The 72,089-nt window shown below is 35.3% G+C and overlaps 4 protein-coding genes across 5 annotated transcripts; 3 read left to right on the plus strand and 1 right to left on the minus strand.

The window, feature by feature from the left end:
* Positions 1-1,840: 1,840 nt before the first annotated feature.
* LOC141687432 (uncharacterized) lies at positions 1,841-9,359 on the plus strand. Its single transcript, XM_074492707.1, has 13 exons — positions 1,841-1,977; positions 3,465-3,547; positions 3,647-3,873; positions 3,967-4,033; positions 4,702-4,883; positions 4,977-5,096; positions 5,252-5,633; positions 5,728-5,825; positions 5,984-6,027; positions 7,662-7,851; positions 8,261-8,405; positions 8,664-8,794; positions 8,992-9,359. Exons 2-13 carry the CDS (start codon positions 3,490-3,492, stop codon positions 9,139-9,141), a joined length of 1,794 nt encoding a protein of 597 aa, XP_074348808.1. The 5' UTR covers positions 1,841-1,977; positions 3,465-3,489; the 3' UTR covers positions 9,142-9,359.
* A 1,957-nt stretch (positions 9,360-11,316) lies between these two features.
* LOC141687204 (GTP-binding protein ERG) lies at positions 11,317-16,541 on the plus strand. The gene is made up of 8 exons (XM_074492400.1): positions 11,317-11,952; positions 14,233-14,322; positions 14,665-14,810; positions 14,892-15,050; positions 15,134-15,200; positions 15,372-15,479; positions 15,681-15,820; positions 16,019-16,541. The coding sequence occupies exons 1-8, from the start codon at positions 11,458-11,460 to the stop codon at positions 16,101-16,103; spliced, it is 1,290 nt and encodes a 429-aa protein (XP_074348501.1). The 5' UTR covers positions 11,317-11,457; the 3' UTR covers positions 16,104-16,541.
* A 3,639-nt stretch (positions 16,542-20,180) lies between these two features.
* On the plus strand, positions 20,181-21,709 carry LOC141686815 (protein UNUSUAL FLORAL ORGANS). Its single transcript, XM_074491894.1, has one exon. The coding sequence runs from the start codon at positions 20,257-20,259 to the stop codon at positions 21,538-21,540; it is 1,284 nt and encodes a 427-aa protein (XP_074347995.1). The 5' UTR covers positions 20,181-20,256; the 3' UTR covers positions 21,541-21,709.
* Positions 21,710-24,487: 2,778 nt separating this feature from the next.
* Positions 24,488-26,739, minus strand: LOC141682580 (uncharacterized). Of its 2 annotated transcripts, none has more exons than XR_012559841.1 (2): positions 26,233-26,739; positions 24,488-24,609 (listed from the first exon to the last, which is right to left on the minus strand). XR_012559841.1 is itself a non-coding variant. In XM_074487270.1 (2 exons), the coding sequence occupies exons 1-2, from the start codon at positions 26,597-26,599 to the stop codon at positions 24,587-24,589; spliced, it is 372 nt and encodes a 123-aa protein (XP_074343371.1). In that variant the 5' UTR covers positions 26,600-26,739; the 3' UTR covers positions 24,503-24,586. The 2 variants fall into 2 exon arrangements, 1 of the variants encoding a protein (XP_074343371.1); XM_074487270.1 differs by having other exon boundaries at positions 24,503-24,609; positions 26,251-26,739.
* Between the last annotated feature and the right edge of the window lie 45,350 nt (positions 26,740-72,089).

Below are 72,089 nucleotides of genomic sequence, written 5' to 3' on the forward strand. Positions count from 1 at the left end.
CATTGAACGCATGTAAGCAGGGAGAACGTGATCCGGTTGGACCGCATGTTCTAAGGATGATAGGGTATATTGAGTACCTTGCCAAATTGGGTGCCCCGATTGCTAGGGAGCATCAGATTGATCTAATTTTGCAATATTTAAACATTAATTATTCTCAATTTGTGATGAATTATAATATGAATGAGATAGATAAGAACCCCATCGAATTGTTGGCAATGTTGAAAACTGATGAGACCAACATTCAGAAGGCGTCCCCTATTCCCATGTTGATGGTGAATAAAGGGAAAGGCCAAAGGAAAAGGGTAAATGGAAAGGCAAAAGGAAGATGGGATCTAAATCTAATGCCAATACAAAACCTGATCCGACCAAGGCTTTGAAGCCTAAAGGTGGTGTTCAAAAGGTTGGTGATTGTCACTATTGCAAGAAACCATGTCATTGGAAGAGGAACTGTCATGCTTATTTGGAGGATCTGAAGAAGAAGAAGGCTGCTGTTGCCGATTCTGATTCAGGTAATTATGTTATAGAAGTCAGTTTGTCTACTTCTACATCTTGGGTATTAGATACTGGATGTGGTTCTCACATTTGTATAAATGTGCAGGAACTGCATGAAAGTAGGACATTGGAGAAGGGGGAAGTCGGCCTACGTGTTGGCAATGGAGCAAAGGTTGATGCTTTAGCTGTAGGGACTTATCACTTATCGTTGCCCACTGGGCTTGTTTTAGAGCTAGATTACTGTTTTTATGTGTCTGCGATTTGCAGAAACATTATTTCGGTTTCTTGTTTGGACAAGAAAGGTTTTTCGTTTTTGATTCAGAACAATAGTTGTTCCTTTTCATTGAATAATGTTACCTATGGGGTTGCACGTTTGTTTAATGGTTTATATGTTCTTGATTTGGATACTCCCGTCTATAACTTAAATAATGATAATAAACGTTATAAGATGAAGGACTCAAATCAAACATACCTCTGGCATTGTCGTTTAGGTCACATAAATGAGAAACGTATTTCCAAATTACATCAAGATGGTTATTTGGATAAGTTTGATTTTGAATCATACGAAGAATGCAAATCTTGTCTCATTGGCTAAAACTTCTTTTACTGGACAAGGTGAAAGGGCCACCGAACGATTAGTACTTGTACGTAGTGATGAATGTGGTCCAATGCGTACGATGGCAAGAGGTGGATTTTACTACTTCATTACATTTCATGATGATTTCAGTAGATATGGATATGTGTACCTTTTGAAGAACAAATCCGATTCTTTTAAAAAGTTCAAAGAATACAAGGCCGAAGCGGAAAAGCAAACAAGGGAAATTATAAAAGTTCTACGATCAGATCATGGAGGAGAATACTTAAGCCTCGAGTTTAAAGGTTTCTTGAAGGAGTGTGGTATCGTATCACAATTTACTCCTCCTGAAACCCCTCAATGGAATGAATTTTCTGAGAGGAGAAATCGTACCTTATAGGACATGGTACGATCGATGATAAGTCTAGCAGATCTTCCAATAAGTTTCTGGGGTTACGCTCCGGAAACGGTTGCATATACACTAAACCGAATTCCAACTAAATCGGTTCAAAAGATTCCAGAATCGCCCAGAGAATGAATTTGATTTTGAATTCTATCGATAAATCTGCTAAACGAATCATCTGAACCTGTTTAATCTACTTTACAGGTCTTCCACAAATATTATACGCGGAATTGAATTAAGGGTAAAAAAATAATTACTCATTTTACGAATATTATACGCAAAAAGGCGGAAACTTTTTATTTTTCCGTAATTATTATGCGCAGAATGATATATATTTTTTTAAATCCTGCAATGCGATTCTTTTCGAATAATTTGGTCCCAACTTCCAAGTTTATTAGCATGAATTCCAGATGAAAACAGAAATTTATGGGCATTCTCTCGCTTCTTTCTCAATTACCCGGTGACGCACATAAATAGAAACACATATATTTCATTTCTCAAAACACAGGTATCTGTCTCTCATCTTCCTTCTTCAATAACTTCTCAGGGTTTAAAATTAAATCATATTTACTAAAGATTGTGTTTTTCCTTCTGGGCTTACCTTATAAATTGCTAAAAATGGTTCATTTATGTAAGTATTAATTTTCGATTATCAACTTTCTGTGCGCACCCAAATAAAGGGTTCTTGATATTATGACCAATTATGTGAATCTTGATTTTTTAAAGAAATTATGACTAATTATGTGTATCAAATAAAGGGTTCTTGATATAATGGCTAATTATGGATTAATTATGCTATGCATTTGTGTTTAGCACAAAGTTTGTGTGTAAACCCTAATGCTGTCGAAATTCTTACAATGTGATATGTAAGAAGTATATGTAATGGAAATTCTTACAGGATATTATGTAAGAGATATGTTGAGTTGAAATTTTGGGTTGCCCCTTTGGTTGGTTTGGTACACTGATCAAATCTTGATCCTCGGTTGGTTTAGTGGGAATGTTGATCATATAAGACGGGAGTTGTTGTTTTGTTTGTATGTGCGAGTGTGTGTTGTATTAGACGTTTAATTGTTAATGACTTCGCAGAAATGTTTAGTAACCTGTGCGGGAATTTAATTTTCGTGTTTTTGTGGAATTAGAGTAGTTAGGCGCTGTAATTTATTATTACTAGGTGAGGCAACAATAAGTTGATGTTTCGGTTTTGTACATTGGAAACTTGTGGGGGTACCTATTTTTTTTACACACTGGTTTTTATTTTTTGTAGACTCTTCGTATTTAATTATGTAAGTGATGAACCGAATTTTAGTAGTTTTGGGGATAACCTGTTGAAACTTTTGTGTATGGGTGAAAAGAGTATGTCGTAAAAGCATTATATATATGATATGACCAGTTGGAACTTACACACATAGACAATATAGTAACTTGTAAGTAGTAACCGAACAGTTAGTCTGTGTGGTCGCTGCTGCTTGTTATAAAAGTTTTAGTACTAAATTACGTATGATCTTGATACCCAGTACCTGGATTCCATTTCAAGATTCACGTATTATGTACTGCTATGGATCGTATCTGTATTAAATAAATAGTTATACTAAACACCTTAGTTACCCAGACTCTTCATTTTGCTTCGAGTACCCCTGTCGGACACTCGACACTCGGACATGGGTATGGACACTTGGACACTTATATTAGGCCAAAAACATGTAAATTTTTCAGAATATTGCCGAGTACGACACTTGAATACGAACCCGTGTCCGACACCCATACCCGAGTCCGAGTAACATAGCTAAACACTGTGAGCCTCTGATGCTCTTCATAAGTTTAATAGACCCTGCATTTATTTCATGGTGACCCGGACAGCCACTTTGCATTGTATTTACTTGTATTAGTAAGAGATTATTATACTAGCTTTGGGAGATAAGCAGTTTGAGTAGTAACAGATATTGTGTATTTTACTCCTGTGATGTGCTTACATTATATTCCGGTGATGTAAACTAGATTTGCGTCAGTGTAAGGAAAGCTCATGGATTTCAAACTGGATCCATTTGATGATATTGTCTCTGACAATGCTGCGAAAACTGGTACTCCTGAATCCTTTTCCGTTCAGATGCTGTTAACTCACTGTGGTTTATACATGATATGGATCTGGTGTACTATAAGTGAATAAAATTTATATGCAGCTAGGCCTAGTGGCAAGTTTCGACCGAAGGCCAAACCGAAACTAAGAAAGGAATCATCTGCGTCAGGCCAATCCACAGGGTGCAGTCAGGCTATAATCGTTCCAGAGAATGAACGTAAAAATGCCCCAGAAAATAGTGTAGATGGCATTGTAGTAGTTCCTTTACCAGAAGATAATAGAAGTTCTGGATTACGAAACCACCCTACAGAACATCTTTCAGATAACGAGGCATGGACATAATTTTAAAAAAAACAAAGTAATTTAAGTTTTTTTATATACAATATACTTGTTCAGTTTGATTATGCTTTTTCTTCTTTACAGAAAGGCGATACAGGCTCTTTTCCGGAAGTGTCAGATGGTTTTCTTTCTCAAAATACAGTACTAACTGGTAAGAAATAAAACCTTTCATATGTGGTATGTTCTTCATTTTTTTTATTAGATACGCCCTCAGTCTCTTCCAATTCTTTACATTGGATTTGGGCACGGAGGTTAAGAAAAAATGTAAATAAAGAGAATAATGTTCCTGAGGTTACCTCACCTAACTCTCCTGAGATAAAAAAATTCTCATAAAATACATGAGGGTATTATTGTAATTGCATAGAATTACATAAATTTACAAAAATGCCATTACTATTTATATTAAAAACCACATGCACCTCAGTTAAGAATCCTGAGGTAACCTCAGAAACATTATTCTCGTAAATTAGTGGTGGAAAGTAAGAAAAGCGAGAAAAGTGATGGGACCGATATATAATTTAATGTAATTTAATGTATAAAGTGGGTGTAGTGGAGGAAAGTAGTGGATGTAGGTGATTTTTATATTATAAAACTTTACTATTTATGAAAACTTTTGTAATGTAAAGAATTGAGAGGGGCATCCAAAAAAGGAAAGTGTAGAGAAATGAAAGGGATTGAGGGAGTAGTTGCTAAAGTGTCTAAACATTTCATTGTAAGAGAATAAATCTTATTTCCCTTTCTTAGTTATGGATGGCTTTATCTGAGGAACATGTTGAACATTAATTTCTGTGAACTCTAAACTACAAATTCCTTGTTCAGAGACACAAACCACCTATGCTAAAATTTCCAGGAAGGATGAATTTATATTAAGTACAGCACGTGTAGATCATGGACTGCGGCCATGCAACACTAATAGTTTTCGCTTAGCTCCTGAACTTCCTATATCTCTTGATCCATTGATCCACAAGGAATTTACTCCCAACACAGCCGAAGATTTTCAAGTTGAGAATAAAACGTTTGAAATTGATGTATTCATCTATATTATTTATTATTATTGATTCTATGATGTCATACATATTTATGACTTAATTCAGGAAGGAAACAGTTCTCCGTGCCTGGAAACTCTTTCTAACCCAGATGATGTTCCATCAGTACCTTTTCAAACTGTTGACTTGGATGAAAGCTCACTTCCTACAAATGTTCCAGCTACTGATGTTCGTGTTCAAGCAGTTTTATATGATTTTTTTGACTTTGTTGTTTACAAGGATCAATTTTGCATCACTTCAGGATATACTGATTCTTTCATATATATGATTTTTATCTGATATGTTTTTACTCAATCTACATATTCCATTCTTTTGTTTATCAGAGGGGACAAGGAACAACAAACATGGGGTTGGGCCATTCTGTCAATCACCATCGGCCCTCCACATCGGGTCAAGGGGAGGAACAACGTAGATCTTTGAAGCGCCGTGGAAAACAGATTCATATATATCGATTAGTAGATGAGCTTGAGGAAGATCTTGAAACTTGTAAGTTTCCAGCTGAATATCCTAGAGGTTCTTCTGTAAATGAAGACGACCATTCTGACAAAGAATATCAAATGGAAGATGAACGCCAGAATAAAAAATTAAGTGGAAAGTCTAAGAAACCTGTTCGAAATCAAGAGAAAGCAAATGAAGTGTCAGTTCCGTTGACCAAAAAACCATCGAAGAAGTTCTCGCACTCAACTCGTAAACGTGGACGATTTGGTAAGTGGTATATTGGGTTTGGGTATAGTATTGTGGCATGATTGCATGTACATATTTATTTAAATTATCATCTAATTTCATTTCTTTGTATCAGAGAAGGGCTGGCTTAAAACCACAGAGGATGAGATTGAAATCTCAGACTTGTCGCTTAAGGATATAATTGTTCTTGGGGAGTACAGGGAGTTGACAGCGGTATGCATAATAAGTATTTCAATTTTTCTTGCTTGGCAATTCTATTTTCTCTGGTAGAACATAAGATTAAGTATTTACGTTTCTGTTACGTTTTTAGTAATACAAGTGGGCTGATTTCTAATATCTTTGTTCATATTTATCTTCAAATCTTTGTCCAGAGAAAAAATCAAGAGACATCACAAGCGCCAGTTATGAATCAGAGGTATTAATATTTTTTTCTTGTTGATTTTAATCCTGTTCAGAGAATCTACGTAAAATTTCAGTTAGTACAATGGATGCACATGTAATTTTGAGTATATACAATAAATACTAAACACCAGGCTTGTGTGACACTGCATGATAGAGTGGTTGGTGGCAGAGGCGGACTCACCATATGCCCAGTGGGGGCTATAGCACCCACCGGGATTTATGGGGTTTTCAATTTTTTTTTTTGCTTTTTGCATATACGGTACGATCTTAATACTCCTAAGTACATACTTACCTATAGAGGTACATGTATAATTACACAATTTAATTAAAAAATATTAGATCTATCGTTAAATAGACTATGATATATTCTTTTTCATTTGATTGTATTTATTTATAAATGTATTATCTTTGTACATGATATAGTTAGTGATGGGCCGATGGCAATGGGTCGGATCGGTTTGATTTTCGTAATATTCAACTTCGATTCGTTATATTTCGGTTTGGTTTGAGTTCAGATATTGAAAATGAAGATCCAAATTTGATTCGTTATATTTTTTCGGATTACAGGTCAGTTTCGGTTTTATTCGGTAAAAATAAATAAATTTATATTATTATAACAATATGATAGGTAACACTTTTTTTAATGTTAAAAATACAAAAGTAGTACTTTATACATGAAAATGTTATTTTCAGAGTAAGATGGACCGAAAAGACGATAATGCCCTCACATTTGGCAATTTTTGTTTACATTAATTTTTCTCTTGTACATGCGAAATTTTTTTCACTTAATTTGTTTTCGATAGCCCCCCTTAAACAAAATTTCTGGGTCCGTCTCTGGTTGGCGGTGAGCTTCTAGCAGGTGGGACCTTCTTGTTGTGAGAACACTGTATATTCAGCTTCAATTCCCAATGGTTATATTAGTATAACTAGACGTGTCTCTATGATGGAATATAGATGAATGGAGCACAGAACTCAACTTCTTGGTATTTAGCAGAAATGAAGCTACTAAACTTAAACAGCAATATATATAAAGACACTAGCAAATATGTCAAGTTATCTGAACTTGGAAGAAAATTGGTTGATAAAATATAATAAATTTGGATAATGTTCTGCGGTCAAGTACTCGAGTATCATTACATGTGTGATCCTTCTTAGCCTCTTCGACTAAACCTGTATAATTCATATAAATTTCTATGATGTTGTCATAGCTGTCTAAGCTCAAAAAGTTAATGGACAAGGGAAATGTATATAAATCATTAGTATTCTGTCATTTTGCGAGTATTACAAGATCATTTTTTTTGTTCTCTCTTTCTTGAAAATATTTGGGGGATTTTTTGTGGGACTCATCATTTTTATTCATGGTTCTCTCTACAATCAGATGTCTCACTAGATAATACAACCCAAACTTTATTGAGGACCAGTTACCCACATGACATTTTAAATTTTATGAGCTATGTATTGTGCGGCTTCTTAGTTTTCTTTACCAAATTTTCCCTAGCATGATACTTATCTTTATCTGAAATTCCATTAAGACTATTTTCCAGATTGTAACTTCACTTATCTATCTAGTTCTGCCTATGCAGCCTAATTAATAATTTGGGATAAGCTTTTGTCGAAACTTGATTCTTTGACCAATAACTTTTACAGCAATGCTAAGTCTTCTTCTGGTTATTGCGAAGATGATGATGTTTTTGCTTCTGAACAAGGACAAGAGTCTAATGACGAACAAGAAAAAATTGCAGTTGAAGATAATGGTACCTACTTTAACTACCATACTAATATGAAGAAAGCAGCGCGTGGAAGATGGACAAATCATGATACTGAGTTGTTCTACAAGGTTTGTCTTACTCTTACCTGATTATATATAGGGTGCCCTTCCCCAACCAAGGGTGATTTTTACTATAATATCAAATAATATTATAAGTCGGAAATAAATAGTTCTGCACTATGTGAAGTAGCAGGTTTATTTTCTAACAAACATCCATATGCAGCATACTTCTGATTTGACAGTGCATAGTAGAAAGCATATGTTACTCCTGTTAATTCTCTAGTTAGGAGGTTGGTTAATAAACCATCTGAATTTGCTGATCTCACTAATGCTCCTTTTTAAATGATTTTTTAAGAGGCCTAATTTTGATCTTGTAATATTTGCAACTGCCTTGCAATTATAAAGCACTTACAATGTTGATAATCCTGACTCATTGTTTCACTTTTTGGCTAATAAATCCTCCATCTTTTAACAACAGGGTCTGCAGCAATTTGGAACCGACCTAACAATGATAGCTCAACTTTTCCCTGGTCGCACTCGTAATCATATAAAACTGAAATACAAAAATGAAGAGCGAAAACACCCTATGAGATTTCATGATGCTCTCATTAATCGGTCTAAAGGTAAATTGATTCAATATCTTCTGTCCCCCAGTTTCTTGTATAATATTTCAATGTTTTTTCTTCTAGAGTTTTAGTGTATAGGTAACTGTCGAATGAGAATATTTAGTTTAACAAATATGGTCTGTCAATTCATGTCTGCGCGTGTACCAGTTTTACTGCTGAAGTAAGTCGAATGAGAGATTTTGCTAAATAGTGTAATATGGCTAACATGCTGTGTGGATGTGGTGCGTGAAAATTATATTAATTTGTTTGTTCCAGGTCATTCCCAATTTGAGCAAATTGTTAACCGGATCAAGAAAGCTGTTGCAAAGCGAAGGCAGAACTTCGACACAGATGACCTGGATGGTTTATCAGGGGAAGAGCGGAATGAGATGCCTCCTGGAACCAATGTATGTTCCTTATTACCCTCTTCTTGTTTGATTCAATATCTCACAGCCCCTATATCATATTGCTTTAATACCCGAAAATTAGCATTTTGGAACTCTTCAATAAACTTTACTGTCAGTTTATCGTGGTGGTTCATCATGCTGTCCTGATCAAGTTTAGCAACTTTTGTGAATATTAGCAATCATTTTCACGCATGCAGGAGGTACCAAAGCATGAGAGGCTGGATCAGAGTGAAGTCGAGCACAAGGAAGATGATATGCCTGAAGCTACAGATCCAGTAGAGTCTGTAGAGTCTACAGACAGTGAAGACGATGAAGAAAGATGGAGTCGATTCAGAAGTGACTTGTAACTGCAATGCATTGGCTATCTGTTGACTAAAGTTTTCTTCTTAGTTGATATATATTTTTTTAATTTTTGTACATGTTTAAGCTAAGGGCCTGTTTGGCAGCAACTTATAAGCTACTTATGGCTTATAAGTCCGTAAGAGCTTATTAACGAGTGTTTGTCGACCCAACTTATAAGTTAAATTTATAACTTATAAGCTGATAAGTTGAATGTTAGTAATGACGTATATTTTCTCAACTTATTTTGATTTTTCGCTTATTTATTAACCTCAGTTTTAAAATAGATATTTTTAAATGTTAACCAAACTTAAAATTCAAGAATTAAGATAATTATATTAAATATTTATTTATTTTAATTCATTTAAGAAAAAATTCTGACTTATAAGTAAAATTATTCAAACACTTATTTAACTTATAAGTATTTTTTTACTTTTCATTTATAATTCACTTATTCATTTTAAGTTTTCCTAAACGGGATCTTAGGCTCTGTTTGAGATTGCTGTTAAAAATTGTTGTGATGTTAGAAAAAGTGCTGCTGAAAAAAGTGCTGTTGAAAAAAGTGCTGTTGTACAGATGATTGTTTGGTAATTTTTTTGATACGTATATGTGTTGATGCAAAAAATTAAAAATAATAATGATTTTGGTAAGGTTTGATGGTGAAATCAGCATCTGTTTCTCGCAACAGCTGAAAAGCAGCTTTTTCTAAAAGCATTGGAGGACTTGTTTTCTCTAACAGCAGCTTTTAGGTCAAAAACATTTTTCCGAAAAACAGTTTTTAAATTTTACCAAACAGTTTTTCAACTGGTTTTCAGCAAAAAACTGCTGTTGCTGTGTGCAACAGCAATACCAAACATACCCTTGGTAAGGTTTAAATTCACTCTAACCAACAGAACCTCTGAGCCAATGTCTGTTTGCTTCCCGGTTAAAATCAACTATTAAGCATGAGGATTGTATGTGTGTCGGTGTGTTTCAATAAATTGATAAAAAAAGTATTATTGGAAATAAATGCAAAAGGTGTGGCTTATATAGTTAGAATAAAGACACCCATTTTATATTTAACTCAAATTAATTCACAGGCCTAACATATAAGTCGGATTTCTGAAAAGTTTGAAAGAAATATTTGTATTGGCTTATTTTGAATGTATAATTTGACACAAATTAATATATATACAATTCTTGGTACTGCATCCCATATCTTGTATTTTTTATTTTTTACATTATTATTTATTAACTCATAATTCTGAATAACAAGGAGGATTTTTTGAAAGCAAATAAATCTCCTTAGCCCTCAAAAGCCATGCGTTCCTATTTTTTAAAAAAGATAAGTAGCCTGAAAAAAAAGAAGATAACTAGGGTAATAAAAGGAGAAAAAAGATGTAAAATACAAAACAAGAAAAGGTTTGACATTGTGGTTGAGTTTTTGTTCTCTCATTGTCGATCAGGGAAAAAAATAGAAGAAGTTACTACATATCTAATACTAATTTTGTTGTTTTTATTTTTATTTTCGCATGTTCTTGTTCCATTCAGTATTCTCTAATATAAATTTCCGAAAATATTTTATATATTATTAGATAATCTATACTATCTATATCTATACTATACTATAATAGCCGGAATAGAGATAATTTGGTTTCAACGGTTTGGTTCAACGATAATTCTCTAATTTTGATTATTACAAAAATAGATAAATAGTGTTATATCTAATAAACTACTAAATTATTAAACTACTACTAAATATAGTATACTTATCCTACTAAAATACGAATATAACTTATCCTATTATTAAAAGATATAAATAATAGTGTTATATATATAAACTACTAAATTGTTAAACTACTAGAAATAATCTATTTATTCTACTAAATTACGACCACATGTTATTTTATTATTTTTATTATAAATTTATAATCATTATATATTTATATAAATATTTTAAAAATATAATATAACTGGATAAATAAAAATTTAAAATATTAGTGGGAACCCGTGCATCGCACGGGATTTATGCTAGTAAATTTTAATAAATGAAAGAATCAACTTATATTTTGATACAATTCATGAAAAAAATACTTTCACAATAATCTCTTTAAAAAAATACTAATTTTTAAGTATTAAAATAATTTATATCCATAATTTCAATGTAGTTGGGTAAAGCCCAGATAAAAGCCCAAATTAAAACCCCTCTTTATCCTAAACCCTGAAACTCCCCCACTCTCTTCTTCTCCCTTAACCCCTAAAACCCATTTTCTTGTATCTATCTATCTACCCCATGTATCTATATCTCTACACACACCCATTTTAACCCTCTCAATCCTCTAAAAATGAAAGCTTTAAGAGTCTTGCGCACTCTTTCTTCATCACTCTCAAAACCCCATTTCAATTCTCCCTTAAAACACCCAAGATTTTACTCAGAATCACAACCCCAACTCATTTCCACCCCTTCTGAAGATGAAAATGGTGATGGGGTTTTCGATAGTGCTCAATTTGAAATACCCAGTTTGGAAAATCTTGGAATTGGGAAAAAAATTAAAGAAGATGTTGGGTGGGATGAGAGGTTTAGAGAGAGAGCTGAGGAGAAGGTTTTTGGGAAAAAAGTTGAGGGGAAGAGGGGGTTGAAAGTGGTGGAGAGGGAAGAGCAGAAAAGACGGAGAGCTGCGGTTTTAGCTAGGACTTTGTTGGAAGCTGCTGTAGGGAAAGGGGATGAGGAGGAGGATGAGGTGGATTGTTTGTCGGTTAAGGAGGAGGATCAGAAGTCTTTGAATGTTGGGATTATTGGGGCTCCTAATGCCGGGAAATCTGCACTTACTAATTTTATGGTATGGGTTCTTTTTTCGACTTTTGGTGTTTGTTTTTGTGTGGTTATGAGGTTTAGGATGTATAGATGATAGTGCATTGTTTGCAAAAATAATTTGCAAGTAGAATATGGTTTGATGTAGAGATACGTGGTTGCTAAGGGAAAATGAGGCGGAGTAGGCTAATTAGGCTTTGAGGCTTTATATTGATTTTTTTTATTTATGATCGTCTGTAAGTTGTAGTATATGAATATATAGATAGATATAATTCAAAAGTAAAAAAAAATACTTGAACAATTACTCTAAACTCCAAGTATTCATTAAGATGAATAAGTATTAGAGCAGAATCCATCAGGATCATTATTAACAACACATGAAGCTAATCAAGCAACTGCCTGTAGATAAAAATTATCCGTAAAGGATCAAATCATCAATGTTTTCCCTCGTGTCTTCATTTCTGTTTACCTTTTAACCTTCCTTGCGAACATTTTTTAGACGTAGAAGTCGGTATTTCACCGTAATCATAATTATTTAGAATTATCTTTAATTTTTATCCAAATTGCGATTTTGCCAGTTATGGTGGTGCTAACCCCTTTTAAGTTATTTCATTATGTAAACTCTTATAGCGAGTGATTGTGGGAGCGGAATAGCGTTAGTTATAATGATTAGCTGATGGATTTAAATTTTAAAGTTTTATGTATGAACTTAGGTTGTCATAATAAGAGAACCTAAACAGGTTGACTCTTCTGCTTGTTTTTCAGCTTACGGTTAAATTGGAAATTCATGCTTCTCTGACCTTGAATGATAATTTATAGGAAAGTACCTCGGTATTGCTCTTTTTATTGTACCGTCATGGCATTTTTTCCCATCATATGTTTGACCAGAGGTGGAGTGGTATATCGTATTTCAGTAATTGCAACATCCGAATTTTAAATGCAGCGGCATGCAACTAGATTAGATGTTCAATTGGGATTTCAGGTTCGGGTGAGACTTATGTCAAGTTGTACCAATGACTTCTTGAGTTTGATATCTCCAGGAAGGTTGGAACGTAGAAATGGAGTTTGAGTAGAAATGGTTTGATAACGTAGCTTTTTATTTTCAGTGATATGAGCCAAACTGGGGTATTAAGTCCACAACCAAGGTAATCACATCTATGCGCAGTCGCCGAAGGCAGCTTTGAGAGGTTTAATTGTACTTAAAATTGTGCTTTGAGAGGTTTAATTGTACTTAAAATTGTAGACTATGAAGTGAGGACAGTGAACAATAAGCCCCAGGTCTATTTTCATTTGTTGGTTGTAAAGATATGGAGAGGTAGACTTTATGATGTGATGTGGATACTTTTTAGCAATGGAAAATTTAGGTTCTTTCCTCAATTAGAATGAGTTCTGAAATTATATATTAGATCATGTCTGTTCATGCAAGCACTCTTAGAACTATGATGATTTTGTCTCAATATTTGGAGGCCAAAGCTGTGTATCCAGCAGTAGTAATTTAGAATTTCAATCATATAATTACTTTACAATTCAACAACCACACAGAGCAAATGTGTAGGAAAATTGTTTTGCACAGTTTTTTTTGGAGAAAGTATGGGATGTATGGCCATAATGAGTTGCAAATTAAAACTCTTCCTACATGAAAATGCAAGTGCAAAGTAACAATGAAATTTGAGAAAAATTTCTCGAAGAGTGGGAGGGCCGGAGAGGGAATGTAATTGAATACACATCGAAAGAGGGAGAAAAAGATGCAACGCAATTAGACAGCTAGTATTTATGGTAGTATTTAAACTTATTTTTTGTTCAAATGATTTTTAATTTTAATTCCTCTTAGCTTTTGAGTCAAGTATTGAGATTGAGACTATGTGGATGTTTTCCATTGCTCAAGATATATTTGCATCTAGTTTAGATTTATATCAGTATCTGCAAAGTTCATATATTGAATTAGCAAAAGAGAAAAATAACTTCATGTATTTAGTAGCTTAAAAGGATTCATAACAAGCTAAACATGGATAAGAATTATAATATTTGACGAAGTAACATTATCAAGTACGCCCAGATTACAGAATTCTCTCTTGCTAAAATATGATATTTTAATATGTTATGTATAACCATTTAGTTAGCGCATGTAATGCTTTATTAGGCACAGAGTGGTTATTGGGATTACACACACATATATTACAAGAAATGATGTGTTTGGACCATTTTATCGTGATTCCTATTCTAGATTGTACATATCTGTGTCACTTGATAAAAAGTTACTATAAGATGTTTATCTGTTGTCTTTTTCTTTTGGTTTTTTTTGTCATAGGTTGGGACAAAGGTTGCTGGTGTTTCCAGAAAGACAAATACAACCACACATGAAGTTTTAGGAGTGATGACCAAAGGAGACACTCAAATTGTATGTCCCTATTGTTGAAGTGTCGTCTTAAAATTGTTATTTCAATTATCACTGCCAAACCTATATGTACATCTAATGATTATAGTTATGTTGGCCAAATTAGAATTCTGTTAGGTACTTATCTCCGGTGTCCCTCTACTTGATGTCTCTTGAGCTGTGTTTCATGCTTACGAAGTATGTCAGGCAATTGCAATTTCTGTTTCTAGTGGGAAGTAATGGTTCAATTTGGATGTCTGTTTTAAAACGAGTTGTGAATGTATTAAAGGGATTGTATACTTTTATTAGGCTCTTATAGGACTGCTCAATATGATTATTTCAATTTTTCATTGATTTTCTGTACAGTGTTTCTTTGACACCCCAGGGCTTATATTAAACAGAGGAGGATACCCATCCAAAGACATAAAAGTTCGGGTAGAATGTGCGTGGAGTGCAATTGGTCTTTATGATATTCTAATAGTTATTTTTGATGTTCACAGGCACCTTAACAGGTTAGTATTGGTTTGTTTATTTGCTATATTTTTTATGATTAATCGTATACTTCGATTGCTAACTGATATGTAACGTCGTAGGCCTGACAGTAGAGTTGTAAGATTAATTGAACGAATGGGTTCTGAAGCCAATCCCAAACAAAAGCGCATTTTATGCATGAATAAGGTAGATTTGGTTGAGAAGAAAAAGGATCTGTTAAAGGTAGCTGAGAAATTTAAAGAGCTTCCAGGATATGAGAAGTACTAGAACTCTCTTCTTACTATTGGAAACTAGTTCTGTTGGCCTCCAAGTAGTTAATAATATTACATTCCTTTTGTTTCAGGTACTTCATGATCTCTGGGCTGAATGGTTCTGGAGTCAAAGATCTAACTCGATTCTTAATGGAACAGGCATGTTTGTTTTCATTGGTTGCACCTTCATGATAACTGTGTTATTATTGTTTACTTCATAAGTATCACCGACAAGGTTGCTATCTTTTCTTAAAAAAGATAGCTGAGTGAAGAAGTTAGATGTACTACAATTTTGTTAATAATTCCTCATATGTATATTACTTCTGATAGGCTGTTAAACGACCTTGGGATGAAGATCCCCTGGCACTGAGTGAAGAAGTCATGAAGAATATATCGTTGGAAGTTGTACGTGAAAGATTATTAGACCACATACATCAGGTAGTGCTTGGAGGAAGCAAATTTATCAAATTCATTCTTTTGTTCTTCTCCAGAGGATATATTGCATTATATTTCCTGTCCCACTGGTTGCTTCACTATTTTTCGAGATTTTTGACATGAACTTTATTAAGCAAGTGAAAGAGAAGGAATTTTATAGAATCAGGTTAAGTATTTTCACAATAAGCCTTGTAAATATTACAGGAAATCCCATATGATATTGACCATCGGTTGGTAGATTGGAAGGAGTTGCGAGATGGCTCTATTAGAATTGAACAACATTTTATCACCCACAAACTGAGCCAGCGCAAAATTCTTGTGGGGAAAAATGGATCTAAGATAGGGTAAGTTCATTTACTTTTCTCTGTCGGCGTATTCTGCTTTTTGGTGCATGAAGTTGGATTTTAACAAGTATTTCTGTTGCATCCATCTGTACCCCTTGTTTAGAGGCCTCTAAATTTGCATGTGTACATCAAATATGTCATGTGCCAATGATTCCATGTCTCACAAAGCTGCCTATGCTTTCTTATGCACAAACTCAGAAGGATTGGTGTTGAAGCTAATGAAGAGCTGAGGTCCATATTTAAGAGGAATGTCCATCTCATCCTCCAGGTCAGACTTAAATGATGCAATTAGCCAGATGACTTGGAGCTGTTTTTTTGGCCTCCTAATCGGGTGTACATAGTAAAAGCTTGTTAATTGTACAAGTACCCTATCTGAATTGTTTTGCGTTCTCTGGCATACACGGAGTTCTACATGACAATGAATATGAAGCTTGCATTAAGATTCAGAGAGTTAAGGGCTTTAATGTTTTGGATAAATCCAACTTCCCAGTGTATACCCCTTTTGTAGTTGATCCTCGATATCTTTATCTGTTCGGCCATGGCATTCTTTAAGACTGCTACACTTTGTTTCTTAACGTTTTTTATACGGAACTGCACCCAAAATTTAAAGAATTATAACCACTTAATCAGTCGTTTTAAAGATTCCAATATTCTTAGTCCAAGCAGCTCCTTTCTACTTTGGGAGTTTAAGGGCTATAGTTTGCACCTGTTTTTCTCTATTCATTGTTTTCTGGGGCAATCTATTTTTTCAAGTGAACTGTATAGAAATTCTCCTTAGTTCTTAATTTTTTAGTTGCCTTTATAGGCCTGTTTGTTTAAGAAGGCTAAATTAACATACTTAGCTTATTTGTCATGAAATGGACCAAATAGTAATTGAATATAATCAAAATGAACTATTTCTTCCTTTTTTTCCTTTGGATATCTATCGCTTTGTGTCTAGTATTAATTTTTGACTGATACTTTGCATAAACACGAATTTGGACTTGCACTGCCCAAAAATATAAGTAGGGTAAACTTAACTTGAATAGGGTATACTTTCAGCCTGAAAGTTTTCAAGAAAGTTTGTTCAATCATGAAATGTTTCGAGTTCATATAAATTAGGCCAAAACTCGGCTCTGCATGATTATAATTAAGCTATATGTTATTTAGCGAGTTGTAACAAATTATTTCAGTTAATTACTCATATCAACCTAACAAATATTTTGATCTTTCATTAGTTGCTGATTAGTGGACTATACAGGCTAGCTTCTGTTGAATTATTGTAAACTAAAGAACAGGCCACCATGTTTTGTTTTAGGAATAAGATGCAATATGGCATGAACCAAGCCATTCACGAACAAGTTCGAGCTCGGCTCGCTAAGGGCTCGGTTCGACTCGGTTCGTTAAGGGCTCGAACACAAAAATGTGTTCGTTAAGAAAACGAGCTCGAGCCGAGCTTTTGGTATGTTCGGCTCAAGCTCGGCTTGGTTCGGCTCGAAAAATATTCAATTTTTTTTTATATATATATTTGATTATTATGAATTTTATTCAGATTTTTTATAAATAATTTTAAATTATTGAACCATATGAATGTCAAAATATATTTTTTAGTAATTTGAAAAAAAATCAGATAGTAAAAATTATTTTTTTATTTTGATATTTTAATAATTAACAAGCGGCTCGGCTCGTTTTGACGGAGAAAACTTGTGTTTGGCTCGTGTTCGGCTCAGCTTAATTTTGTTCGATAAAAGCTTGTGTTCGTCTCGTTCGTTAACGAGTTCGAGCTCGAACACGGTTTTATGTTCATTAAGAAAGCTCGGCTCGGAACAGCTCTAAATATCTAAATATGGGCGTGGAAAGATATATCGATGAATGTGATGTTGAGTTTAAATAATGCATGTGATTGAAAAGTTCATGCATGATATTTACTGTCACACATCCTATCAGTTATTCACATTTCACCATTCTTGTGCAAACATATAAGAAAATCTCTAAGTTTGAGTGCCTCAGTGAAGATATCTTCTTCGAAGTCAACCCTTTTTATCACGTTTGACAGTAGTTTTACCTTCTAATTTTTTTTTTTTGCCAAATACCTTCTAAATACTTGAAAAAGAAGAGGAAAAGTTTAAGTTTATACTGCAGTTTTATGTTCTGTATCTCAATACTTAATTAATACAAGAAATGAATTGTATAATTTATTGAAATTAAATTGATAAAGCTCAAATGGTCTCTCTCTCTCTGCAATCTTACTATAATATGCATAAATAATTTACTATGACTAATATAATTTATTAAGATTATATTGATAAAGCACAAAAGGTCTCTCTCTCACACACACACACAAAAGAGTAATTTATGAGAGAGAGGGGGGAAGTTCCTTGAAGGTAAACATTTATTTCCAAATCTGAGAAAAAGAAGCTTTTTACTAGAAAAGGAGGTTTCTTGAAGGAGAAAACAAACTTCCAAATCTGAGCAGCTCCACTTTTACTAGTTTTGGCTGAAAGAAATATATATACATATTCGAGGCAATCATATTTTATGAAAAGTATTGACAAGGCCAACACAATGGGGGTGACTGCTGGTGCGTGAAGAAGCTCTGTCTGACTTGTATATGCTGCTGCAGACCTGCCAGCTGCATGTTCCCTTAACAAAACTAAACAAAATCCAAGAGTTTTGCATAAAGAAAACTTGATGACTCAGTGAAAACAGCAAGATAGAGAGTAAATTTAAATCAAGTAGAGAGAGATACTTGTACCTTCTTCTCCTGTGTGTCCTGGAATTCAAGTTCTGATAACTTTCTGTGTGTGCATGTTTCTGATTTCTGGCCCCAACTTTTTTATTTCTTCTAACACTGTCAATTCAATCACTTGGCTGAGATGGGATTGGACACAGATGATCTGAAGCTTTGTCTGTGTATGTTATTCAGCCCTCCCTGTCTGGATCATTCATGCTAATTTAGGAGCAAGTGGTCCTAAAAATATAGATCAAAACACAAATTCTTTAAGAACACAAAGACTATTTAGCTAAATTTTTAGTTTGGTTTTGAAAGTCTTCCTTGAGCTAGGGGAAACCAACCACAGCCTAACTAAAGTCTAAACACAAACCATATCTTGTTTCAGTTTTAACCAATAGAGGAAATGATAAGAGGAGATATTATCCAACTAGTTTTAAATCTTACTACTTTTGCATACCTTTTGAACTGCTAAATGGTAAGATCTCTTATCTCTATTTTCTTAAAAGTTGTGTTCCAACTTCTTGGAGCAAGGCATAACTCTTTTTTTGCCATATGGTAAACTTTATCAAAATTTTAGACAAGTTTTATTAATTAAAAAACAGGGTCGTTAAGGATTCGGGGCAGAGAATAAGTGCGTTATATTTTTTTTAATTATATTTTCAAATGAGATATAGCGGATATGTTATGGTAGGGCTAAGTTCTAAAGACGAGAAGTTTTCTAGATTGGTCTCAAATGCCTCGTCCACAACAATTGAAAAAAAGTATTTGCAAATTAAGAAGGAAATGTTCCAAATCCAATGCCATGCATGTCATTGTTGGGTTATTTTGACTTTTGGGTGAAATCCAATTTTTTGGTTACTGTTCAAATTGTCAAAACTACCTGCAAAAGCAAATTTTATCTTCTCCTAACTCATTATCTATGTACATCTCCGATTAGTCTGCTCTGCAGCTTCAACTTTGTCCTTCCTTCCTCGGCCATGACAAGAGATACATTGAATAGATAGATGGATCTATCAGAAACAGTACTATCACCCTCCTTTTCTTCCCCCACATGCACCAAAATATAGAACAATAAATAAATGCTTTTATTATAAAGAAAAACACATAATAATGTGGTTGCATCTTTCGTGTACTTCATAATTCATTATCCCCACAAAATTATCATTGCTAAGTACATTTTTTCATAATTATTCAAACTATACACACCCGAGAGAGAGAGAGAGAAGAGGGAGATGGAGAGAGATGGAGAGAGAGAGAGAGAGAAAGGGAGAGAGGAAGGGGGAGAGAGGGAGAGAGAGAGGGGGAGAGAGAGAGAGAGAGAGATGGAGAGATGGAGAGAGAGAGAGAGGGAGAGAGAGGGAGAGAGGGAGAGAGAGGGAGAGAGAGAGAGAGAGTCAATATAACGTGGCTACCTCTTCATATACAGCATGTAATCACTCTCCTCTGGTCCTCCCCGTCAAACAAACCAGTCCAAATGAATCAAACAAACAAATATCACAAAGGCAAAAAGAGTAACCATGCAATACTTCTTAGGTTTCCTACTTAGGACTTGTGGCCTTGTCTTTCTCTATAAATATGCTAGCTTTCTACCCTCTAATATACCCTCATTCTCCCTCAACTAATATTTATAGAAAATCACAACAACCTTAAATTTTCCACTACATTGTTTCCAAACTCTCCAAATATATTGTCATCAAGAAAAACCTATCTTTCATCACCACAAATGGAAGCTTTTAACACACATATTAACTTACCTTGCATTCCTTATGCATTCACTACAATAAGTAGTGCAAGTTGTGCCTTCCCTGGTTCAATTACAGGCACAGTAACTCCCTGGATGGACACCAGGATCTGGAGTAGGCTACCTCATCGTCTCATCGACCGAATCATCGCATTCCTCCCACCTGCTGCATTTTTTCGCTCCCGGTCCGTTTGTAAAAGATGGTATGCCCTTATTTTCTCCACACAATTTCTCGAAATGTACCTCCAAGTCTCCCCTATTCGTCACTGCTTCATCTTCTTCAAACTCAAAAGCCTCAAATCTCACATCTACAAAAACAACAATGCACCCTACAACATTGATCAAAACAGAATAAACTGTGAAGGGTACATGTTTGATCCTCAAACCATCACCTGGCATTGTCTTACCTTTCCTCTAATCCCACCCGGATACTCGCCATCATCGTCCTCTGGTGGCCTAATCTGTTGGGTATCCGATGAAGCCGGTCCGAAAACCATATTCCTAAGCAACCCTCTGTTTGGTTCACTAACTCCATTGCCTTCAACATTAAGGCCAAGACTTTTTCCTTCAGTTGGCTTAACCGTCTCCAATTCATCCATCGACATTGTACTAGCTGGAGACGACATGATATCGCCATACGCTGTCAAGAACTTAACAACCGAAAGCTTCCACATAGACAGCTCAGGGTTTTACTCAATATGGGGAACCACCTCTTCTCTCCCAAGACTTTGTAGCCTTGAATCAGGCCAAATGATTAACCTACACACAAAATTCTACTGCATGAACTACAGCCCTTTCAGTGTCTTAACCTACGACATTTCATCGAACCTGTGGTGCAAAATCCAAGCACCAATGAAAAGGTACCTAAGATCACCAAATCTAGTTGTGATAAACAACAAGCTTGTCTTAGTTGCTGCAGTGGAGAAAAGCAAGCTCAACGTTCCGAAAAGCTTGAGACTCTGGGCCTTACAAAGCTGTGGCGCTGCATGGGCAGAGATTGACAGAATGCCACTACAACTATATGCACAGTTTGAGGCTGAGGAGAATGGCAGAGGGTTTAACTGCGTTGGGAATGGTGAGTATGTCGCGGTGGTGATACGAGGCTCAGGCAAGGCGGTGCTGTTTGACATGGGGATGAAGAGGTGGCAGTGGATTCCGGCTTGTCCTTACGAAAACGGTGGCGGAGAGTTGCATGGATTTGCTTATGATCCTAAATTAGCTACACCTGTTACAGGGCTTCTTGATCAGTTAACAGTGCCATTTTAGTCCTGCATGATTAGCTAATACACATACATGATTGAGCCGCAATATCATGATGATCATGTTTTATGTTTTATTAATTGTAGTCATGTAATGATTAATGTTATGCGTTTAATGAAAAGAAGGGAGTAAAACTTATGCAGTCGTAGCACTACGAAAACACGTTATATATGAATGGAGGCCTGCACAACATGCATTTAGATACATGACATTATATAATAAATTGATAGCTTTGCAATCATTTATGTAATACGAAAATAAATCATGACGGATATATATATATATATTTTTTTTTTTATTATTTTGGGCAGATTAGCGAGGTATGGGAGGATACTAATGCATTATGTGCGTAGTTGTAGCAGAGCACTTAGAATGATAATTAAGAACACCGGCAATAAAATTGGCGTAATCCAAAAAAGAATTGCAATTTGATTGTTTTCAAATATAATTATTTCAGATTATATAAAAATATCTCACTAATTTTTGAAATGTGATACCGCCTAATGTTAATCAGTTTGAAAAGACAATTTTACCCAAAGATGTGAAAAGTTATTTTTCATTGTCCTTGTGATTGTATAGATTGGTATTTGGATTTGGAGAATCAAAAGACTATTATCGACAGTGTGGTTGGATTAATTTACTTAGTATCGCCTGATTTCATATATGGAATTGTAGGATTAAAGTTTGAGAACTAAGAGTTATAGGATGAACATATGAATTATGCAGATAATTGTGAGTGTTCGAAGGTAATCACATGATCTATTTAAGTATTTTTCTCTGTTTCTTATCTCATTTTTTTGCTAATTTTTAACATTTATCATAACATAGATTGGTATTTTTAGATTGTGTACTTTGTGCATTTGAGGTTTTATTAATTCGCTTAAATTGGTATTCGAAGATAATTAGTACTCTATCTTATTTTATTATCGTGTTACATGGAATTCTGAATCTCGAAGTTAAACATATTATTTTAGTAACTTTATAATTATGAGATATGACTGCACCTTACCGGATCTAATTCTATTATCCCGTTACTTGAAATTCTGAATCTCGAAGTTACATATATTATATTATTTTGGTAATTTTGTAATTGTGAGATATGACTACACCTTGCCGATGCCCCCAACTTTGTAATTATCATGTTACTTTGTTTAATTTATTAGGAAAAATTTGACATTCAGATGGTACAAAAATTATATTTGTCAAATGATATTATTCATTCAAAATTCAGATTTTTGGATCAATCATATCATTCAAAAATATTAATTATTCATATAATAATTATTCATATTTGCCAAATAACCCCTTATTCCGTCAAGAAATTTTTCCTTATTCATTTAATCTATTTTATGTTATTGATTTTGATTGTATGTAATATTTGTATTAAAATGCTATAGACATCAATTTCATTCAATCTATCATCATCATCTACATATTTTGACATGTAACATGAAAGTGATTATTTTTATCCATATTTTTTTTAAAATTATCGCACTATTCTTGTTAGCATAAGCTTTTGCATCTTCATCTAATAATCATCCTCTTTAATAGTTATTGATTAAGAGGAGTTAAACAAAGAACTTTATGTCAGATGAAGGTACAACAACCAATAAACAACCAATATTTGTGTAAATTATCATGAATTTAGTTGAGTCATGTGTTAATATATGTTCATCTCTTGTGTAACCGGTAATAGACGTTTATATGTTATGTAAGAAAGGTAGTTCTATTCATAGTTCTACATACTATACTTCAGTACTATTATGTAATTAGTAGGGACTTGGTTGTGCAATATATATAATTAATATTAGCTATATTAACCATTAATTGTACAAGAACGATATATATAATATTAGAATATTAGTACTGCAACTTAGCCTTCTCACCAACCTTAAACTAGAAGTCCAACTGAATGGGTCACTGAGACATGTTTTGAATCATGTCATTTTACTTGACGGACGTCATGAATGTATGAGTTCTCTTCTGTGTGTTTCGTAGACTAAAGATTTGTTATCCCTCAAGTGTGCAATCTTATTTTTATTTATACTTCCTCCGTCCTTAAAAACGTTTTCTATTTGTATTGAACACGTTTGTCAATGCACACTTTTAATTGTTAATATCTTTAAATTTATATTAGTATTAAATATAAAAATTTCACTGTATTAAAGTACTGATAAATACGAATCCAACGAGATCACTCATGACTATGTTTGATATTATAGATTAGACGTAAATTAGTAATCAATCGCTTACCGTGAACAGTATCGAAAGTTAAATTAGGAAACGTTTAACGGGACCGGGGGAGTATTAGTGTAAATACGGTAGGTGTTAGGTATATATGGAGGATTACATGCATTTTTTATTTTTCACGGCGATGAGATGTTTATTTTATGATTGTAAAACTAATTATATATGGGTTGATGGAATTTTGCAAGCGTAAAGTTTAGAATTTTGCACTCTATACTTTGTTCTTCATTATCATTTTTTCGAATCTAAAAGTTTTCAGTTGGTGTATCTTGCCAATCTTTTTCCTATCAGAGGCATGTTAGAGTTCTTCATCCTGGAGTGTTCCATGATAGTGAAATAGCCTGTAAAAGGGAGTGCAGTAGGGACATGATTATCGTTTGATCACCCTCACAATTACAGAGTATAATACTCTCTCTCTCTTAAAACATTTCCTCTTTACTTAAAAGCACATGTTTTAAGAAAATTACATAATCTATTCTTAGTAATGATTGAGTGCACAATGTTGGAGGGAGATTAGCTAAATTCCCCCCCCCCATTTTGCTTTTTCAAATGACAAGTTGACAACAACCAATTAAAACACAGCATTACACACACATGGATTGGTAGTAATATTACACTTCTCACATACAAATATAAAAATAATCTTCATTACAGTAGTCATTACAGTAGTCAGTTGATATAAAATAAATTTTTTAAATTTGCTAATCTACTTATAAAATATACTCTATTGGTTAAACATCAATGGTGATGGATTCTTTCCTTTTGATCTTAATGAACCACCACCAGAGCCTTCACACATGCAATATCAGTTTGATTTAAATGAACCACCTGTAAACAAGACAAAACCTAAGCTTAGTACAGATGCAGAATCATAAATTCTTATATTCTTGCTAAGCCACCAGTCAAAGAAAAATCTAGGAAAATCTTATCAAAGTGCAATTAAAGATGTTGCCATTAAGAACAATGTCACAACAAGAATTATCATATGCATTGGAGCTTAGCAAAAAAAAAGGCAGCAGGGCAGAGTTATAACATGGCAACAAAGGGGCATAATTTAGGAAGGAAAAAAATTCAGGTCGCACCTAATGCAATTACAGATATTAATATGGGTGATAGATCATGCATAAGGGACTTGGCTGCTAAGTTGAATGTGTCATCAAGTACATGTGGCAGAATGATAGAGAGGGGTGATATTAAACCCCACACCAATCCTTTGCATCCTGGATTACAAGAGCCGAACATGTTGCAAAGGATGGAATGGGTTCTGGACCTCCTCATGGGAGATACAACACAAACAAAAAGGCAGTCTAAGACTATGTTTGATTTTGTGCATATAGATGAGAAATGGTTTTTCCAAAGTAAGAAATCACAAAGAATCTACTTGAAAAAAAAATGAGAAGGGCAAATACAGGTCTGCCAAGTCTAGTAAGTTCTTACCTAAGGTCATGTTTAAAGCTACTGTTGCAAGGCCCATATTTAATGCACAAGGTGAATGCATATTTGATGAGAAGTTGGGCATATTCCCCTTCAAATATCAAGAACCAGCAAAAAGGTCTTCTAAATACATAGGTAAGGGAGCTATTATCACTAAGGTGGTTGAGTCAGTTGGTAGAAAAGAGACAATGAACATGCTTATAACCAAATAGTACCAGCAACAATTCAGAAATGGCCACCTAGTTAAGGTCCTAAAGTGATATCCATACAACATGACAATGCCAGGACTCATATTTCTCAAGCCGAGGATCAGTTTGGCAACAAGTGCACCAACAAGGTGATTTCACATTTATTCTTGTTCAACAGCCACCAAATAGTCTTGTCTTAAATATTTTAGACTTAGGATTTTTTAGAAGTATTCAGTCCTTAATGAAGAAAATGCCAAAAGAAATTGATGGTATGATGGATGCAGTGTATGAAGCATTCTATCAATTAGAGGCAAGTACACTTGCAGATGTATGGAAATCATATCAGTATGTAATGAATGAAGTTCTTAAGGTGAAAGGGTCAAATGATTATCATGTACCCCATGTCAACAAAAAAAACTCAAGGCTGCAGGATAACTCCCACTTCAAGTCACGACACCATTGTGGGATGTGTTTGAAGCATGGAAATTGGTATATGGACCAGGTGAAGGGGTCTGACTTTAAGTATGTAAATCATATTGGCTAATAATGCCATTTTTTGTGTTTTGAGGACATGTTTTTATGTATGCAGAACATGTAATCAAAACAATGCAGATGTATTAACTTTTGTGTAAAATATGAAGTAACTTTTATGTAAAACAATGCAAATATCTATATACTGCACATCATTCGGCATCTAATTTTACTATATTCTGTAATCTTGTTTTTCCATAAACATTCATGCTCAGTGATACTTCTAAGAACACCAAATCATAGAATAAATACCCCAATTTGAAACTTATATACAAACACAAAATCACAGGATACATACAAAATTTGGAATACGAACATGCATCTTCAGAATTAGAGCTAGGATCTCCCTCAACGGAATCAGATTTAGGATCGTCGTCACCGGAATCCGAGAGCAGCTCTACCAGATCGGTGTCACCGTAATTATCATCACCCTCATAGTCATTAATTATAACTACATGCGAAGGCGATTGAGGTTTCCCGTTCACCGTACTCTCCAATTTGTCTTCAGATTGCTCCGAACGTACCTCTCTCAATCGATTGTACTGAAGGTTGTAGCCATGTTCGCCGTCACAAAGAACCCCTTTGTCGTAGTGGTCAGGATCCGAACATCGATAGGAACCCGTAGCCTCATCGTCGAAATCCGAAAATCTATAATGCGTAATCATATTGCTTAGTTTAATCAAGTGTTTAATCGAAGAAAGAATTAGAGAGGAGGAATTAGGGTTTGTGGGTGAAGAGAGAATTGAAGGCTGTGTTTAATCCAAGAGCGAATAGGGAGGGGTTAGGAAATTAAAGTTCATGGGTGAAGAGAGAGTCGGGTACGAGTAAAAAGAAGACTGCTTTTTATTTTTATTTTGTTGATATTAGAATAATATGATGATATTTTGATTTAAAATATTTGTTGACAATTTGCTGGCAATTTGAGATATGGATATTTTGGCACAATTTTTAAGACAATTCTATGACTTAAAATGGAAATATGAAAAGTCTTTTGAATGACCCAAAAAGGAAAATATGAAATGTATTAAGAGACAGAGGGAGTAGTAAAAGAGAAGGAGATGTTAAAGTGGAATTTGAAGACATAAAGTTGGGAGTGAGATTATGCTATGTAGACAACATTCATTGGTGAGAAAAAGTTCAGAAGAAGAAAATAATTTAATGCCAAAATTAGGTTAAAGAATTTCATGCTAAAATTTCAGGGATGGATGTAGTTTCCAACATCATCTTGATGAGTATTATATGTCTAAAGTTTAATAAAGAAGAGAAAATATATTTAAGAGTATGTAAAATAAATAATGAACATAATGAGTATCTAATGCAATTTCAGGCAAATGTTGCAAGTCTATGATGGTAGAACTATTAACATATGCACTTTGCAATCAATCTATAAATATTGTATCTTGTTCTTCAAAATGCTAGCTAGCACTTCTACTACATATTACAAAGATAATAGTGTTGTTCTACAAAGTGTTCCACTGTTCCAGTGGAACACTTTAGAATATCTCATTAAGTGTTTTCTGTTAAATTAAGTGTGTTCTAGTAACTGTTCCAGTGTTGTTAATCAATAACATTTCGTTATGTCATTAGGATTCCACTAAAACATCTACAAGTGATTTTGTTAATAGTCTTACAATTTGAATAAGATAAGTAACTTTATGAGATTCTCTTAATTTTAATAAAATTCTATCAAGTGTTATATAATTAATAAATAATTTTTACTATTTAAATGTCAAAAAATTAACTATATTATAATAAATACTATAAAATCTTTATCATGTTTAATTTAAATAATATTCCCTTAATTTAAATAAGTATTTCTTAAGCTTTGCTAAATATTTTAATGAAAAATCTAAAAAAATGTTAATCAAATCACATTAATAGCAAATGATAAGTTTTTATTAATAGGTGTTAGGTCCCAATATGTTTGTAGAAGAGGGGGTTGAATACAAACTATACTGTTTAATCGAATTTAATGCGGAATAAAAAATTGAAACAAAATTCAAGTTAAATAAAAATATTATTAAACTTGAAAGGTGTTACAACAACGGTATCGATTACAAGGGATTAATTTCAAATTAATTATCACAAATCTAGAATAAATTCGACATGAACTTTTTCTATTTTTGCAATAAAAAGAATCAAATGCTAAAAGCAATTTGAGATTAAGTTCTAGGGATTTTGATCCGCCAGATAGTTACACAAGAACAAGAGAATTAATTCTAGTGGTTTGGATTTAACTTTACTTACTAGAAATTGTTGATCTTGAATTTGCAGCAGTGAGATGAAATATTTGTGCGGCTTCTGCTTCTGTTCTTGAGTGTGTTATGTGTATTCAATTGTGTTAATAAAGAAAGTCTGCTGCAGTTGTCTTTTAATCAATCAACAGAACTGAAATGAACTGGCAAGACAATCTGTGAATTGGCATGACTTTCGGTATGACTATCTCCTGAACTAGCATGATAATCGGCATGACAATCTGTTGAACTAGCATGACAATCGGCATGACAATCTGTTGAACTAGTATGACAATCTGTTGAACTAGCAAGACAATTCCATAGCTAGTAGAACTTTCGGTATGATAATCTATTTGAGCTAATATGACTTTCGGTATGACAATTGATTGTCAAACTGGTTCAATTGATTGTCATGCTGAATTAATATTGAATATAAATTCAAAATCAATTCTGAAAATTCATAATATTAATTCAGAATTAATTAATCAATTAATTCAATTAATAAATAAATTAATCTTTGCAGATATAATTTATTTTCTTAATTAAACTATATGACTTAATTAATTAATAGAGAATTAATACTACTCTTTAACAACAACCATTCTTCTGAAAATCACTGAAACTTATGAATCAATTCCACCACTTCAATGTTGACACTCGATGTACTGTCTGGTTCATGAGTGACTAACTTCCGTGACGTTTCTTCATGTCTTGACTTTGATATTTGATTTTCTTCAGATTAAATCCCTGTAATTATTTGATACCCTGACAAGATCTCTGTCACTTGATTAAATCCACAATCTTGATTTATATCACTGAGGCTTGATCAATTTCTTGAACTTTTTCCAGTGAAGTAATTCCTCGAGTCTGTAGATGAACCTTGTTTCTGAATCCTTTGACAAATATTACTTTGAGAGAACTCTTTGACGGTAGATCCACTATTTACTTGTTACATTCTTATTTGAGTTGAGTTAAATCCTTGAATAAACAAATAGGCTATGACATATGCCTTTCAATCTCCCTCTATTTGTTTGTTAGACAATAACAACAAATACGTAGAGGATAACTCAACTAACAAATAAGAAAAAGATGTAAACAGAAATGCAAAGTAAATAGTAGAAAAGTTCTGGATTATATTTAACATTTTCCAGATTCCAAATAGATGTTCCTTTAGATTGAACATATCTTCAAGTAGTTTCATCTTCCTTTGTACAACCACATTTCCTTTTGAGAAGCACATATCTCTCTTGCTTCTCCCCCTATGAGAATCAACTGCTTAAAGGAGATCACCTTTGTTTACCACATCTCCCATACAATAGGATCCGCAGATAAAAACCAATGGTACTCCCCTTTTGGAAAACAGCTTCTTCCCTTATGAAGAATAGTGATGAACCAAACCACTTCTTCTGATTACTAGGAAATCACCTTGTGTTTACCACCTCTCCCGTACAATAGGATCCGTAGTTACAAACAACAATGATGTGGTGTAGTGTACATATGTAGGATCTTTTTCTTCCTCCCTGCTATTTCTCCCCCTTAGTTGAGGAATCCTCCAAACTATTACTTAAGCTTTTATCTCCCCCTTAGAGAAGGAATGTATGCCGTTGTCTGAAGGAGTTCTCATATTTCACTTGGTTGGAAAAGAAATAACAAGTAGTTTCTCTTTCTTCCTCAATGTGAGTGTGTGATTCTGTTTTAGTGTACCTCACATGTGTTTCACTCTTCTCTCCACTCGTGTTTACACTCATTCTCATAAGTGTATCACTCTTCTCTCCACTCGTGTTTACACTCATTCTCACAAGTGTATCACTCCTCTCATAGCTCCAAAATTCAGCTGTACCTTCAAGGAAAATCATCTTAGCCATCCTTATGGAGGTCACAAGTGGTGCAATGGGAGTTCGCAAATCCCCATCCTTGTTAAACTCATCAGATGAATCTGAGTCATAATCTATAAGTTGCTAGTTTCCCTTTTAGGGTTCCAGATTTGAATTCTGGGAAGGTAAACAATGATCCAACGAATTTAGCATAAAGATCAAAGTTCCCTTCTAATGTCTGTGAAGACATTTCCTTGTGACTCATCAGGTAATATCTGAATCATTGTCAACAAGTTATCGATCTGCACCTATGTCAGATCCACTATCCGCAGATGCATCCAGGGGATTTAAGCCTGGGGAGGTAGACACTGACCACTGATATATGGCTTTTGGATCAGTATCCTCTCCTAACACCTGTAAAGGCAATTGGTCCATTAAAGAACCTTGAACAATCGAATCTGACCTTAAAATGGTCGAAACTCTTGTTTCCGTCAACTCCTCCTTTGTGTGTGTAACCTTTCCTTGTGCATCAAGAATTGTTTATGTTTGAGGTGGTGACACTACATCGGATACCCTGGCCGACAGGCAAATTTCAATAGACGCACCCTGTTGAGAGGATGAATCTAGTAACTGTTTTTGTGCCTTTTCAGCCATTACATCTTTTTGAGAAGATGTATGGGGGCTAGCAGTTGTCTCGGTTTAAATACTACTCATCTTTATAGGAGACAGAGCTGCTGGGTTGACTTCAGAACCTTCCTTATGTGGTGCACTAAGGCACTATCTCCCTCATGCTCATTCATACTACATTTTAGTGGTAAGAGAGTGTTGGTTGGTTCTGTTTCTGTGTTTGTCTTTACAGTCTGGGATAGAAGTTGTGGGTTTTCAATCTTATGACTGTCAATGAAAGAAAGCCATTGGAGACTGAACCTGTATCACAGAACATATGGCACTATATAGATAAAATGTCCTTAAGATCTATAATGAATAAAAATTATAAATTTAATCTTTTGAGAGATATGATGTACAATAGTGACTTCAAAAGATTTTAAATGAAATAAGAAATCACTAATGTTGAAAGAAGTTTGAGTTCAATGATAACATTACCAGCTTGCAACCAGCCATATCCCTCAATTAAACCTTTGCTGTTATCTCTAAAGGTAACCAGTGTGCCAGCTTTCTCAACCACATTTGATAGCAGGGCTCTATCTCCGGTCATATGTCTTGACGATCCACTTTCAAGAATCCACACTACCGGTTCCACCTGTTTAATGCCCTGCACTACAAATGGATTAGACCTTCTTCGGAACCCAAACTTGGTTGGGCCCGACATACTTGTAGAATTGACCTTTGTCAGGCAAAATAACATTCTTAACTTTAATGTTCTCAACTTTCTCAATGATTGGACATTTGACCTTGTAAACAGCCTTAACAAATTTTTGTTTAGGCTTAAGCACAAATGTCTCCTTTCTAGCCTTAGAAGGACTAGCAGTCTTAGGCCTATCATGCTTCCTACTATTCATATGCTGACGAGGAGTAGTCTTATCACTAGAAACATGCTTACCATTAAAATAAGTATACATCAAATTAAAAGCACAAGACATACAATTAGTAATACCACATGCTTTATGAGAGGGATTAACAACAGGCAAATTATACATGGTAGACATGGCATTTTTGTTATCCAACTCATGTGTGTCTGAGTTAGTCTCAGTTGCTTTCACAACTTTGACTGGAACTTTCGACACACTTGGCTTGGAAACAACCTTCTCATTAGCACGATCTTCAACACGTATTTCTTCTTGAATAATAAAGGCGGTCTCATCAAATGGTTCAGCAATTGATCCTTTATAGAGGGGTTTATCAACACCCTTAAGCACATGTGGTACTTCCCTACCTTTAGCACATACATGAGGAGGGGAGTTTATGCCTAATTCTCCAATAGCAGCATTGTAATCAAAACCTAATCCAGATGTTTGATTAAAAGCTTGCCTACTGTAGAACTCTTTAGCCTTCGAACAAGAGTAAGCTTTAACCTTAGTCTCAAGGCCAGTGATCTTGTCTTTGAGAATAGTTTCGAGTTGTCTATAACAGTTAACTCTATTCTCTAGAAAAGATACTTGTTCTTTTAACTTGTCTTGATTAATGTGCACAAGTCTTAATTCATTGACCTCTTTCTCAAGGTCTTTGATCTGTTGACTTAACAGTTCATTATCACGATGAGCACAATCTAAGGAACCTCCTAGACGATAAACTAATTCAGCATCAGTAAATTTTACCTCTTTTCTTGACGATGAAGTCATTATGAATTTTTGAAGAAATAAAAATTCAAGGAGTTGAAAAAATCACAAAAGTCTAGGATCTTGATTTGTTCGTTAATCAGAAGGCTCTGATACCAATTGTTAGGTCCCAATATGTTTGTAGAAGAGGGGGGGGTTGAATACAAACTATACCGTTTAATCGAATTTAATGCGGAATAAAAAATTGAAACAAAATTCAAGTTAAATAAAAATATTATTAAACTTGAAAGGTGTTACAACAACGGTATCGATTACAAGGGATTAATCTCAAATTAATTATCACAAATCTAGAATAAATTTGACATGAACTTTTTCTATTTTTGCAATAAAAAGAATCAAATGCTAAAAGCAATTTGAGATTAAGTTCTAGGGATTTTGATCCGCTAGATAGTTACACAAGAACAAGAGAATTATTTCTAGTGGTTTGGATTTAACTTTAATTACTAGAAATTATTGATCTTGAATTTGCAGCAGTGAGATGAAATATTTGTGCGGCTTCTGCTTCTGTTCTTGAGTGTGCTCTGTGTATTCAATTGTGTTAATAAAGAAAGTCTGCTGCAGTTGTCTTTTAATCAATCAACAGAACTGAAATGAACTGGCAAGAAAATCTGTGAATTGGCATGACTTTTGGTATGACTATCTTCTGAACTAGCATGACAATCGGCATGACAATTTGTTGAACTAGCATGACAATCGGCATGACAATCTGTTGAACTAGCATGACAATCGGTGAGACAATCTGTTGAACAAGCAAGATAATTCCATAGCTAGTAGAACTTTCGGTATGATAATCTATTTGAGCTAGTATGACTTTCGGTATGACAATTGATTGTCATACTGGTTCAATTGATTGTCATGCTGAATTAATATTGAATATAAATTCAAAATCAATTCTGAAAATTCATAATATTAATTCAGAATTAATTAATCAGTTAATTCAATTAATAAATAAATTAATCTTTGCAGATATAATTTATTTTCTTAATTAAACTATATGACTTAATTAATTAATAGAGAATTAATACTACTCTTCAACAGCAACCATTCTTCTAAAAATCACTGAAACTTATGAATCAATTCCACCACTTCAATGTTGACACTCGATGTACTGTCTGGTTCATGAGTGACTAACTTCCGTGATGTTTCTTCATTTCTTGACTTTGATATTTGATTTTCTTCAGATTAAATCCCTGTAATTATTTGATACCCTAACAAGATCTCTGTCACTTGATTAAATCCACAATCTTGATTTATATCACTGAGGCTTGATCAATTTCTTGAACTTCTTCCAATGAAGTAATTCCTCGAGTCTGTAGATGAACCTTATTTCTGAATCCTTTGACAGATGTTACTTTGAGAGATCTCTTTGACGGTAGATCCACTATTTACTTGTTACATTCTTATTTAAGTTGAGTTAAATCCTCGAATAAACAAATAGGCTATGGCATATGCCTTTCAATAGGTATTTCATTAACATATTCGTAAAAGCATAATCAATCCTATTATTAAAAAATAATTACAAACATGTATAAACGAATAAATCAAAACATGTTTAACTATTAAACATCAATTACCATATTACATCTGAGATAAAAATAGTTTAAAAAAGATATAATAACATACTGCAATATATATATGTTAGATATGAAGTGCAACGCAGAGGGGGGTGAATGTGTTTTCTTAATTTTTCTTACATGTGTCTAACCTGAAAATCAAGTTTGGTAAAACACCTTGCCATTTGAGTGTCCATTTGATCTACTTTTGACCAAGCTATCAACAGTAGAAACAATATGGACTTGTATGGAAATGGGTAGACATGACAATATTATAAAGAAATAAATAGAAAAATAATCTTAAGTTTCTGAATAGGCGTTAACTACCCTTAATATTAGCCTTTCTGTTTTAACTTGTTGTACTTGAATTGAAAGATGTTTGGTGGAACACACTCGCAAAATATTAAGGGCTAAGTTGCAAGTTTTTAAAGCCAATAATACATGTTTGTCTAATAGGAAGAGATTAGGAATTGTAAGAACTTGTAGGAATATTCTACTTTATAATCTCGTACGTCTTTGATGATACACAAGATGGATAATGTAAATAAATTCATTACTATTTAGAATTAATTGTGATTGTAACTACACAAGATGGCAAATTAAAATTTAAAAGAATACAATGCAAGGGTCAACTCAAGAATCTAAGAAGCTACAAAAATAAAATGGACTATAGGTACTACGCATATCTTCCGTGATATTTGTATCTAAGCTATTCAGAAGGGATTGTGTCCTTTTACACATTTCAGTCTCGACATATGGCAATTTGTTATTTCAAATTTTTAACATTACTAGTTTGGATTATGACAAACATAGCTAAAAAAATAAGTGGGATTTATTGAGGATGGAATGCAAATTATGGAAGGAATTAATCAGTAGAGAAACAGGATTAGATTGGGATCTAAGGTTAAAGATGATAGATTCATCTCCTGATCGGAAGGTGGATCCTGTCATAAAAATGTTGACAAAACCTATTTATTTTGGTGGATTTTGTTAGAAATATTTTAGTTTAAATAAATCATTTTGTTACCCCTTATTTTTAGGAGATTTGTTAGGCTGGGTTAGTATTGTTAGATTTTTGATATTATCTTGATATTTTGTTTGGTAATCTGCCTATATAGAGAGACTGCTACTTTTATTGAATAACAACGAAGTCTTTAGCCCTTCTATCTGTGTCTTTACATTTGATATCAGAGCGAGGAAGATTAGGTATTGCAATACCCTAATGAAAATATAAAGTGAGTGACACAGATTGAGTGAAACACTTTTAAGAGAAGATAATGTGTTTAAGAAATGACAAATGAAGGCAGAACCTGTTGAGCATTCCTAAGTTAGATGGAGACTATGATCATTGGATCATGTTGATGGAGAATCTGCTCAGATAGTGGAATCTGATTGAGACTGGTTGGGCAGTGCCTGACACTGATGACAAGATGACGGCTACGCAGAAGGCGACGTTTGGAAATTAAATGGCATCAAGCGACAATTAACTATTGCTTACACTACCTAACAAAATGGAGTGGCAGAACGTAAAAATGGAATAGTGATGAACTTGGTAAGGTCTATGTTATCTAAAAAAATATACCGAAGAGGTTCTAGGCTGAAGTTGTATAATGGGCAGTGTATGTACTGAATCGATCCCCGACTTTAGCAATTAAAGAGATGACACTAGAAGAAGCATAGAGCGGAGACAAGCCATCCGTGGAAAGATTTAGAGTGTTTGGTTGTATTGGGCATGTTCACGTTCCTGATGTACGAAGAACAAAACTAGACAATAAAAGTACACGATGTGTATTGCTTGGTATAAGTGATGAATCCAAAGGCTATAGGTTGTACAATCTTAATGCAAAAAGGATTGTGACTAGTAGGGATGTTGTATTCGAGGAGGAAAATACGTGGAATTGGGATACAACTGCGAGAGAAGAATCAGTGATGGATCTAGTATGGGACAAGGAAAAAATTGTTGAAAAGGAGAATGAAATCACTACTGGAAAGGAAAGTGAACTTAAAAAGGAAAGTGAGCCAGTTGAAGCAGGGGAGGTCAAAATCGAAACTCAACCAACATGGTTAGAAAGTTACGTTTCTGGTGAAGGTCTTTCAGAGGATGAAGAAATGGCTTATATGGCAATGGTGGAGTCCACTGATCCCAAAACTTTCAAAGAGGCCGTGAAACATGAAAAATGGAGACACGCAATGGATAAGGAAATCAAATCAGTAGAAAAAAATAGATCCTGAGAACTGACTACTTTACCAGTTGGTGCAAAAAGAATTGGTGTTAAGTGGATATAGAAAACGAAGCTGAATGAGTCCGGAGAGGTCGACAAATACAAGGCTCGCTTAGTATCTAAGGGGTGCTTACTGGAGCATGGAATAAATTACAATGAAGTCTTTGCACAAATGGCAAAAATGTACACTGTTATAATGGTTCTAGCACTTGCTGCTCAGCAAATTTGGGTTGTATACCATCTAAATGTTAAATCAGCCTTTTTATGGAATTTTGAATGAAGATGTGTATGTTGATCAACCAGAAGTATTTGTAAAACAGGGGTGTGAGCATATGGTTTAAAAACTTCTTAAAGCATTGTACGGGTTGAGACAATCTTCACGCGTCTGGTTCGAACGCTGATAAGTGGATTTTATATATACTTGGAACGCTTCATTACATGCTTAAGTTGGTGTTTTGGACTCAAATTGTTGGTATTTTTGATATGTTTTTGTGTTTTTGCATCTCAGGCATTAGTTGGATGAATAAATGAGCTTTTCGAGGTAATATGCTGAAAGGAGGTCAGAATCTGAAGCCTAGGCCATTCTCATATTGAAGAACATCTCGATAGCTTCGCGTGGACTATTGGATCCCCAAATTCTGTCAGACGGAACTCAAGATACAGAAGAAATAAGAAAAATCAGGAAATTCCAGAAGGTCAGGGCGGCCGCGCTACTCTTGGGAGCGGCCATGCCCATTTGGCAGAAACTCAGGGCGGCCCCGCCCATTTGGCAGAAACTCAGTGCGGCCGCGCTGGTATGTGGGGCGGCCGTGCCAGGTCATTTTTTCAGAATCCTGATTCTATTTGAAGATTGATTTGCTGGACTCTTGATATGTTGGGCTGGTATTTAAAGACTTTCAAAAGACGGTTTTCATATAGAAGAGCAAGGAGAGAGCAGCAAGAAGACCTAATAGCACAATACAACGAAGGAGAAGAAGATCTTGTTTTTACTTGTGATTCTTTGCTTAAGTTGTAACGTTGGATGCTTATTTTCTTTTGTTGTTTGAACCTAATACTCTTGTTAACGTACTTTGTTATTATTATTCAGTTATTTGTAGACCTAGTTTATCTTAGTTTATTTACCATGCTTTCATTGGAACCCATGGTGACGATGAGTTTGGTTATGAACTAATTGTTATCATGGGGTTCTAACGGATTTATCTATGGATTTCAATAGTTAATTGTTTTATAATCCTTTGTGTGTGGTGATTTATGATTTCCTAGTATTGGTTGTGCTTATTCGTCTTTGATGCGTAGCTAACATTTAAGATTGTTTGTTAATCTCTATTGAAGCGATAATGAATATAGAGGTTTAGGACTTTCCATGCTAGCATATGTTCATGTATTTATTATGCATGATTCGTAGGTAATTTTAACCATCTTACTTGCCCTATGTAATCACGATAGATAACTTGTTCATTAAACCTTTATGTTGTCAAATTCTATAGACATATAGGGTCTCAACATAATTGGTGTATATTCAGCTTCTATCTCTTTTGTGGATGTCTGGTAGTAGGGTATTCGTACAATGAAAGTTGGCATTTACTAGTTTCGTGTTATCTGATTAGTTGTCTTTACCATTGCATGCTAAGGTTAAGAACAATGATTTTGAATGAAGTATTTAATGAAGTTAGAATCCCATGTTTATCTCATATAGTTAATTCAATCACTTTATTCTTAGTTAATTGCATGTTAGTTTAATCTTAGTTATAAACATCTCAACTTGTTATTGTCTTAGCGTTAGGCGATAGCCATACCATTGTTGCATAGGTGCATAATCTTAAGTTAACTAAAAAGAGTCTCTGTGGGAATGAATCTGATTTATATCTTATACTGCTTGCGAACGCGTATACTTGCGTGTAATTTTAGCGCGTGATTTCGCCCTAACAAACGTATCGAGGCTTATCTTCTTGCGGAAGGATTTTAGCAAAGTCAAAGTGAGCCTACATTATGAACAATGAAGTAGGTAAAATCCTTATTGTAAGTGTTTATGTCGATGATCTTCTCTATAGTGATAATGATGAATTGATGCTTAAAAATTTTAAGACTTCAATGCAAAAGGAGTTCGACATGTCAGATTTGGGAAGAATGAGATTTTTTTGGGGATTGAAGTATTGCATAATTCTGATGGGATTTATATTTGTCAGAGAAATTATGCGTTGGAAGTTATAAGACGTTTTAATATGGAAGGTAGTAACAACGTTCGTAATCCTATAGTCCCCGATTAAAAGCTGAGCAAAGATGAAGCAGGGGTGAAAGTGGATGAGACATATTGATGAAGCAGGGGTGAAAGTGGATGAGACATATTTTAAATAAATAGTTGGTTGTCTGGTGTACATCACAACCACTAGACCAGACTTAACATTTTTCGTGAGTTTAGTTGCTCGTTTTATGGCTAAGCCAACTGAGATCCATTACCAGGTTGCTAAAAGGGTTCTTAGATACTTAAAAGGAACCACCAATTTTTGGAATATTGTACAAAGAGGAGAAGTTGGAGCACTGATGCAGTTTACAGATAGTGACTATGCTTGAGATTTTGACGATAAAAAGAACACTTCGGGCTATGTGTTTCTTATCGATGATTCAGCTGTTGCTTGGTCATCGAAGAAGCAACCAATTGTAACGTTGTCCACTACTGAAGCTGAGTTTATTGTAGCAGCTAGCTGTGCTTGTCAAGCTATGTGGATGAGAAAGATATTACAGGATCTGGGATTTGTACAAGAAGGAGGAACAACCATAATGGGTGATAATAGCTCAACTATTAAACTGGCCTCAAATCCAGTTTTGCACAGCCGCGGCAAACACATCGATGTGATGTTTCATTTTCTCAGAGATCTTGTGCATGGGGGTACTATTAGGATGACGTTTGTGATGCACATGATCAAGTTGCTGATGTGCTGACGAAACCTTTGAAGTTGGAAACTTTCGAGAGACTCCGTGAGCATTTTGGTTTATGTGAAGTACATATGCTAAACTATGTGCCGAAATTAAACTAAGTGCAAAACTTAAACACCTGCATTTAGTTTAAGGGATGGTTTGTTAGGAATATTTTAGTTTGAATAAATCAGTTTATTATCCCTTGTTTTTAGAAGATTTGTAAGGCTGGATTAATATTGTTAGGTTTTTGTTATTATTTCAGTATTTTGTTCCATACTCTGCCTATATAGAGAGGCTGCTAATTTTATTAAATAACAGCGAAGTCTTTAGCCCTTTTATCCGTGTCTTCACAGATTTATATATATAAGGATGATCTTTTATATGTGTCTTTAACGAAGTCTTTAGCCCTTGTATTATAAGAATGATGAGTAGTTTACTCCCGGTTCATGTCTCATATATATATAAACACACACACACTTTTCCTCGTTTGATTGGAAATTTATTATTATTTTCTTTTACCTATTTTGACCATTTTAATGAGTTTTTTTGTTGTAAGTAACTTTCACGTTGGTGCAAGTGACTTATCCATGTGCCTATTTGGCAGCTTTAAAGTTGCTTAAATGGACTTAAAGCCCAATTGAAATTTAATCTTACTGTTTGGAAATCTAAAATGAACTATTATATATGTTGAAAATTGATGAAAATCTAAAATTGGGAGGAGGGTACATTCCCCTTTTTATTTGGTTGTTCATGTCAATTTTGTATATTGACCTAGTTGTAACATACATATATATAATTATTTATATTTTAAAATTTTGCCTTTTATTTTTATGTTCACTGCATACCTAACACCCCACTTGGCCTTTGGGAGTTCTCCAATCAAATCGATCCCCCACATGGAAAAGGGCCAAGGGCTCATGGGAGATGTGAGAGGGGTCACGGGGTTGTTATAATAATTGGCATACCGCTGACACTTATCGCAAGCTCGAGAGAATTCAAAGGAATCCTTTTTTAGCGTTGGCCAATAGTAACCTTGACGGAGGATATTCTGAGTTAGAGAGCTACCCCCGAGTGATTGCCACAAATGCCATCATGCACCTCCCTCAGAATATAGTTGCACTCATCTCCATCTATGGACTTGAGGAGGGGCACACTGAACCCTATTTTATATAGAATCCCATCATATATCACGTAGCGAGCTGTCTTGTTCCCCATCCTCCTTGCCTCATTCTTTACATTTGGAAGCAATCATTCTTTTATGTAAGCCACGATATGGGTCATCCATGTTGGGCCGAGACCGCCACGAATGTTACAAATCTCGTGCTCGGCACACTAGCCGCCTTTGTATGTTAAGGAGAACGACCCCTAACGGAGTGGCCTCACGACGGGAGTCCAGTTTGGCCAGCTCGTCCGCGCCTTTATTTTGCCCGCGTGGGATAAGTTCCAGCCTTACTTCAATAACAATCATTGTGCACTGAATAAATTTGCTCATGAGTGACTGAGCTGTTCTCGTATAATAGATATGGAAAATTTGTATGTTATTAAATTTAGATGAAAAATTTCTTTTTAAGTAGACTATCGAAGGCATTATAACCAATAAATATACTCGGACAAATTTACTTTAAAAAGTTAACCAATCGCAAAGAAAGTCCATTTAGCCTTCCTTATTATACGATTGTTCATAGGACGTATATGTGTATATATATATATATTGAGTGCGGTATAAAATGGCTATAATTGAGGGAGGGGGCTGAAGGGTTTTTAGCACATAAACGCAGCAAAAACATAAATTTAATCTTTAAAAAAAACTGAAACCCTCCGCAGGATCCATGCGAAAAATAATATTTAATTCGTAGTTCAGCGTGTTTACCTTAAGAAGCTTTACGTTAATGGAAAGATGGAGGTCTTTAATAGAGATCCAAGAACGATGAACGGAGATCCTTAACAGCTGCTCCTCAAGTGTGAAGCACTCCACGGTATCCACCAAGAAAACGATGTAATGAAGGAGGAGGAGATGGAGAGAATTAGGGTTTTGTAAATCTTTTTGGTTGAGGCAAAACTAGGGTTTATAATTGTATATTTATAGGCAAAATTTTCAGCTAAAATTTTTTCCATATAATATTATTATTTTTAACCCTTTATTATTCTCACTAATAATTAAAACACCTTTTAATTATTAATCCTTTTTCTAAACTCTTTAGAAATAATTCTCTCACTTGATTTAGTTTCCAAAAATTAAATTCTTAATTAATAATATTAAGAACCTTTTCTTAATTAATTTATAATCAATTAAATCTCATTTAATCAATTATTAAATTTGCCAATTAATTACTTATTTCATAAATAAATAATTATCAGCCATTATTAATTAATTCCTCCACCATTAAATCATTCTCTTTTATGATGTGACCCTGTAGGTTCAATATTAAGCCGGTAGTAGAAATAAATAATAATAAAATTATTTTATCATTATTTATATAAATTCTCTAATTCATTAAATATGATTAATTAATTAATCATATTTATTCTACATCGTGAGGGATACTTCTCAGCATATCGCGACTATCCGGATAATACGAATTCACTGCTTAGAATACCAAGAACCTATTCAGTGAGTAGTTACCGTACAATTAATTCCTTCTACCCTGCAATGTCACGATTAAATACAAGGCATGAAACTTGTGTCAAGCCTATCTTATTTAATCACTTGCTTTCCCATTCACTATGCTTAGTTCTATTTAATGTAAATTAGAAACTCCTTTCTAATTTCATTCACTCTGGCCAGAGATTCCTGAACTAACATAAGTGGATCAGTATTGAACATTCTCTTCCTACACTGGAAGGGGTAGATCCTTTATTGATCATACAATATCTTCGTGTACAAATTCCTATACCCAGTAGAGCCCTTATAATTGTCCCTTGAGACTAAGAACTAAACCAAAGTATAGTTCAGTGTATACAAGATGACTATGATGATCTCAAGTATAAGGATACTTGTACAACTATCACTATGTGAACAACTGCTGACACGTGAGTGAACTCCATCAGTTGTTCAGCTGTGTGAGTCATGTTCAGTGAACTTATTCTATAATAAGCACCTACATACTAGCTATAGTGTCACCACACAAATGTCTATGAGAACAAACATCCTTCATAATGAAGCAAGCATAGTATGTACCGATCTTTGCAAATTATTAATTACCAGTTAGTAATCCTACGACCAGGAACTATTCAAGTTTAGAGTTATCATCTTTTAGGTCTCATTATTATGATCTCATCACAATCCATAAAAAGCTTTACTCTAAACTGTGGTATATCTTATTTAAACATTTAAATAGATAGAGCCCGCAATAAAAAAACAAACCAAGCCTTTTATTAATATCAATGAAATCAAAATAGATTACATAAAAGTTATTCCTAAATCCTCATACATGATTGGACTTAGGACATATCTCTTTCAGGGGCTACGTATTACAACTTTGAATGGCCCGAATGGCCTTAATGAGAGTAAAACTACACTTACATAACCAAATAAACTATAATGTAATAAAATATGTACATCATAATAAAACATGATCATAATATTGTCCTAATCATGGTTGCGCATTAGCTAATCAAGGAGGGACTAAAATGGCACTATAAAATGGTCCATGCTGTTGGGATTAAACCTACAAGTGATCGATATACACACGCACACTTAATCTATATACTAGTTTAGAGACACATAAACATTTGGATTTTATATGTGTAAAAGTGTTTTGCCATGACCCCGCTGCGTTAAAAATCCAACAATGGCATCAGAGCATAGGTTGTATGCATATAGATCTGTGGTAAAAATTTCAGAATTTTATGTGCTTGTATGAATTAATTATGATTTTTACAAGTTATATCATGGATTAATTTTTTCTGATGAGAAATCGTTTCTCATAATAATTTTGAATGTTGATCTGGGTTCTACAAGTGTTGTAGATCGTCTGGGTATTTTTTTCATAATTTTATGATGTATAGATTTTTTATTATGAATTTTTGAAGTTGTTTCAATTAAAATTGTAATTAAATAATCATATATATATATATATATTATTTGTAAGTATGTATGTATATATCTGCTATGCTATACATCTGTTATCAGCATCTGCTTGTCTGCTATTGTACGGAGAAAGAATGTCAGGCGCACGCTGATCGAGGCGGCGGCTGCTGCAAAAAAAAAATATAGGGGTGTCGCGCATTCCGGGAATGCGTTACACACCTGTGGCGCATTCACGGAATGCGTTACACCTTTTAATGGCTTAAAAGGGTTGTAACGCATCACCGGAATGCGTTACAGGGCTTGTAACACGTTCCTGTAATGCATTACAGCCCGACTGTTTACATTAAAATTGATTTTCTGGGAGTTTCGTAACTCCGTTTTAGGCGTGCAATATACCGTTGGATTCGTTTTTCTGAGACGGATCTAATGGAGTGATCAATTTTAGTTTATATAAAAGTTTTGAACTGTTTATATTTCCATGAAGTGTTTTAAAGCTGTTTTTGACTGTTTTAGTTGCTTTTAAATGCTTCATGTGATACATAGAGATGTATAATGCTTAGAATAATGTGCTAGATGATGTAACATGCCTACCTTGATGTTTATTCATGTTTATATATGTGATATATGCTTAGTTTATCATGCGATGATAGATTTAGGTGAACTTAAATGAACATAAGGCGTTTGTTAGACAACCTAGTATAGTGAAATTGTTTCATAACCTTAATAACAATATTATGAATACAATCATGAGATTCTTGTGTTTATGAAACATGTAATTGAATATGAATTTTCGATATGAGAGAAAGGATGATTCTGTCAACAACAGATTTCTATCTATAAGAAAGGGTTATTAAGTGACGCCTCTTGACAATGCTCCACCCGATCTGGGAATCATCTGATTATTGATTATTGATTTGAAATATTTAATTTAAAAGGAAGAATCTCTTTATAATATGATTATGATTGTAACATAATATAATCCCTCTAAAATTAAATAATATCAAGTAGTAATTGGCCAATGACACAACGGGCTTGTGTCGGTCATAGCCTTCCAACATGATAGAAAGTAGTTCTTATTTTTAATTCATTGTCGTTTCGTGCCACAGCCGAGGGCTTTGATTTCGAAATAAGAAATACTTGTCTATTACATAGAGATGTGTACATTGAATAAGAATCTAAAGGTCGTTACGTGCCACAGCCGTGGGCCTTTGGGGACTGATTCAATTGTACGGAATATTGGGTTAGACTTGACTTAGAATATTGAGTTTGTCGTGCCACAGCCGTGACTCAATTATTCAAGAGGCTAAAGTTTGATTAGGGAATAACATTAGATGTAATTGACAAGAGTTGTCTGCCTATTGAACATTACATGGCGTTTCGTGCCACAGCCGGGATTGTGTAATGGAATGTAGGATCCCTATTCCCATTAGCATTATGAATGCTTAATTTTTCACGTAGGGGGTTGAATAAATTAGATAAACTAGTGGGAGCCACTTATGAATAAAGACCCGATTCATATAGTGTTTTGAAATGAAATCGAATATTTTCTAAGTGTTGTTATGTGTTTATCATTTACAGATTTACTTTGTACGTTATGTCTTCTGCACTATCACTCAGGAGCATACTACATGCTCACAAATTGACTGGTCCTAATTATGCTGACTTGCTTCGAAACTTGAGAATTGTTCTCAGGATTGAGAAGCTGGAATACGTGATTGACTCACCTAAGCCTACTGAACCTGCTAGTGATGCACATAATGATGAACATGTCGTGTATCGTAAGTGGATAGATGATGCAAATGTTGCTCAATGTATCATGCTAGCTTCCATGAACATTGAGCTACAGAAGCAACATGAGCATATGGATGCTCACACTATCCTCATGCATCTACAAGAGTTGTATGATGTGGCGGGGAGGACAGCTCGATATGAGATATCGAAGGAGCTGTTCGGTTGTAGGATGTCTGAGGGATCATCTATGAATGACCATGTACTTAAGATGATCAATTTGATTGAACGTCTTGGACAACTTGGTTTTTCCATGGATGGGGAGCTGAGACAAGACTTGGTCTTGCAATCGCTTCCGAGTTCGTTCTCGCAGTTTGTTGTGAACTTTCACATGAATAAGTTGGATGTCAGCCTGCCTGAACTCCACAACATGTTGAAGACCGCGGAATCGAATTTCCCCCCTAAGAAGAGTTCTGTTCTTCTAATTGGTGAAGGTTCCAATCCTAAGAAAAGGAAGAGGAACTCTTCCAAGAAGAAGAAAGTAGGTGAGAAAATGCCGGTTCCACCAAAACCTGAAGACCCCAAGAGCAAAGTTGTTTGCTTTCACTGTAACAAGGTGGGGCACTGGAAGAGGAACTGCAAGGTTTACCTTGCAGAATTGAAGAAGAAGAAGGGTAGTGAGACTACCGCTTCTGATTCAGGTATGTTCATGATAGAAGTGAATATGTCATTAAATCAAATTTCTACTTGGGTATTAGATACCGCCTGTGGTTCTCAAATCTGCAATTTATTACAGGGACCAAGGAGAAGTAGGACTCTTGAGGAAGAGGAGGTGATTCTACTGATGGGAAATGGAGCAAGAGTTGCTGCTGAAGATGTAGAATCATTTCATTTACATATGCCTATGGGCAAGACTATTGTTTTTTAAATAATTGTTATTTTGTTCCCTCTACTGTGAGGAATATTATTCCCATGTTACACTTGGCTGGATTTTTCATTTATTATTGAGAATAATGAATGTTCTATTCTTAGAGATAATATTCTTTATGGACATGGTACTTTAAATAATGGTCTGTATATATGTGACATAATTTACTTCAGATTGAACAAACTAATAAAAGAAAAGGGATGATGAAAATCTCACTTTATAGTGGCACTGCAGTCTCCATTTAGTAGACATGGAGAGAGGACTGCAAATTTGCTAGGAATGGTACACACAGATGTATGTGGACCAATGTCTACGCAAGCCATGGGTGGATTTTCATACTTCATTACTTTCATGGATAATAGATCTAGATTCGGATATGTGTTTGATGAAACACAAGTCTGAGGCCTTTGAAAGGTTCAAAGAATATAAGTATGAAGTGGAGAAACAACCAAACATAGTATTATAACTCTTCGATCAGATCGAGGTGGTGAATACTTTAATGGAGTGTTTCTAGATTATCTCAAAGTAAATGGTATAGTCTCCCAGTGGACGCCTCCAGATTGGTATCTGAAAGGAGAAATTGAACTTTGTTAGACATAGTTCGGTCCATGATGAGCTATGCAAATCTTCCAGTATTCCTATGGGGTTATGCATTGGAAACCTCAGCATATTTACTGAATAAGGTGCTTTCCAAATCTGTTCCTCAAACTTCGTATGAGATATGGAAAGAAAGGAAACCGAGTCTTAAACACGTTAAGATTTGGGGATGTCCATCTTATGTCAAGAAAGTTGACCCAGATAAGCTGGAATATCGATCTGGAAAATGTAGTTTTGTGGGATATTCTAAAGAGACTTTAGGGTATTACTTTTGCACCGATCATCGGGTGTTTGTCTCCAGATATGCTACCTTCTTGGAAAAGGAGTTTATCCTTGAAGGAAACAGTGGGAGCAAAATTGAACTTGATGAAGTTCAAGAAGCACAAACTACTACAGATCGAGTGGAAACACCTGTTCTGACTGAACAACCTTTTATGGAACAGCCCATTCATAGATCAGGGAGAGTGTCTCGCCAACCTGAGAGGTAATATGGCCTTGTCATTGAGAATGAAAATGAGTTGTCTATCATTGATGATGACGACCCTGTGACCTATAATGTGGCTATGAGTAGTGTTGACTCAGAAAAATGGCATAGTGCCATGAAATCCAGAATGAAATCTATGTATACAGTATACAAAAGATAGATTATAGCAGATGGCCAGGTGGAGACCTATAAGGCCAGGCTTGTGGCAAAAGGATTCAAACAAAGGCAATGGATTGACTTTGATGAAACCTTTTACCTGTAGCCCTGTTAAAATCAGTTCGGATTTTGCTTGTGATTGCTGCTTACTACGACTATGAGATCTGGCATATAGCCAGATGGTTTTCTTTCCGAGGGAAATGAAAACCTAGTGTGTAAGCTACTGCAAATCATATGTGGTTTAAAGCAAGCTTCTCGTAGATGGAATATCCGTTTTGATGAGACAATCAAAGAGTTTGATTTTATCAAAAATGTAGATGAACCATGCATTTACAAAAGGGTTAGTGGGAGCGCGGTAACATTTCTTGTATTGTATTGAATTAGAGTTGACGCACATAACAACATAGCAGACCCACTCACAAAGCTACTTTATGAAAGTCACTTTGATCGTCATAAAGACAAGATGTGTATTAGATACCAGAGTGATTGGCTTTAGTACAAGTGGGAGATTGAAAGGAATATGTCCTAAGTCCAATCATGTATTAGGAATTAGGAATAACTCTTTATGTAATCTGTTTTGATTTCATTGATATTAATAAAGACTTGTTTTGTTTTTATTACGGGCTTTATCTATTTAAGTGTTTAAACAAGATATACCATAGTTTAGAGTAAAGCTTTTTATGGATTATGATGAGATCATAATAGTGAGACCTAAAAAGATGATAACTCTAAACTTAAATAGTTCCTGGTCGTAGGATTACTAACTGGTAATTAATAATCCGCAGAGATCGGTACATACTATGCTTGCTTCATTATGAAGGATGTCTATTCTCATAGACATTTGTGTGGTGACACTATAGCTAGTATGTAGGTGCTTATTATGGAATAAGTTCACTGAACATGACTCGCACAGCTGAACAACTGATGGAGTTCACTCACGTGTCAGCAGTTGTTCACATAGTGATAGTTGTACAAGTATTCTTAGACTTGAGGTCATCATAGTCATCTTGTGTACACTGAACTATGCTTTGGTTTAGTTCTTAGTCTCCAGGGACAATTATTAGGGCTCTTCTGGGTATAGGAATTTGTACACGAAGATAGTGTATGATCAATAAAGGATCTACCCCTTCCAGTGAAGGAAGCGAATGTTCAAGGCTGATCCACTTATGCTAGTTCAAGAATCTCTGGCCAGAGTGAATGAAATTAGAAAGGAGTTTCTAATTTGCATAGAACTACGCATAGTAAATGGTAAGCAAGTGATTAAATTAGATAGGCTTGACACGAGATCCATGCCTTGTATTTAATCGGGACATTGTAGGGTAGAAGGAGTTTATTGTACGGTAACTATTCACTGAATAGGTTCTTGGTATTCTAAGCAGTGAATTCATATTATCCAGATAGTCGTGATATGCTGAGAAGTATCCCTCACGATGTAGAATAAATGTGATTAATTGGCAAAACACTTTTACACATACAAAATCCAAATAAAAGCATATAAATCGTGAATAAAAATTCGAGGGATCGAATCTAACCTTCAAAAATAATTCGGAGACAACGATCAGAGATCCTTAGCAGTTGCTCCTCAAGTGTGAAGCACTCCACCGGTATCCACCAAGAAAACGATGTTAAGGAGGAGGAAGGAGGTGGAGAGAATTGGGTTTTCCAAACTTTTTGGGTTTTCGGGTTAGATGTGGGTTAGAATAAGATAGGGTCTATAATAGTGTATTTATAGGCAAAATTTTCAGCTGAAATTTTCCCATAAATAATATTATTATTATCATATTTATTATTTTCATTAATAATTAAAACACCTTTTAATTATTAATCCTTTTTCTAAACACTTTAGAAATAATTCTCTCTCTTGATTTAATTTCCAAAAATTAAATCCTTAATTAATAATATTAAGAACTTTTCTTAATTAATTTATAATCAATTAAATCTCATTTAATCAATTATTAAATTTGCCAATTAATTATTTATTTCATAAATAAATAATTATTAGCCATTATTAATTAATTCCTCCACCATTAAATCATTCTCTTTTTATGGTGTGACCCTGTAGGTTCAATATTAAGCCGGTAGTAGAAATAAATAATAATAAAATTATTTTATCATTATTTATATAAATTCTCTAATTTATTAAATATGATTAATTAATTAATCACATTTATTCTACATCATGAGGGATACTTCTCAGCATATCGCTACTATCCGGATAATATGAATTCACTGCTTAGAATACCAAGAACCTATTCAGTGAATAGTTACCGTACAATAAACTCCTTCTACCCTACAATGTCCCGATTAAATACAAGGCATGGATCTCGTGTCAAGCCTATCTAATTTAATCACTTGCTTACCATTTACTATGCGTAGTTCTTTGCAAATTAGAAACTCCTTTCTAATTTCATTCACTCTGGCCAGAGATTCCTGAACTAGCATAAGTGGATCAGCCTTGAACATTCGCTTCCTTCACTGGAAGGGGTAGATCCTTTATTGATCATACACTATCTTCGTGTACAAATTCCTATACCAAGAAGAGCCCTAATAATTGTCCCTGGAGACTAAGAACTAAACCAAAGCATAGTTCAGTGTACACAAGATGACTATGATGACCTTAAGTCTAAGGATACTTGTACAACTATCACTATGTGAACAACTGCTGACACGTGAGTGAACTCCATCAGTTGTTCAGCTGTGCGAGTCATGTTCAGTGAACTTATTCCATAATAAGCACCTACATACTAGCTATAGTGTCACCACACAAATGTCTATGAGAACATACATCCTTCATAATGAAGCAATCATAGTATGTACCGATCTCTGCGGATTATTAATTACCAGTTAGTAATCCTACGACCAGGAACTATTTAAGTTTAGAGTTATCATCTTTTTAGGTCTCACTATTATGATCTCATCATAATCCATAAAAAGCTTTACTCTAAACTATGGTATATCTTATTTAAACACTTAAATAGATAAAGCCCGTAATAAAAACAAAATAAGTCTTTATTAATATCAATGAAATCAAAACAGATTACATAAAGAGTTATTCCTAAATCCTAATACATGATTGGACTTAGGACATATTCCTTTCACAAACTGGAAAGAAAACTCTGAAAATTTGCAATTACGTTCTGATAACTTAGAATAAAGAGAATACAACGTTTAAAAGAAAACTACACCTAAAAACAAGGAACTGCTCTCCTACATGATCTCCACTACTTCAACTTATTCAAACACCTCCTAAAAATACTGTTGTCCTATTCCGTCGCTCTACAACCCCATTTTGTTGTGGGGTGTAGGGAGCGGTATAGTGTCTCCCAATGCCTGTTTCTTCACAATACTCAAAAAATTGCTTTGAACAAAATTCTCCACCCCTATTCGTTCTTAGCACCTTAATTTCTTTTTCTAATTCCTTTTCTGCCAAAACTCAAAATTTTTTGAAGGCTGCTAACGCCTCATCTTTACTAGCCATCATATATACCCACATTACTTTTCTAAAATCATCAACAATGAGTAAAAAATACTTATTACCTACTATTGGTGTCGGACTAATTGGCCCACATAAATCCGCATGTACCAGCTCTAATGCTTGCTTCGACTTGAACAATGTCTGCCTTGGAAAAGGTCTTCGACTCTGCTTCGACAATAAACACCTAGTACACACTCCACTTGGCTTCACCAATTTGGGCAACCCATGAGCCATCTGCTTCTACGACATGAGGCTCATTGCTTGAAAATTTACGTAGCCTAGGCGTGATTGCCACAACCATGCATCCTTCTCAACACTCGACAATAAACACCGATTTTGACTTGTCTCCAGCAAAATCTTGTACAACCGATTCATCGATCTTTTAACTTTCATGAGCAGCCTTTGATGTTCATCGTAAACCCATAGATAAGCACCACTCAAGACATTCTTCTTTCCTGCCTCTGATAATTGTCCAAGACTCACAATATTGCTGTATAACGTAGGAATAAAATAGACATCACGAAGTGCTATGTCTTCTCCATTCTTGCACTTAAAACTCACCACTCCTTTGCTTTTTATTTTCACTGTAGATCCATCTTCAAACTTGACCTTCCCAGTTACACTCTCATCGAGCTCCTTGAATTTATTGCGTTCTCCGGTCATGTGGTTACTAGCCCCATTGTCCAAATATCACACATTGGACTCGATTTTAGTGTTAATGCTATCAGTTAGCTTTCGCACCACATCTCCTTCATTAAGTAACAATGCCTTACCTTCTCCTTCGTTTGCTTCCATAAATAACAGAGCTGGTTCATCATCTTGAACCGGTGCAAGGTTTGCCTCAGGTTTCGTATATTTCTCCTTCTTGGACTTACGACAATCTGCTGCATAGTGTCCATACTACACACAATTAAAGCACCTCATACGACTCTTATCTCTACCTCCACGTCCTCCTTGAACTCCATCAGTGTTCTTGTTTCTCCATATCTGACAACTCTCTGTTGCGCCCTTATTTGATCTCTTGAGACACTCCTCTCGTGTGAGTATAAGGCGTGAATTTTCAGTTCCCTCGCGCTTCACCCACTATTCCTCGGTTAATAACAGCTGCCCTGTACCCTTTTCATCCTGTCCATTCACTTTTTCATCATGAATCTTCAATGAACCAACAGCTTCCTCAAGTGACATCTAGTCCAACTTACCAAATTGTTCCATAGCTGAAGTAATCTGAAAGAATCTAGCTGGCACTGTGTTAGATATATTTGATAATGTCATGGCTAATGTGATTTATGTTTAGTTTTCAGATCTTACTTAACAGGATAAATCAGTACTTACTGGAAGTCAGGACTTAAGGATATCAGTACTTATATTATCAGGAGATAATTATCAGAAGATGGATATCAGAACTTAAGTACTGAAGGACGTTCAGTTAAGGAAGGCAGCTGGTTAAAGGAAAGAAGATCGAGACAAACATAAGAAGAGATATGCATGAAGAAGGAATTCTATGAAGAATAGAATACATGGAAGAAAAGATATCTGATTGATATATTTTAGGAAGCAGAATTATATTCCATATCAATTAGCGATTATCTTGTAACTGTGTAGTATATAAACACAGATATAGGGTTTACACTATAAGTGTTATCACAATCGAGAAGATTTTTATTGTAACCCTAGCAGCTCTCGTGATATTTGTTCATCACTGAGAGAGAACAATTTCATACTGTAACAAAGTTTATTGTTTCAATAAAGTTTGTTTTCTGTTACTTGAGTTATTAAAGTTCGATTTGATTGTACTATACACTGTATTCACCCCCTCTACAGTGTGTGTGTGACACCTAACAAGTGGTATCAGAGCCTATCTGTTAACACACAAATAGTTTAAGATCTAAACACAATCATGTCTGAAGCAGAAACTCCAACTAAGCCCACCAAAGCTGAAGAACCTCCAAAGACACAAATTCAAAGCCGATATGAGATTATTAGAGTTCCCATATTGAGACCATCTGAATATGCCATATGGAAGGTGCGGATGACCATGTTTCTGGAAGCTACAGATCCATAATATCTTGATAGAATCAAGGAAGGGTCTCACAAACCAACCAAGCTCGCAGTTGCAGTTGCAGGTGAAGCAGCAAAGTCTGTACCAAAGGAGAAGAGTGATTACACTGCTGAAGATATCGCATCAATTGCTAAGGACGCTAAGGTACGACACTTACTTCATAGTGCTATTGATAATGTAATGTCAAACAGGGTAATAAACTGCAAGACTGTAAAGGAGATATGGGATGCTTTGGAAACAAGATGTCAGGGAACGGATACGATCAAGAAGAACAGGAAGACAATACTCACTCAAGAGTATGAACACTTTGACTCAAAGGATAATGAGTCATTGACTGATTTATATGATAGATTTGTCAAACTCTTGAATGATTTGTCACTGGTTAATAAGGAGTGTGATCTTGAAGATTCAAACCTTAAATTTCTGTTAGCTCTTCCTGAATGCTGGGATTTGAAGGCAACAACAATAAGAGACAACTATAATCTTGATGAAACAACTCTTGATGAAATTTATGGAATGCTCAAGACTGATGAACTTGAGATGGAACAAAGAAGCAAGAGGAAAGGAGGAAAGTCAAGGACAGTTGCTCTTAAGGCTGAAGAAGAATCCCCCAAGGCAGCTACCTCAAGGAAAGACAAGGGTAAAGCTCTCTTCACAAAGTCTGATACTGAGTCATCAAGTTCTGAAAGTGATGATGACTCAGAATCTGAAAGCTTGCCTGAGACGGATGCTGATGAAGAGATGTTGAAGCTGTGTGCTCTTATGGTGAAAGGGATCACAAAGATTGCATACAGGAAGTTCAGGAAGAAAAAGAAGTTTTCCAGGAAAGGCGCAAGTTCTGATAAGGAGAATTTCAGAAAATATGAGGGCAGAGGAGGAAAGTCTGATAGAGGAGATTATACAAATGTCAAATGCTACAACTGTGGTGAGAAAGGCCACATATCTCCTGATTGCAAGAAAGTGAAGAGTGACAAAGGCAAGGCTCTTGTGACAAAGAAGAAAAGCTGGACAGACACCTCAGATTCTGAAAGTGAGGAGAATTATGCCTTGATGGTAAATGCTGATAAGGCAAGTGCTGAAAGCAGTTCTGAAGCTGCTGAATTAAAGGTACCTCAAACTACTTATGCTTTTCATACTGATGATATTAATGAGTTGAGAAGATATCTTAAAACCATGTTCATTAGTTATAGAGATCAAACTTTAACATGTAAAAGATTAACTTCTGAAAATTTTGTTGTAAAAAGAGAAATGATTATTTAGAAAAAGAGTTAGTCATGTTCCATCAAACTCAGAAAGATAGAGATGTTGCTTTCTATGTTAGGGATGAAGTACTTAAAATGAATGAATCTCTAAAAGCTGAGTTAGAAAAGGAAAGAGAGATTATCAGGACTTGGACTAACTCTGGCAGAACAACTTAGTAGTGAAAACTGGAAAGAGGGCTTAGGTTATGGAGAAGATAAAAATGATAAGGGAATTGTAGATATTAAGCCTGTAGTTGTTAAACAAAAGCCAAAGTTAAAACCTGTTAAGTTTGTATCTGTAAAGTCTGATAATGAGTAATCAGAAGTTAAAAAGGAATTAACTTCTGACAAACTAAAATAGGAAAAGACAACTGAAGTAAACGTAGGCTTAATGACTAAGAAGCAGCTTAAGCATAAGCTGAAAGATGTTAAGAATGTAAACAAGGTAAAATCACCTAGGAAAAATAGGAATGGAAAGGAAGGTGTGAATAAAAGCAATGACTATAAGCCTGTTCCTGAAGCTCCTAGGAAAACGTGTCATAACTGTGGAAGTTCTAACCATCCGGCTTCTTTTTGCAGGAAGAATAAGAACATAAACTCCTTACCTTCAAAGTCAGGAGTTAAGAGTCAGTTTGTAAGATATAAGCCACAAAATCCTTGTTTTCATTGTGGTAGTTTATGGCATTCCATTTATACTTGTAAGGAATATCATAGTTTGTACTATGATTATTATCAAATAAAACCTTCTTTAAAGAAAGTTACCATTATTCCTTCTAGTGTAAGTTCTGATTCAAAGTCTGATAGTGTAAATTCTGATAAGAAAAATGTTAACATAAACTCTGATGCTAAATCCGCTGTAAATGTTAACAGACTTAATAAGGCCAAAGGATCCAAGCATGTCTGGGTCCTTAAAACTAATCATTAGTGGTCTTTGTGATTGCAGGGCAACAGGAAAAACATCCTAGTTCTGGACAGTGGATGTTCAGGATATATGACTGGAAATAAAGCCCTCCTATCATACTTTGTGAAGAAGGCTGGCCCAAGTGTTTCTTATGGAGATGGTAACATTGGAAAAACATTGGGATATGGCAATATCAATCTTGGGAATGTCATCATTAAAGAAGTAGATTTGGTCTCAGGACTTAAAAACAATCTGCTAAGTGTCAGTCAAATCTGTGACAGAGGTTATCATGTGGATTTCTTTGAAAAATACTGTGAAGTTGTAAGTAAATCTACAGGCAAAGTTGTTCTGAAAGGATACAGGCGTGGTAACATTTATGAAGCTAAGCTTTCAACAAATATTGATGGTTCTGCAATCTGTCTGATGAGTAGAGCATCAATTGAAGAAAGCTGGAATTGGCACAAGAAACTTTCTCATTTAAATTTCAACAATATAAATGAATTGGTCAAGAAAGATCTTGTGAGAGGACTGCCAAAGTCAGTATTTGCTCCTGATGGCCTTTGTGATTCTTGTCAGAAGGCTAAACAAAGAAAATCCTCATTCAAAAGCAAGACTGAATCATTAATTCTTGAGCCTTATCACCTACTACATGTTGATCTATTTGGTCCAGTAAATGTCATATCTATTGCAAAGAAGAAATATGCTATGGTCATAGTGGATGAGTTCACCATATACACATGGGTGTATTTCTTGCACACAAAAAGTGAAACTGCATCTATCTTGATTGATCATGTCAGTCAACTGGATAAATTGGTCAAAGATTCTGTGAAAATAATAAGGAGTGATAATGGTACTGAGTTCAAAAATTTGATAATGGAAGAGTTCTGCAAAAACCATGGAATCAAGCAGGAATTCTCTGCTCCTGGAACTCCACAGCAAAATGGAGTTGTTGAAAGGAAGAATAGAACTCTCATTGAAGCTGCACGTACAATGCTTGATGAAGCAAAAATAAGCCAAATCTGAAGTATTTTCATGTATTTGGATGCAAGTGTTTTGTTCTTAAGACTCATCCTGAACAGCTATCCAAGTTTGATCTAAAAGCTGATGAAGGGATCTTTGTTGGATATCCACTTTCCACAAAAGCCTTCAGAGTCTATAACTTGAGAACAAGAGTGTCCATGGAATCTATCAATGTCTTTTTTGATGATAAGAAGATTACTGGACTTGAAGATTTTATTGATCATGATCAGCTGAGATTTGAAAATGAAGACTCAAATTCTGATACTGAAAATCCTGACAATCTAAATCCTGATACTGCAAACTCTGATGGATCAAACTCTGATGTTATTGAAACTGTGGTGACTGCGCCAAAGGAAGATGCACCTATGCAGGGGGAGCATACTCAAGATATAACCACATCTCAAGAAGCATCAGAACATACATCGGGCTCTTCAAGTTCTGATTCGTCAAGTTCTGATAAGCCAAGTATTGATAGTTCTGAAAATCTAAATTCTGAAGAATCCAACTCAGAGAGCATAGTTTCAGGGGGAGCATCAGAAAATGTTAATGAAGACAGCATGGATCATGGGGGAGCATCCAGTTCTAGAGAAAACCTTCCATCTGCAAGGAAGTGGACTAAATCACATACACCTGATTTGATAATTGGAAATCCTGATGCAGGTGTCAGAACTAGAACATCTACTTCAAGTGAATGTCTTTACAATTCTTTTCTTTCTCAGAATGAACCAAAGAAAGTGGAAGAAACTCTTCAAGATGCTGATTGGGTGCAAGCAATGCAGGAAGAGTTAAATAAATTTGAAAGAAACAAAGTCTGGACCCTAGTGCCAAGACCAAAGAACAGATCTGTTGTTGGTAAAAGTGGGTATTCAGAAACAAAAGTGATAGTGATGGCATAATTACAAGGAATAAGGCAATGCTGGTTGCAAAAGGATATTCTCAATAGGAGGGAATTGATTATGTTGAAACATTTGCACCAGTTGCTAGATTGGAATCCATAAGGATATTTTTGGCTTATGCTGCTCACAAAAAGTTTACTGTCTTTCAAATGGATGTGAAAAGTGCTTTTCTCAATGGAGAATTGGAGGAAGAAGTATATGTTGAACAACCTCCAGGCTTTGTAGATTCCAAATATCCATATTATGTCTACAGGCTTGATAAAGCACTTTATGGACTTAAGTAAGCTCCAAGAGCATGGTATGAGACTTTAGCTCAGTTTCTTCTGGAAAGTGGATTTAACAGAGGAACTATAGACAAAACACTGTTCTACCTCAATCATGGAAAGGACTTACTTCTGGTCCAGATTTATGTTGATGATATCATTTTTGGTTCTACAAATGACAGACTTTGCAAAAAGTTTGCCAAACTGATGCAGTCAAAATATCAAATGAGTATGATGGGGGAACTTAGCAATTTTCTGGGCCTTCAAGTCAAGCAGAATGAAGAAGGCAATTTTATTTGTCAAACTAAGTACACCAGAAATTTGCTAAAGAAATTTGGTATGCAAGATTGTTCAAGTGCACCCACTCTCATGGCCACTGCAATAAAACTGGATAAGGATACTGGTAAATCAGTAGATATTACTGATTACAGAGGTATGATTGGCTCTCTACTCTATCTAACTGCTAGTAGACCTGATATCATGTATGCTACCTGTCTTTGTGCAAGATTTCAAGCAGATCCAAGAGAACCTCATTTAACAGCTGTTAAAAGAATTTTCAAGTATCTTAAGGGAACAGCTGATCTGGGATTGTGATATCCTAGAGAAACAGATTTTAAACTAATAGGTTACTCAGATGCAGATTTTGCAGGTTGCAAAATTGACAGGAAAAGCATAAGTGGAAGCTGCCAATTTCTTGGAGGCAGATTGGTTTCTTGGTTTAGCAAGAAACAAAAGTCAATTTCCACATCAACTGCAGAAGCAGAGTACATTGCTGCAGGAAGCTGTTGTGCACAGATTCTTTGGATGAAGAATCAGTTACTGGATTATGGGTTAACATATTTTAAAATCCCTATTTACTGTGATAATCAAAGTGCTATTGCTATGACAGGTAATGCAGTTCAACACTCAATGACCAAGCACATCAGCATTAGGTACCACTTCATAAGGGAACATGTGGATGAAGGTACAGTGGAATTGCACTTTGTTCCAACAGATCAACAACTAGCAGATATCTTCACAAAACCACTGTGTGAAGCTACTTTTACAAGATTGGTAAATGAACTTGGAATGGTTTCAGGTTCTTTCTCTAAATCTGCTTAGTTTTTTTCTGATGCATCAGACTTTATGCTCAGTATTTAAAGAAATTACTCCCTTTTTGTATTCTGTGCTTAATTGAAAATTGCTTAAGTACTGATTGTTGTCTGATGTGACTTTCTAAACTCTGATAGTGATATGACTGTTTATGTAACTATTCAATCCTATAAAGATACCTGTGCTAGATGCTGACCTAGTAGTCTTCAATAAACTAGAGATCCCATGTTAGAAGTAATTATTTCTGTGGAAATCTATTGACACAAGCAAATTCTGATATTGAGCTTAGTTGAGTTTACTTTGTCTATCTTATTACGAAGTCACAAACTAAAATAATGCTTCTCATCTGTTAAGTTCTGATGCTAGTAAATCTGTTGAATGTACTAAGTGCTGATAAACCTCACTTATCAAAAGAAAAAGAAAAAGAATCAAGGAATTAAAATCAGGTACTCCTTTGAGATCTAGAGTAAAAATGTGGAAGGGACAACCCAAGTGCATTGCTGGTATTAAGTAATATGCATCAAAAAAGCAAAATATTTTCTTGGTGACTTTTCACACTCTATGATTACTGGAGAAATACTCTGATAATAGCATAAATTCTGATAAGCAGTCGTGACTCACTTACACTGAGAAGCCACTGTAAAATGGAATTTTAAAAGATGCACAAAATTAGCACAAACCAGTTGAGGTGGACTCAAGCATGAACTCATTCAATAGTAGGCTTCAGAATAATGACAGGTTTTTAGTAAAGTTTTAGTTATGCCTTATTTCTAAGATGTACTGAAGTAAATCAGACTTTACTCTTTGTCTGACATTTAGCTTAATGCACACATTAACACTCCATATGAATGATGAAAATAATAGTGGTGATCTATGTTATTTTAGATGAACAGTTTATGTGTCAGATTGCATAATTTCTGAGGACAAGTTCTGTTGAACGTTCTGATGATTAAGTTATGAAGAATCTATATCAGAATTTGTGTGAAGAATTATAAAGACAAGCATTTATTTTTCGAGTTAAGAAATCATGTTCCGATAACTGTTAAGTTCTGATATAAGTCTAAGTTCTGATATTAAATTCTGATCCTTTACTTAACTTATTTGTGGATAAAATCTAAAAACAGTATCATTTTAAATCAGAATATGTTGGGGCGGAATATTAACAGTCAATATAATTAGGGATAGTGGTACACGTACATGCACAATAATTATTACTTGTTACTTGTGCGCATTAAACCTTGTTTTACACTTCCAGTGACTGTTTTTCTTCTTCCCAGTCTAGGGAGACGAGGTAGAATTATTTCTACCTGTAAGAATTAAATTTCCTTGCGTCTCCTAGCATTCTCTTGCCTATATAAACCAACACTTCACATCAGCCTTTTCATCAATTCTTTTCTCACATACTCACTCTTCTTTCCTTCATACCAACAAAACCATGGTCAATTACAATATGTTCTTGAACTATGAGACCTTCAACATGGAGCTGAGCTGTGAGGCATGGCAGCAGGAATGGCACGTCACTGCCATTCCTGATGAGATTTGGGACTCGGTTCCCCAGGAGGTTCTCACCCACCTCCTGTTCTTTTACATGGATTACCATCGCCATCTGGAGCGATTGGAGGAAGAAAGGCTGGAAGCTCTCCGCCAGCAAGAGCGAATCATCAGACTCGCTATTCTTTTTATAGAGAGTAGGAAGAAGAAATAATTTATTTTCTTCTTCCTATTTTTCTTCATCGTCAGCCTTGCCCTGCTTCTTGAGCTAGGACTAAGGCTGTTGATGTTAGGTTTAGAAGCTTAGGACAATCTTGTAAAGTTCTGATGTAATTTAAATTTCATGAATGTATTCTCTTAATATATTAATGGAATTTCTACTTTTTACAAGTTTTTGTCTCTGAGATGTTTGTAATTTAAATGCACTGATAAATCCTGATATATCCATATTCTGATGACCATTTCCATTTTGATTTAAATTAAGTTCTGATCTTACAATATCAGTACTTATTTACTTGATTTAATTTTGGTCATTCTCATACTTAAATTTCTTCTCAGAATATTGGTGTTGCAGTGAAAAATAATTGAATAAGTGGGAACAGTTTCCATTTTGAATTAAAACTAATTTACCTCGATTAATGGAATTACTGGGTAAGTGGAACAATTTTTCCTTGAAAAACTGCAAGTGGTAAGTAATGATTACTGTTTTCCCGTGCCCATTAACTATTCATTATTACTACATGTCTGACAGGTGTCCAACGATTATATTTTTTTCCAAGTATAAGTAAGACAGAGAGAAGATTTTCCAATCTTTTATTTACTTTTACACTTTATCTCTCTTTCTTTGCTTTTACTCTCTTTCATCTCCTGACGTTGGTTTTTCATACAGACATTTTCTCAAACACCTAACAGGCAACTCTTAATTTTCGATTTTTCTCATGGCACCTAAGGATTTGATCATTGATGGAGCTAAGTTCGTTCCAAATAACTATGTTGCAATTCTCGATCATGCTGAAGCTCCGTCTGAGTTACATTTTGTGCAAGATCTTCTTGCACACAGTGAAATTGGGTATGCATTGACCCAACCTTCAATCTTTTCAAGCCAACAAGTTCTGACGTTTTGGCGGACTGGGCACTTTGATAATGGTGGTAAAAATGGTACTCCCAGTATTGTTTTCGAAGTGGATGATTCTACACATGTGGTAACTCCTGGTACCATTCGCAAGGCCCTACATTTACCAGAAGGATGTACTTTTTCAACCCCGGATGAATCAGCTCTTCAAGAGTTAATGGCCAGTTTGGGGTATGAGCAGAGTTTGGCTAAGCTTGGGCAGTTGAAACGGGCTCATATCAGAAAGGAATTGTGTTTCTTCTTCAACTGCATCACTAAAGCTTTTGGGAATAAGTGTTCCAACTTTGATGTCATTCCTATAATGAGTCAGCACATCGGGTATGCTATCATTAACCAAACTCATTTTGATTTTGCAAGTTCTGTGATAGGTTTCATAGGGGATAGGATGATAGAAGATAGAAATGTAGTTTATTTTGCTAGATTCTGTCAGCTTATATATAACTTTTGTTGTACTGATCCCCCTTAATTAGCCAGTACCTTAACTCCACCATTCAAAATTGCAAAACGAGCCTTTAATGACCTGGTAAATGCTGACACTAAGAAAAAGATGGTTAGACCTTTACAGATTCCTCAGTCTGTAAAACAGATCTTGGTAAATGCTGATCCTCAAACCTATAGATCTGTTTATCCTGATGTCCAACCTACCACCACCTCCCAAACACCACAGCAACCATCAGAACATACCACTCATCCATCTATACCTCAACCATCCCTCAGAACATATCTCTAATCATATCTCTCAACTTCACAGACAGCTCAACCTTCATCCTCAGCACCTACTGTGAAGCCTTCATCTTCCAAGCCTAAGAGGATAAAGGTTGTTCCTCATACACCTCAGAAGAAAAGGAGGATTGTTTTGAAAGATGAGTCTGATAGTGAGGAACAAGTTTCTACATCAGAACCTGTTGTCAAAGAAGCTGAGAAAGTTCCTTCTCAGAAGGATTCTGGAATTGGGGGATCTAAGCTTCTCAAAAGGCTTAGAAAAATGATTTCTACTGGACCTCCCAAGGAATCCCCACCTTCAAAGAGATACAAGAAACAGAGAGCTAAAAGGCCAGTTTCAGATGATGAGGAAGCATCAGCTAAGGAAGGAGATCAGGAATCTCTGATCTCACAAGAACCAGAATCTGCTGAAGCCACTGCTTCTCCATTAACTCCACCTAAGGAAGCTGCTACTGAAATGGCAAACACACCATCTGTGTCTCCTGTTCAAAAGACTGTATCTTCTGTTGATCCAGGCACAAGTGCTGAAATTGATATTCAGAAGCTGGTTGTGCCTGAAGTACTTTACTTAGAAGCTCCAACAACAATTCATCCATCAACAACACCTATCACTGATGCTACTCAAACTCCAGAATTATCTACTACACCTTCTCTGCATCTAGATGTTGGTGATCAGAATGTAGGCGAGCATCAGGATATGGCTGTTGATCAGAACTTGGAACCAGGTCAGCACTCAGAGGATGATGTTGAAGCCTCAATTGCTTCTCATACTGTTGTTTTATCAGAAGATGCTGATTCTGTAAGTTCTGATGCTGCAAATGCTGGAGATACTGGTGATGCTACTCCAAATGCAGATGCTGATGAAACAGGTCCTTCAGGACATGCACCTCAGCAAACTGTTCACAAAAGTGAACTAGTTAAGAAGTTTGTTACAAGAGAAACACCAGTGCCTTGGAGTGAAACTCCTGCAGGACAGGAGTGGACTAAGGAATAGAACTCAGTTACCTGTGTTCCATCTGCAAAGAATCTTGCTGAGCACTTGACAAAAGCTGATGCGATGTTAATTACTGATGATTTCAAAACACAGCTTCGAGTCACTGCATTGAGTACTAAACATCTGCAAGGTCTCCATTCAACTACTCATGCAGAGTTACATAAAATTCAGGAAGAATTAATCAAGCAAGACCAAGTTCAGAAACTTGACAAGAAAAAATTCTTCCAACCTACCTTTGACAGAGTTGCTTATATTAAGAAGACTCAAGAGAAACAACAATCTCAGATTGATGAAATTTTGACAAATCAAGCTTCTCAGCAATCTCAACTTGATGAAATCCAAGCTTCAGCGGAATTGCTTGTCTCTCTTCTCTTACCTGCTGATGCCAAAAAGGGGGAGAAAGTAATTAAGTCCAAATGCAAAACTGATAAGACACTGAAGGGGAAGGATGATGAAAAAGATGACCAGGGAAACTCTGGAATGGGTGGAGGTCATAGTCAAGGTAGAGGTTTCTCATCAAGAAAAGCTGAAATCACAAGTCACAGGACAAGTTCTGATGCTGGAAAAAGAATTACTTCTGCTACTGGTAAAAGGATAAGTTCTGATGAACTTTTAGATCTTGATGAAGAAATGTCAAGACAGTTATTTCTTAAGGAAAATCCTGGAATGGACTTGGAGAGTCTGATGGAAGAAGAAGCTAGACTTAAATCAGAAAAAGTCAAATCTAAATCTGAAGCTTCTGGTAAAAAGAAACTTCCAAAACTCAAAGGCATTGTGATAAAAGAAAGGACAAATCCTGAAGCAATCATGGCTAAATCACAACTACAGATAGATCCAAGGTCCAAGGGCAAAGAGAAAGTTGGTGAACCTATCAAGGTTTATGTGCCTCCTGTGAATAAAGAAATTACTGATAAAGATGCTGATCTTGCTCTAACTTCAAGAAAAGTTTCTAAGACAACCTCTGACATGGCTTAAGTTGTTCAGAGTCAAGAGATAGTTAGTTCTGATATCTCAAAGAAGCAAGTAACCTCTGACATAGCTCAAGTTAACTTGATATCAGAAGATAAATCAAAGGAAACCTCTGACATTGCTCATGTTAAACCTTCAAAGATACTCCTACCTGTGACGCCCTCCAAACCCGGGTCAGAAGTTTGGGGTCCACACACATACCTTATTTATAACCTGCTTATAACAATACTAAAGATAATAATAATATGCAATGATCCCACTTACCAACTACCACGGATCGCAACAGGTTAAAGTATGCACACAAGCCAAACACACTAATATATTATATACCGATTAAATCCCAACCATTCAAACCCGAACTGAGTATTAAACATATTACAAACTTTTACAATTTATATTATTCCAAAAGAAGCCTACTAGCTCAGCTTTAACAGCCTTAATCCCTAGCTCTCGCACTGGACTGGGGATCCTTGCTACCAACTGGTTCCTTTTTAACTGGAAAGATTATAAACAACATCGCACAAATGAGCTAACTAGCTCAGCAAGTCACAATGACAAAACTGAGAATAATGATCATCAAGTGAATATGGTTATGATATCAAGTGAACAATGGATAATGATTTAGAATTGGATACTATATTTTTATTTTAAAACCAAGGTTAGGCTGCTGATCAGTCACGCACTAACCCCGAGCAAAGCACACAGCATTGCTCTAACTACTGGATCCAAGGCACACATTGGCCTAACTTGACCATTATATGGTCTGACCATGAATCTGGTCCATAATTTTATAAAAACAATCCAATTCTAACATAATAACAAAATTAAACAATAATAAACAATAATCAGAATCATTAACAACAGTGAGTGTTTAACAGTGAAAGGGTTTCAACCCTTGTGTGGATCAACAAGGTACTTTCAAGGCTTGGATGTTGGGTAATGAAAGAATTGGATAACAAAGGAATCAATGGTTCAGGGTTTCAAGAATTTGGTCTTTCAAAGTATAAGATACCATGGGTTGAGTATATAATAATTCAGTTCAGTGTCTGGTATTTAGTTTGTATGTATTTGTGGAGTAGTATCGTAGATTTGTGGTTCGTGTTTGGGTATACAATAATCAATGGCTTAGAAAGAATATGGTTCATGGCTCAAGAACAATAACTGAAATCAGGGTTTAGGTTTCAGTGCTTCAAAGCACTTGCAATGTCAACAAGACTATCAAGTACTACAATATCTCGAGAAAGTTCAGAACACTTGCCTGGTATTAGCTTACTATCCTGCACTCGCTTCCAATCACAATCGTCTTACTCCTCAACTACCTGTTTCCCTTTCCTACGTCTTGCCTCTTCTGCTCACATATGATAAGCATCTATCAATCAACAACTCACAGGATTCTATTCAACACATAATTCTATCTACCCTTCGTTTCACCCAAATCCGATTAACGGATTGAAAGTTATGCAATAACCAAGTAAACACCGAATATATAGACCGATAGTCAATCAACAAGTCACGTATAATACATAATACATCACGTAATCAATGACATATCATTTATAAAGAAGTCTCGGGTCATAAATATGCTTTCGGGTATTTAAAATGATTTTTAAAGTATTTTTCAGAATTAATACGGGTCGTTGGATCAATTTCGGGTTAATAAACAGGGTTCGGTTGGCCAATTCTGGCTCCGAAACAATTTTGTAATAATTATCGAGCCTTGGAAATAATTTAGAATAATATTTTAAAGCTCGAAACTATTTTTCGGAATTTTTAAATCATTTTTAAATAATTAAATCTAATTAAATAATTAATTAAAATCAATTAATAATTAATTAAATCAATTAATCAATTAATTTTTTTGAATTAATTGACCAATTAATCAATTAAAAATCAACTGAAATTAATTAACTAATTAATTCAAATTTATTTTTGAATTAAAAATAATTTTCGAAATTAAAATACTAATTTTTCGAATTTTCAGAAATTAAAAATGAATTTTTATAATAAAAATAAATAGGAAATATGATTTTTAAACATTTTATAAACAGGAATCCTATTTTTGAAAACTTTACAAACTACAGGGACTAAACTTCATCATCTACAAAACTACAGGGGCCTGTTTGCAATTTTGCCAGCCCAACCGTCGACTCGCCGGAGTGTGGCCGGAGAACACGATTCCGGCCACCTCAGGCCACCAAACTGTCCAGATTAAATCTACAGGTTACCAGCAACTTATTCGTGCAATCAAAACTCAATAATCATCTCTGTTCTGGCCGGAAATTGGCCAAGAACATCGCCGGTTTCCGGCTAACATCGAAAACATTCAAAACACAACTCCCTTCGATCCATTAATCCTCTGTTAACGAGCTATATACCAATCGATTGCAAATTTCATAAGGAACACAACCCATTATAAATCAACAGCTAATAACCCCTGGATCAAAAACCCCCAAATTTCAATTGAAAACATTCATACGGGCTATAAACCCTAATTTTGAAATTCGAAAATTAAACCTACTTTTGAGCATGTTATTGAACTCCAAATCAGACGTATAATATATCAAAATCATCAGGAAAACAAGCTCTACCACATGCAATCATCAAATCATACAAACAATCATCCGAACAAAAGATCATATTTTTCATAAAAATAATTCGAAAATAATTAAATTTATATAAAATCAACCTTTGATTCTGCAGTAAAACAGGTCCTGGAATCTGATAGTACTCCTTGAGACCTTCAAATTGGTTACTCCAACTTTCCAAACGGATTTCACTAACACCTTGAATTTGTGGTTTGATTCTCAGAAAGGTTTATGAATATATGATTTTTCTCTGTAAAATTATATAATTATCTGTCTGCAAATGATTTTGATACGAAATAAAATACGGTAAAAGGCTATTTATATTTACGGGAAATTAGTATCCCGTTGGATCATTCCGGATATAAAACGGTACGTTTATTTGTAAAAACTGATCCAAACGGTATCGGTTTTCGGGATAATTATCCAAATCAGTACAATTTGTACTGCGGTCTTGGTCTCAGCGCCTGGTTACACGTATTACGAAGTGATAATTGTGATAGTTTAATAAAAAGCTCCCGTTTATCAAAAATACGGGTTTTATTGATTTGCCGAAACGAATATTGTATCGCAAATGTTGCGCCGGGACCCGCGCAGGACAAACCGTACGCCGAATCGAAAAAGTCGAAACATGGAAAATGCTCGGAATATTACAATTAGGTTAGGAAGGAGTTCTCGGAAGAGTTTCGGGTTCGAAAAACGTAACAACGGTTGACGTCGATTGGTTCCCGTTTTTATAAAATAGATTTTAAATACTCGGAAAAAAAGATTTTATAAATTTTATATGATTCATATAAATTTATAAATCAACATAAAAATAATTAGGAAGATATGGCAATTATCTATATTTTATTTTGGACATATAAAAATTAAAATACTCAATTAATAATATTTTTAAATATCCAAATACCGATAACACTTAACAATTAATTCACAGAATAGATACTGAACACACATAATAATTATTTAATAGCAAAAATAATTACACGATATATCCCGGATATTACATCCTTCCCCCCTTAAAAAGATTCTGTCTTCAGAATCTCCTAAGAAAACAAATGAGGGTACTTTTTTCTCATATCACTTTCTAACTCCCAGGTTGACTCTTCAACCTTTAGGTTTCTCCACAATACTCTTACTAACTTTACCACTTTATTCCTCAATACCTTCTCTCGCTCCTCTAGAATCTCTATCGGACTCTCCATGTGCGGTGGTAATGCCAACTCATAAGCTACTTTGCCAATGCACTTTAAAATCTCAAAAGGTCTGACATATCTTGGGCTTACCTTCTTTTTCTTCCCAAACCTCGTTAATCCTTTCCATGGTGATACTTTCAATAATACCAAGCTCCCTTCTTTAAATTCCATGTCCTTCATTGATTGTCTGCATACTTTCTCTGACGATTTTGTGCGGCTAATAATCTCTTCTGGATAATTTCAACAACTTCCTTTGTCTGCTGCACCAATTCAGGTCCGAGTATTTTGTGTTCTCCTACTTCATCCCAATATACCGGAGATCTACATTTGCGTCCATAAAGGGCTTCATAGGGTGGCATCCCAATGCTGGCGAGATAACTATTGTTATAAGCAAACTCTACCAGGGGTAAATGCTCGTCCCAACTTCCTTTGAAATCAATAACACAAACACGTAACATGTCCTCGATTGTCTGGATCATTCTTTCACTTTGGCCGTCCGTCTGCGGGTGATAGGCCGTACTCATATTCAATCTTGTTCCCAAACATTCTTGAAAATTCTTCCAGAATCTTGAATTAAACCTTGGATCTCGATCAGATACGATAGACACTGGAACTCCATGATGAACTACAATTTCTTTTAGGTATATATGGACCAACTTATCGAGCGAAAATCTTTCATATATAGGCAGAAAATGAGCTGACTTGGTAAGTCTATCCACTATAACCCAAATGGCATCATGATTAGCCCTTGTCCTTGGTAATCCAACTATAAAATCCATGGCAATATGTTCCCACTTCCATTCTGGAATCTCCAATGGCTGTAGCAATCCACTTGGCTTCTGATGTTCTGCTTTAACCCTCTGACATGTATAACATTTGCTAACCCATTCCGTAATTTCTCTTTTCATGTCTGGCCACCAATAATTCTTCTTTAAATCTCTATACATCTTGGTACTCCCTGGATGGATGGAATACCTTGAATTATGTGCCTCCTGTAGAATTTCATTTTTTAACTCCGTCACCGGTGGAATCCAAATTCTAGATGAAAACCTCAGAATACCTTGGTCATCTTTTTGCGTGCATAATTCCTCACCTACCAAACGATTTATATCTTGATCCATTACCTCTTTCTGGCATTTCTTTATTTTCTCCCATAACTCCGGTTGGAAAATCATATTGTACACTTTTGCTTCCTCAGGCTTGCAAATTCTAATCTCCAATTCTAATTTCTGAAATTCTTTATATATCTCTTCAGGTACGGATAACACATTTAACCTTTCCTTCCGACTTAACGCGTCTGCCACAACGTTCGCCTTACCGGGATGATAATTAATCGAGCAATCATAATCCTTGATCAATTCTAACCATCTCCTTTGCCTCATATTAAGTTCCTTCTGGGTAAATATATACTTCAAACTTTTGTGATCCGTATAAATCTCACATTTCTCTCCATACAGATAATGTCTCCAAATCTTCAAAGCAAATACTATGGCTGCTAACTCCAAATCATGAGTAGGGTACTTCTGTTCATGTGGTTTTAATTGCCTTGACACATACGCAATCACCTTATCGTGCTGCATAAGAACACATCCTAATCCTTTGTGAGAAGCATCATTATAAATTACGTAATTCCCTTGATTGTCTGGAAGTGACAAAACAGGTGCCGTGATTAATCGTCGCTTCAATTCCTGAAAACTTTTCTCGCATTTGTTGTTCCATATAAACTTCTCATTCTTTCGTGTAAGCTTTGTTAATGGTGTGGCAATCCTTGAGAAATTTTGAACAAATCGACGATAATATCCCGCCAATCCTAGGAAACTTCTTACCTTGGTGGGTGTTCTCGGTCTTTCCCAATTCGTAATTGCCTCGATCTTTTCCGGGTCCACTTTGATCCCTTCATTAGTAACTATGTGTCCTAAGAACTGAACCTCTTGTAAACAAAACTCACACTTCGAGAATTTAGCATACAACTTCTTTTTCCTTAAAATCTCCAAAGCTGTCCTTAAATGTTCCGCATGATCCTCTTCCGTCTTTGAATAGATCAAAATATCATCTATAAATACAATAATGAACTTGTCCAAATATTCCTTGAAAATTCTGTTCATCAGGTCCATAAATGCTGTCGGGGCGTTGGTCAATCCAAAAGACATTACTAGAAATTCATAATGTCCATACCTTGTTCGAAAAGCGGTCTTTGGTATATCCTCTGGCTTGATCTTTAGTTGATGATATCCCGATCTTAAATCGATTTTGGAGAAATACTTGGCTCCCTTCAATTGGTCAAACAAGTCGTCAATTCTGGGTAACGGATACTTGTTCTTGATCGTAAGCTTGTTGAGTTCCCTATAATCGATACATAGTCTCATGCTTCCATCTTTCTTCTTAACAAATAATACCGGTGCTCCCTACGGGGATACACTGGGTCTGATTACTCCTTTCTCTAACAACTCCTGCAACTGCTTCGCTAGCTCTTTCAGCTCAACAAGCGCCATTATGTACGGGGCCTTGGATACTAGTTCTGTTCCAGGTGTTAAGTCAATCACAAATTCAATTTCCCTATCTGGAGGAAGTCCTGGAAATTCGTCGGGAAACACGTCTGGAAATTCATCCACTACTGGAATATCTTCAAGTTTTGCTAGCTCCTGACTCTTGTCAATCACGTATGCTATAAAATGCTTGCATCCTTGCCGTAATAACTTCTTAGCTTGAATTATTGTTAAAAACTTCTTTACTTGCTTCTGTCCCTTGAACGTTACTATCTTTTCGTCAGGCGTCTTCACCATTACCTTCTTGTTTCGACAATCTATCTGGGAATCATGCTCAGATAACCAATCCATCCCTAATATAACGTCAAATTCTCCTAACTTAAATGGTATCAAATCTACATAAAACTTACTACCATAAATCTCAACCTCACAATTCCCACAAACTTGATTCACAGTTACACGTTCTTGATTTGCTAATTCCACAGTCATTATTTCATTTAAATACTCAACTGGAAAATTTAACTTACTAACAAAATCTTGTGAAATAAACGATCGAGTTGCTCCCAAATCTATTAACACTTTGGCACATAAAGAATTCACATTAAGCGTAACTGCCACGACATCCGTATCCTGGATAGCATCCTTCACTGACATATCGAAAACTCTAGCCCTTGGAGTCTCATTCACTGTTGGGGTAGATCCCATAATTCTTAATGCATTACTGATTGGGGTTGATGTCTTGCAATCCCTGACCATATGTCCTGGCTTTCCATATTTGAAGCACGTAAATCCAATGGCTGGAACCTTTACTGCTGGATTTCGGATAGGCTGATCCTTATTTGCTGGCTCTCTAACTGGCTGATTTTGGCACTCCCTCGAATAATGCCCTTTCTGGTTGCATTTGAAATATACCACATTCAACTTGTTACAAACTCCTCCATGCTTCTTTCCACAAACTTGACAATCTGGAAAAGTTAATCTCAACTGATTTGGCTGATTCACATTAGCTGGACGGTGGCCCTGGCCTCCGTCTCCTGCATTTTGTCTCCTGAAATTAAAATTTCTCCCTAACTGGAACTTGCCCTTCTTAAAGTTTGGAAACTTCCCTGGTTGTGACTGACCCTCACTTCCCTCAACCTTCCTTTTCTTACTCTCTTTCTCCTTCTGTGACATCTCACTTTCGGTCTCCGCAATCATAGCCTTCTGTACAACCCCTGCATAGGTCTCCAACTCAAAAATAGCTACCTTCCCTCTGATCCATGGCTTCAAGCCTTGCTGGAATCTCTTAGCTTTCTTTCTATCAGTATCAACATACGACGACACATACCTTGACAATTCTTCAAATTTACTCTCATAATCTGCTACCAACATAGTTCCTTGCTTTAACTCTAAAAACTTCAGCTCCATCTGATCTTGAACAAACCGAGGAAAATACTTTTCTAGAAATAATTCCTTAAACCTCTCCCAAGTAATAACATCTGTACCTTCCAATATCTTCACCATCTCCCACCAGTAGGTGGCCTCATTCTTCAAATAGTAACTTGCAAACTCAACCTTCTGTTCCTCCTTCACTTTCACTAAGGCAAATGCCTTCTCTATTTCTTTTAACCACACATTTGCTTCAATCGGCTCTAGGGAACCCTTGAATTCTGGTGGGTTTACTGCCTAAAAAGTTTTAAAAGTTACCTAGGGATTGGTCTGTCTTTGTTGTTGTTGTGCCAGGTGAACTGTTTGTTGGGCCAAGATTTGGAGAATCTGGGCTATTGCTGGGTCTATGGGTCCTGGGTTCACATTCTGGTTTGTCTCATCTTGGTTATTATTGTTGTTGTTGTTGGTTTCTTCATTCTGGGTGTTGGTGCGGGTATTTCTTCTAGGGGGCATTTTCTGTAAAGAATCAAACAATTTATTTAGCTTTTGAATCAACTCTTTGTATAAAGGAAAAGTTTTGTAAAACAGGAATATCTCTTTTTGAAAACAGTTGTAACTAAGTAAATTGCATGCTTCTTTACAGAATATGAACAGTTATGGAAAACATGGTACATGGTATCACAGGGTATACTGGTGCAATAAATAAGGTAAAGTAAAACAGGTGCGATAAAGTAAATGACAGTGCTGGAAAAGAAAAGGTACTGATATATAGATCAAAAGTTTTAGGGTAGTACAAGCGTAAAGACGCTTCGAAAGTAAAAGCAAAAAGGGTACAATAACCTACTCACTAGTCAGCATAGCTAGTCTATAATTACAACTCAAAAGTCTACTGATACACACTACACACTACTGTACATACTATACAACCATAACAACACTGCTTAGCATCTCCGTCTCTGGATTTCTGACTCATGGCAAGTCTGGACCTCCAATCTCCTCAAGCTCCTCTAGAACCCACTTTGCCCACTCCACTAGGAAATCAGGGGTGATGTCCTCATGTGTAGCCTCAGCAATCCTCACTGCAGCTGTCCTACAAAACGCCTATAGCCTCTCTCTGAGTCGCCTCTCACCACTCCCAACCTCTCTGTTACGCATGATATGTAGTAACTCCTGAATCTGACCCTGAAGGAATCGCTGCTCCATAAGGCAAGCCTTAAACTGATGATATGGGACAGGATAAGAAGAGAACTGAAAAGGTACTCCTGTAACTGAATGACCAGTAAAGCCTGAGTCAGCAGGTGGGGGTCC

Source organism: Apium graveolens, chromosome 9 (assembly GCF_009905375.1).
Source record: "Apium graveolens cultivar Ventura chromosome 9, ASM990537v1, whole genome shotgun sequence".
NCBI classification, from domain to species: domain Eukaryota; kingdom Viridiplantae; phylum Streptophyta; class Magnoliopsida; order Apiales; family Apiaceae; genus Apium; species Apium graveolens.

Excerpts from the sequence above, each read along its gene's own strand:
- LOC141687432 (XM_074492707.1), top strand. The coding sequence starts at position 3,490 with ATGGATTTCAAACTGGATCCATTTGATGATATTGTCTCTGACAATGCT. Across the intron at positions 4,884-4,976 it reads ACACAGCCGAAGATTTTCAA|GAAGGAAACAGTTCTCCGTG; the intron begins GTTGAGAATAAA and ends GACTTAATTCAG. Across the intron at positions 8,406-8,663 it reads TCTCATTAATCGGTCTAAAG|GTCATTCCCAATTTGAGCAA; the intron begins GTAAATTGATTC and ends TGTTTGTTCCAG.
- LOC141687204 (XM_074492400.1), top strand. The coding sequence starts at position 11,458 with ATGAAAGCTTTAAGAGTCTTGCGCACTCTTTCTTCATCACTCTCAAAA. Across the intron at positions 15,201-15,371 it reads CTCGATTCTTAATGGAACAG|GCTGTTAAACGACCTTGGGA; the intron begins GCATGTTTGTTT and ends TACTTCTGATAG. Across the intron at positions 15,480-15,680 it reads TATTAGACCACATACATCAG|GAAATCCCATATGATATTGA; the intron begins GTAGTGCTTGGA and ends TAAATATTACAG.
- LOC141682580 (XM_074487270.1), bottom strand. The coding sequence starts at position 26,599 with ATGATTACGCATTATAGATTTTCGGATTTCGACGATGAGGCTACGGGT. Across the intron at positions 24,610-26,250 it reads CTCTAATTCTGAAGATGCAT|GTGGTTCATTTAAATCAAAC; the intron begins GTTCGTATTCCA and ends TCTTGTTTACAG.
- LOC141686815 (XM_074491894.1), top strand. The coding sequence starts at position 20,257 with ATGGAAGCTTTTAACACACATATTAACTTACCTTGCATTCCTTATGCA.